Genomic DNA, 63,700 nt, shown 5'->3' with positions numbered 1-63,700 from the left:
GTGATGTGGGTCCAGCCCTTTTCTCTGGTGTGTACAGCCAAATTAGCGATGAGGAGTACCTGAAAGGGGCCTTCAAATTTAAGCATAGATGGTCCACTATTCCAGGATTTTATCAAAGCCCAATCTCCTGGGTTAATGTCATGGACTTTTGTGTCCAGAGGGGAAGTTTGGGGGAGGTATCCTCTTCTTCTAAGTCATTCTAGGATTCTTCCAATGACTTCTAAATATTTTCTGGTAGCTTCTTCTCCTTCCAAGTAGTCTCCTGTGCTATAGGGTGTTAACAAATATGGCAGTCCAAACATCATTTCATGGGATGAAATCCCTATATCAGACCGGGTCTTGTTCTGATGCGCAAAAGTGCTAGGGGCAAACACTTTAGCCAATTAATTTTTGTTTCTTCGATCAATGTAGTCAATACATTTTTGAGAGTTTTGTTCATCCGCTCCACCCTCCCAGAACTCTGGGGGTACCACGGAGTATGTAATCTCCATTTCATTCCTAAAGCTTCGATTATATTTTGCAATGTTCGGGCCATGAAATGTGGATTTTGGTCTGAGTCTATGGTGTTCACCATTCCATATCTGGGGATAATGTTCTCCAAGATTACTCTTGCCACAACCTGGGCTGTTTCCCTTTTTGTTGGGAAGGCTTCCACCCAATGAGTGAGATGATCTACTATAACCAGTAAATGTTTGTATCCCTGCACTGAGGGCATCTCAGTGAAACCTAGGTGTATGCCCTGGAAAGGTCTTAGAGCTAATTCCCTCCCTCCAGGTGCTACCTTTCTCATAACCTTCTGGTTTACTTTTTGACAAATTAAACACTCTTTTGTAATTGCTTTTGCCAAGCCATATACGCCTATGCCCAGGTTATTTCTTAAGAAATGATCACACAATCTTTGGATTGTGGGATAGAGTTTCTTGCCCCCCACACTTTCTCTAGCTACAGCATCCATGATCCTAGTCTTGGCCTTTACTCCTTCTTCTTCCCTCCTTAAATACACCTTCAATGCTTCTCTCAACTCATTAATGTCCTTCTCTTGCCAATCTTCAATCTTGTCCAGTTTTCTCCATATATCTGGCCAAGATTTGGTGATAAATTGGACCTTTAGTAGCACTGGACCTTCTGGGGTGTCTGGGTCTATTTTAGAGTACAATTGGAAGTTCCACTTTAGGCGATTAAGCCACGTAGCAGGAGTTTCTTCTCTTGTGCCCGCTCAAATGCCAATTGGGTGTTAGTTCCTTTGGGAACTGACTCTTTGATCCCCCGTATTATCAAAGACCTATATTCCATCATGGCCTTCCTCCCCTCCTCCTGGTTAGGGTTCCAGCTGGGATCCGTTAGTGGCAATTTCTGTTCACCTGATGGCACCTGGGGTCCTGGACGGTTATCTTTCTCCCAAATTCTTATTCCCAATTCTTAGAGCCAGCAGCTCTAATCATCTGGACCTCTTCTGGGGAAAATAATATGCTCAGGATGGAATTCATCTCTCCCCAAGTGTAGATATTTGGACCCAAGAATTGATCCACTTGATTGGCCATGCCCACTGGGTCCTCAACTAAATTCCCTAACTCTTTCTTGAATCCTCTCATCTCAGAAGCAGTTAGAGGAACATTCACAAAGCCAATTATTTATTCCAAAAGTCCAGTTTAATGAAATTGAAAGTAGGCAAATTGTGCACTAGGAAGAGAATAAGTGGGTTAAATTAGAATGAATATGAAATGTTCAGAAATTCAATATTTTGATGCTTTTGTCAGATAGTGGAATGAAAATTCTCCTGATCTAAAAAGCACCTAGAGTTTATGGGTTAATTAGGAATTCCAAACAGTCTGAGGAAATCTACTGGCAGAAAAGTTAATCAGAGATAAGGCTAATTTTGTTAACAATGAATTGTATTCTTAACAGCTGTAAAGTGGTAAATCAAGATAGTGGTATTTTGTAAAAAAGGATGATCTAAAAACATTTCAGAGTTTTGATTCTGAGGTTCTTATGGTTTGCTGTGATATGAAACAGTAGCAGTCCAATTCAATTTTATAATGTATGGAACTTGTTTTTCCTGGTATTTTTGAATTAAGTATTACACTTAAGCAATTTAGGAATAAGCTGCCTTTCTTCCCCTACCTTGATTTATTAGAATTGTTGGTTAGAAATTTCAGAAATTCTAATTGCTAGAATTTCCAAAAAATGAAGCTATAAGGCTGTAAAATCATTATAGTTTATTTTGTTTCTAATAGAAGGGCTTGTTAATTGTACTTTCTAATTGGAAATTTCTTCATTAAAATACCAAGGAAATATCAATGAATTCTGATAGTGCTATTCTTCTGGAGACTATATTAAATTCTCCTTGATCATCAAAGTTCTTTCTAAAATCCTAATGCATGAAAAGCAGGCAGCTAATACAGTGTATTAAGTTGATGTTAAGTGCCTTTTAGAACATGTCATCTCCATGTAGGTTAAAAAATAACACCTTGTGTTCACCAAGCCCACTCACACCTATGCATTACAAAAGTGAACAGGGGTGCTGATAAATATGTGCTTTAAACTCAAGTGGTTTTAAAGATATCTAGGCACCCAAATATTGTGGAGCTTAAATCTTTAAAACTGCTTCAGTGATGTCTTTGACGTTTATAATGGTACAGTGGATATAATCTGTCAAAATCTATTAATTTGGTTATGATTTAATAGAACTCTGTTCTGAGCCACTGCTTTCATTTTGTATTCTGTTCGTGTTGGCAAATGCAGATTTTGTACCTGTTGGGAGAGGGGTCGGGAGGAATTTAGTAGGGGCAATATCAGAGGCCTAATGAAGTCATGTACCACTAAAACAAATATGGGTAGGGGACAGATGGAAGAGGAGCACACTCTTTTTTGACAAACTGGTTAATGGACTTAACTGTCTGTAACCATGATTACAGGTTCTGGTTCTGGAGTAGGGGGTGGTTACCTTGGTCTGAATTTAAGAATATTTAGGGAGTGTTTGGGACCTTCCTACATAAATCAAGCTGGGAATATACAGACTAGGTAATAGGTTTACAAAATAAACTAAATAAAGAGAGCCTCCCGGCCTGTTGAGCTCAAGCAATGCACAGTTCAAAGCAGGAGAGGTCTTTGTGGGGGCTTATGCTGCGGGCAGCGCCATCGACCATCCTCCCATGCCCAGGCGGGCCGGGTGAAGGCGGCCGTGCCGGTCACAGCCCGGTGGCAGGAACAGTTCTCCTGCAGGAGGTTAGAGCTGCCGTTCGGAGAGACACTGACAGCTGTCTGGTCATGAGGAACCTCAGGAAATTCAGCACATTCGAGGCTCAGTTCCCAGGGCTAAACGAGCCCCGGGGTCACTGTCAGCCTGCGTACTGGCCTGCAAGGGAGCCACATGCAGCAGAGGTGGGCAGCAGGGTAAGCGTGGGCCAGCAGCATCCCCTGGTGGGAGAAGAGGCCCTGTCCTGTCAGTATCAATCAGAGTGTAGCTGTGTTTCAGCTTCACAAAAAACGAATTTAACTTTCTGAGAGTGGCTAAATGCTAAAGCTGGTTGCCTGGTGAGACTCTGGTAGGCTAACATCAGTTAGCTCAAGGCCTTTGAAATTATGTCTGCTTTGAGTCCAAAGCTGTCCAATTCTGAATTATTTTATGAGTCTGTTTATAGCTTTTTGCTATTTACTTTTACTATTACTTTCACTATTACTATTACTACTTAACTGTTTGAGTTAATACCAGTGGCCTCTCAGACCATGGTACTTTTATGAACACAAAGTTGGCTATTAACTGCTGTGATCCTTCTTATTCCTGTCAACTTCTTAATGGGGTACTCAAGTGCAGTCTAACCTTGTTTTTTGTTAACTTTTATAAGCATGCTTGCTAAATATATACTACTAGTATATAAAACTAATGTTTTATAGTAATAAAACTAGTAATAAAACTAATGTTTCCAAGTTACACAAGAAAGTTTCATCTATGCAACAGACCTCTAACTTTCCTATTTTAAAGAAAACATCATTGTGGGGTATTTTTTCCTAGGGCCTGAAGCCTGTAAAGCACATTGAGTGGTAAAAATCACTGTGGTTCTGAGGTTTGATGTGGTGACTGCTATATTAAGCATTAAAAAACATTTGTGCTGAATTGATTGTTTACCTTATAAAAGCAGCATCTTCCAGTATCTGGAAAATGCTTTAGAATGGCTTAATGAATTCGATGCCGGGTTAAATAAAAGAGATACTCCGTATTTGGTAAAAATCAACATATTTTAAAGAAATAACTTTTTGCTTTAAAATAATAGGTGTGCTGTTTTAAAATACATTATTTTGTTACTTTATATCAGGAAACTGACTACTTTTTAATAAGATAGATGCTAGATCAGAAGCAGTGTATTTGGCAGAACTGCTGTTCTTCATAAAAAGGACACTAGAGTGCAGTGTGGCATTTAAAGTGCTCTCACAGCTAAATGGCTTCAGGAAGTCTGAACAGAACATTGCACACAGCCTTTTTGGTATTGTTTTATATTGTTGAGTTATACTGAAGTTTTCTGAGTGTCTAAACACAGCTCCATTTTTCTACCATCTATGGCAGAAATGAATACTGTACTAGAATACTTTTATTGACTGTTCTATTTCATATTTAACCATTTTCCCCATACAGTTTATTTGTCATATACTCTAGTAACTGTGTTTTTGCTTGCATTCAGTTAAAGATAGGTTGCAGAATCTTTCTTTTAACAGGAATATCTATTCTTTAAAGGAGTTTTGTCTGATAGACATTATCTACTATCATGTTAATGCTAAATATCATTTAGGAAGGGAATACTGTTTGTGCTGTTTTACCGTAATAAATTATAACAATACCTTCATTTAGTAGAGTTTAAGAATTTTTTTGAAAGGAGTAAAGGTTAAATTCATAGCTGTAAATGACAGGATATAGCATTGTTGTGTGGATTGAGAGACATAAGAATTTAGCTCTTTTAACTTCTGAAATATGTGTGGGAACTGATCCTGCTTTCATTAAAAATCACCTACAGAATTCCCTTGACTTCATTTGGTGCAGAAGTGAGCTTTTAATTTAACTCGCTTTTTTCATCTGCTTGTTTCAAACTAGGACTCAGACTTGGTTTTGTTATTAAAAAATAGAGTATATATTTCAATAGGTTCTGTGTTTAAAATATTATGGCGAAGTTGCATGAGAGACCTATATTTCAAATGTGAAATGACCTATTCCTTTTGTGGAGATAGAAAGGGCAGTTTTATTGAAACTTGGTCAAGGTGTTTTGAAGATACTATTGCTCATGTAATTCAAATTTAAAACTGAAAAACCCCATAAGCTGGGAATTAGAAATGTAGTGTTAGAAGTTTTTATTCTTGGCTGGATAGATTTTTGCAATATTACCCTTAATGAAAAGTTGATCAATGAACTTTTTTGATCAATAAACAAGAAATAACGAAACAAGAGTGCAGGAAGATTGAGATTTGTAGACTGCATTTAGGCAGCTTCAGTTGCTGTTTTAACCCCTCACTGCACCTGGAATGAACTGTCAGTGGCTCCTGTTAGCAGTGTCGTAATCTCAGCTTCCCTGTCTCACTAAATAAGTTTTAATTAAGAACCTTTGTTATACATGGGGTGCTAAAGAGCCTGTGTTCCCTCACAGCAAGCTACCAGACTGAGAAGAGGGAGAGTCAGCCACAGTTTCTGAGCCACGTGCAGAGGGGCTCTTTGTGCAGGCATGCGATGGACTACCAAGCCTACCAGACCCAAGATGATGGTGCTGTATTGTTGAAAGTTTTTTTTTTCTTTTTTTTTAATTTTTTCCTCTTTCTTACTTGGATTGATGGGTTCCTCTCTTCCCTGGGAAATTCAGGACTTTTTCATGAGATGTTTTGGTTACACAGTCTTTCTGCTTTGTCTTTTCTTGTGGTATCATCTGAGCTCGTGAAACAGATTGAGAATTATAAACTGGCAATGTGAGACTTGAGTTTAACTTCTTAATGTCTCAATGGCACACTTTAAATGCCATTACTGCTTCACCTTCTTCAACAGATTAAAGCTCTGCTAGCTGTCTGGCATCAAGCTTGTCAGGGTGCCAGGTATTTTGCCAGACTCTAGAGCCAAGATGCATGAAAATGTCAGCAATCTCAGGCTCATTAGTTTTTGGCTTTCCTGGCCTTTCTGTAATGACTGCAGTGCTGCATAAGCTAAATACTATTTTATTTATTTACTCCTGTTAGTTCCAGTGGAAACCACAGCCAACTTTAATGCAAACAGTTAAGCTATTGAAAGAATGTTCTCCTATTGATTTGTTAATTTATTTACAAAGAAAGCTGCCTGCCAAAGTCTGCTTTCTTGTTAAAAGTTCAGAAAATGATACAGTGTGGATATTTTTTTCTTTTCTTCTTTGCACCTTTTGTCTTCTAAAGCACTAGAAGATACTTGTTGCATTGGATATGTTTTGATTAGGCTTGTAAAGCTGCTGTGAACATACCAGGCTGAAAAAAAATCCCAAGCTAACTTGTTTGTCCTTTATTTATGATTTAATTGGTCAGGCAGAAAGGTTATTTGCCTTGGGAAATGGATACATGAGAACACAACACAATTTAAAAGTCTTTAATAAGGTTTGTTCTGCCTTTGTCCACATTTCTGAAATATATTGATTTTTCTCTGCATACTTCCAGCATAAAAATATGCAGAAGGTCACTCATTAAGGATAGCATACTCTTACAGGGTTCATACACATGCTGTACTAAAGAATCTACTAATTTTGTTGGGTAACCTAAACATGCCTATTGTAGTGTAAAAGTCTAAAGGAAATGTCCAAATTTACTTAAAATTCTTCCAGTATAATTGCATGTCACTGTAGTTTGTAAACTTCTCCATAAAAGCCACTTCACCCATAATTGGTAATTCTCCAGATACTATGTCTTCAATATATGCTGCTACTACTACTACTGATGATGAGGACAAAATCTCTTGTACTATTTACTTCGTGTTGAAAACCACTGTGAAAAATATAATGCAAAATAGAAGAGAAGTTCAAAATGATGCATAAGCTACCAGATACTTGGAAGGAATTACTTTTCTTCATTAATTTTAGGTATTTTTTTTACAAATAGACATTTTCTAAAGAGAAATGTATGCATCTATTTATGTATGTATATTTGCCTAATTTCTGAAGACCTGCACTAACTGATGTAGTTTTCAAAGAAATAGGAAGGTTTTGTTTAATGAGAACTCAGAGCTTGTAATGAACTAGTAAGTGACTGCTTCTGTCTCTTACTTCTGGAAAGTTGCCTTTTTAGTCTTAAATCTAGGGAAATAACATCTTGCAATCTTTGTAAGTAGGGCTTATCAAATGTATTGCTATAGTTGTTCCAATCCAGACCAGTTGAACTTTGACTGAAAGTCATTACAAGCTGATCGTTGTTTGGTGCTGAAGAGGAAACGAGTTAGTGATGTAAATCCTGTTTCTAGTAGCTGGCTGTCAACTGCTAAAAATTTAGCTGTTTTTGAGATACATGTGTTGCTTTTTTTTCCCCCAGTAGGAGCTCAGGACATAATCCCTGAAATATATCAGGTTGCTCTGAAAATAAATGTTAAAATGAAACCACATATAGTCTTTGCTCTTGTTTTCAATGCTTATCTCGCTGAGCTTTATGTTATCCTGCTGAGTGTAGGAGCTGGATAATGGTCTATTGCTTCTTTTTTTTTTTTTTTTTTTTAAATGATGATTTGTGCCAGTAAACCATACTCAGAGCAAATGGGTCAAACATAAAGTTCTGTGATGGAGAGCTAAATAATGAATAGCAGGTGCCTGGGGATCATCGTAAATCCTGGGCACCGGTAGAATGATATTTGTGGCTGATAGGAATAGTGGTTTTGTGATTTTCTGAACTGAAAAGTGTATCTTCATGCTTTAGTAACTTTTGAAAATGGACAGCTTTATATTGCTGTGAATTTCTCCCCCTGCCCTTTATGTGATGCAACTTAGCTGTTCATGAAACAGATGTAAATAAGTGGTTTTTTTTGCCCTTAGTCTCTGCTGGTATTCTTTGATGTCTCTGTGAATTAACTACCTTATTCTTTGCTCGGGTTTTCTGAAGTCCAGTGCTTTGGGCACAGGCCCAAGACTGTTTCAAATTTACAAGAAAGTGAAGTTTTCAATTGGTTGACTATGGTGGAAAATCAGTGTTTTGCACCAGTAGCTGTGGTTAGAGTGGAAAACAGAAAGAAGGGCAAGGGATGTATCTTCTCCCCAAACCATGTAGAAGCAGGAGAACTGCTAAGAGTACCAGCTCTCAGTGGTTCTCCTGCTCCTACATGGAATCAAGAAATCTAAGTGCTAGGAAATAGTTCTGTGATTTCGTAGCTGCTCACTAGTACTGTGTGCTTCATTGAGAGGCAGGGAGATGACTCTGTCTTCCTGTCCCCATTCTGAATCTCTTTCTGTACCTCTTCTCTGAAGTATCTCTGACCGCATCTCATTGCCTTTTCCCTTTGCTGTATCCCTTGACCATGTTAGTTCCAGTGGGATTATAGGGCAGTTCAAAGGCAGTTTTTGTCTGAAAAGACTGTGTTGTTTTTTGAACACCTTTGTACTGTGACCAAGTTTGCTGTGTTGGTAGTACCTTGTGCAAGAAGAACTGATGCTATGTTTTATCAAATGTACAGCTATGAGGAAAGTTCTCTGGAAATGAACTTGTTGAATACAATGGTAACCTCTGTTTAATTGGTCAGTTTTATGGTCTTGTTGGTTTGGAAGTTTGTGTTACTGCCTTAAATGTCTTCTGGTACAAAATGCTAAATATTTTAATTAATTTAATATTTTTTACTGCAGTGGCTTTTCCTGGAACTAGATAGAAAAGTTTTGGAACCCATACCAGAATACATTACAGGTTTAAAGTGTAAAAGGAGTAAGATCTATAAGTTAAAAGAAATAAAATTAGGTTTAAATTAGATCTTAGGAATAAATTCTTTGCTATAAGCGTAGTGAGTCACTGGAACAGCTGTTCCAGAGGAGCTGTGGGTGACCTATCTCTGGGAGTGTTCAAGGGCAGAACAGGGCTTTGAGCAGCCTGATCCTGGAAGGTGTCCCTGACTATGTCTGGGCAGTTGGAATGTGATCATCTCAAAAATCTTTTCCAGCTGAGGCCATTTTGCTGTTGATCCACTGATACTGTTAGTCTAAATGAATGTTTCTAGGAGGATGCCTTTTTTTCCTGGCTGGTTTTCTGAAACAGTGGAAGGAGGAAGCTGATAGTGGTATGGTATTGTATGAAGTCCTGACATTCAAACTCAGGGGCTTCAAGCTCTTCAACACAGTGAACATTTGATGTGCGTTGGAAAATGATCTGCAAAATGGAGAGATACCTAAGGACTCCATAGCTCTCTCATGATATCATGAGATCTGTGGTAGAACGTTTCATATGAATTAGAACAAAATCAGCTGAATTAGTTTATTTCTGTGTTCTGTTGCTAAAAAGTTGCTGTCTTTATTGTATTGAAAAGGTTACAAAAGCTTTTGTGCAGGATAGCTAAATTTTCTTTAAATAGTTACCTTTTTACACCTGAAGACAATTTGTTTGCAAAATAGATGATTCATATTGTTGGGTAACATCGAAACAAATTTTTTCCATTATTGTGTGTGATCTTTTCCTTGAATAAAAGATTTTCACTGTGATTTGTGGTAGATATTTTTCCTGTGCATACACATCTAAGTGTATGTTTTTACTCTGGGAACAGAGATATGTTCCATTAAATTCACTGGTTGCACTATTAAAAAACTAAAATACTGAAACAAAAGCAACCCATACACCTGTTTTATTTAAAACTTCTTTTGGGAAGCAAAAAATTTGCAGTATGCCTTTTTTATTTTTTAGGTTTTCTTTTTCCTTTTTTTCTTTGTCAGGAAGCTGGTGTTATACAGATTATCAAGTGGAAAAAGAAGTGCTCTGTTATTGTTCTTGGTGCTCCCTCCACCTGTGTTTCTGATACTGTGTTTTATGTGACTTTTGACTCCTAATGAAGTTTGTAGAGATTTAATTTTACATTTTTATGCCTCATGACCACTGACTTGGTAAATTTTTTAAAAGAGACAGGAGGAAGAAATGGAAGTTGGAATACAATAAAGTCAGAGTAATGTTCTGTGCCTGATTTTTCTCAGGAAACCACATTAAAAATAAGGCTTGAAATTTTGCTTGATTAAAGTATGTCCACAATAAGCCTAGAAGAAACCCAGACTGTGGTGATGACATGAGAAATTACTTCAGGTATTTTTGATCTGGCATCTCCAGCACTCAGAATACACACCAGAGGTTTGTGTAGTGTCATAAAAATGTTCTGTGTTTAATTATTAGTAACACTTTACAATTGATGTGCATTTTTGAGAACTGCCTGGCATTTAACTGCTGTTTTCATGAGATTATTTATTGAAAGTTTGTACTATTGAATGTTATGTCATATTAACTTCAGACTGTGTTTTTCTTCTAAATGTTGGGTTAGGTTTGTTTCTTCCTAAATGCGTAAGTTTATACATATCTATGTGTAAGGTCTGTGTATAAGATCTACTTATCTGTAGATAAATAGATCTATATTCTTTTATGCTCCCTTTATAACTGTAGTGTTAAGGTGAATAATGCAAAATGTGACCTAAAATAGATGTTTAGTTTTTGTTTGTCCTCTAACATAAAGGTAGCAAAAGCAGCATTAGTTTTCAAATTTTAAAAAATATCTGGGCTTCTCCTTTTAAACTTCACCCCTCACCCTAGCTTTGTAAAACTCCTGAATGTTGTTTTAATGCGTGGGAGTAATGGACTTCTGTCAGTATAAAACATACCTAATAATGCTAGTATAAAACAAACATATAGTAACTTTGTGGCTTTTCTTCAGATTTCTCAGGTGGGTTGTGACCTTGAAACCCTTGGTGTTTTGACAAAAACAGTAGAGAAATCTAATTTACTTGAAGCAGCCATTTCTGTTTTGGCAGGCATGTTTTTTTGAAAATACAGTCTGGGGCCTGACCTTGGCAATATGTGGTGGAACATGAATATGTTGCTACAAGTGTTAGTAGTTAATAAACATCAGCTTCTTCCTTGTTTTAATATTGGAAGCATTGTTTCTAGAACATGTGCTTGGCACACTTAACCTCTGTAGGTTTCCGTACAAATGTCCACAAATGCTGAGCATAAGACTGCAACTTTGTTAGTTTTTCCTTACTTTGGGTTCAAATCCTTGAATAATTTACTGTAGTTTTCTGACTATGGGTGTATGAATACACTCGCATTCACAGAATGATGCTTGTTTTCAGAAGAAGCCTTTGGACATGTAGCAGGGTAAAGTTCTGAAGCAAGTTGCAGTAAAATAATACAGAGACTTGGAAAGAATTCCAGAATTAGCTCACTGTTTTCCAGACTATGGCACATTTACTTTTGGAGTATCTCTGCCCAGAAACTCGTAATCATACTAAATCTGATACCACAGTCCCCTGTCCAGATTCAGTTCTGCTGGGAAGGTAGATTTAATGTTATTCTGAGTATCATTCATTGAGATATAAATAATGGAAGGAAAGCTATTAAGTCAGTACATGTATGTGGCTGTCTTTTTCATATGGAGCATTCTTGACAAATGTGGAATGATAATTTTTTCTTTTAATCATGCCATTGTTATAGGTTCATCATAAATTTTAGACTAGAAAAGCTGTATTGAAAAACCGTTAAGAATCCACTGGGTAGGTTTGAGCTGTACTGAAATTGCATACAGGAGAATATCCTGTAAAAATATCCTAAAATTATCCTCTTCAAATCCTAATCCCAACCCACAAACCTTTTCCTTAATATTCTGAACTCTAGTGCTCCTGCCTAGAGATGATTGCTACATAGATCTCCAGAAATGAGAAAAAGATGATCAGTGTTAAAGTAGTTCCTTGTGCTGCTTCTTTTCCGTAATATCAGCTGTGTATGTAGGGCAAGAGTAAAACAGCATCTTTAAACAAAAGAAAAAGACTAAATGTCTTTTCTGCCTAGGTGGCCTTTCTCAGAGCAAAGGCAGCTTTTGTGGGGGTGGAACAGAACTTGGTTTGTTCTGTAGTGCTTCCTGTCCAACAGATGTGGACTGGTAATGTTGATTTCATGAAGAAATAATGTTGGGGGGTTTTTGTCTCTCAAATAACTGTTAGGTTCCAAAATAAAATTACAGAAGTAAGTCTTGTGTGCTCAAGATGGGGATGTAAAAGTGTGTATTCAACATAGTTAGGTACCTAATTGGGTGCTTAAAGTTAAGTGATGTATATGCGTATGTAAGTAATTAAATTATATTGGGAAATTTTTTATTTGTCATAGTCTGTGCTCTGCTCCCTACAGATCAAATTATAGGCAGAATTTATTTTTGCAGCTATTTGAAAATACTTACTTTCCAAGTAATTTCTTTATTTTTGTTTGGGTTTTTTTTTTTTTCTGTGAGATTAACAAGGCCTAAACTATCTGTGAAAAATCCAAACCAGTGTGGAAAATACAAAAAGCATATGCCAAAGGGAGACTTGAAAGTAAGTTATATGTAGCAAAATTTGTTGTAATTAAACATCCTGAGGTCAGAAATCACGGTGAAGTTCTTTTGTGTGCTTATGAGAGGTAATGAACAGTGTAGCTCATGGGACTGAAGTCAACAGCTAACTGTTCTGGAGCAGCTTCCTTTAGTAGATTTTCATGCCTTCATTTCTCTTCAGCAGAAAATGTCATAATGGGGAGACCTTTAACAACTTATCTTATAAGTGAAACCAGCTGTTGGAGTGAACCAGCTATTGGGGAGAAACCAAGGAGTCACACTTCGTACACACACCTGAGTTTCTGATGTACCTGGTGATCAAAAAGAGGATGAACTTCGACTTAACAATCGGGGCACAGGCAAAAAACCAGCCCCCACAGTATTTGCTGCTTCTAGGTTATTATCAAAACAGAGATTTCTGTTTAAATTGCTCACATCTGAGAACATTTGGGAAAAGGACAAGGGGATTGCCCTGGAGAACAGCCCATCAGACCTGGAAGTGAGGTTGTTTTCAGTTCATTCATCATGAAGGTCTCTTGGGTAGCCCACTGAATAGTCAGGTTACTGAGTGCTTCATTTTAGGCCTGAAGCCTGACCATTAATACACCAGAATGTGCCAAATTTATGCTGCATTAGCAGCAGGAAAATGCCAGTACTAGAAGGAAAAACAGGCAGCAGGCTACTGGAACAGTACACCAGAAGAGTGTATCAGAATAATTTCCAGTTTGTCATTTCGTTGATTTATTGACTGTGAATCTTTTAGTCTAAATATTTAACATTAGTTTTTCTGTTGCTTATTTTCAGAAGTACCAATTCCTTGTTTTGCATCAACATTCCCCCAGTCCTCACTTTGTGTTGTGACTGTGTTGGGTAACCTTTAACTGTATATCCTGTGAGAAGGGAATATCCTCTGTGCCTCAGTTGTTGGGGCTTGAAGTACAGGTTTTAAATTAGCACAGCCTGTCAACTGATAAAGAGGAGATTACCAGTTCTTACTGCCTTTTTATAATGCTGCCATTTACTATTAAATACTAACGTTTGAATGGGGATCACTTGTACTGGTGTGGATTACTGTAGCATTACTTAGTCCACCTGTCTGGGTACATGCTCTTGTGAGCAAGCAAATTCATTCTGTGTCAGGCTCATCATGAATTTAATCTGAACTTGTCTTCAGAATTCACTTCTTTGAATCACATCTGCTGCAGTGATTCATTGCTTACTTTCTCTCCTGTGTGCTCAGCCTATGAACTGTTAACAGTAAAGGTTACAAGAAGGGTGCAGGTGAAATTGTGCTCCAAGTCCCTGTCGCTGCTGAAAATTCTGACTTTGTATGTTTTAAGCATATAGAGTTTTGTTTGCAGAGATGGTGTGATTTTAATTGATGAATACATGTAGGAGTTTCACTGTTAAGAAAATTTTTCATTTTCCTAAGTAGTTGAATAATCTGTGCAAAGAGCTAGAGTGACATCTGCCCATGGATGTGCATGCAAATGTGTTTTTTTCTGCAGTGACAGTTCAGTTTCTCTGTGTAAAACTTCAAGCTTACTTCTTTCCTTGTGTTTATTCTTCATTATTCAGCAGATCAGTTTCATGCTAAGCATAAGTTAATTTCTGTAGATACTGTTCTTCAGCTAGTCATTTCAACAGCTTGAAACAGTACACTAAAGAATTTTAAATACATTTTTTTTCTGACTTAAATTGAATGTTCCTGATAAGGACTTTTCTGTTTTCATTCTACATGTCTTCAACATAGATGGAATTATAAAAAAATAAAATACAGCATGTTTGGGTTTTCATGCGTGTATACGTTGTATTCTAATAAATCATTATAAATATAAATTTTAAATATTGTATGTTCTATTATAGGTCATCATATTGTTGAAACTAACTTGTTAGGAAAGAAGTAACAGACTTCTCTAATAAGGGTACGGATACTAGTAAGCTGCTCATCTTGAAGATGACGGATTTTCAGAGTGCTGTAACCCTAACCAAACTACAGGAAGTGTCTGAACACTGTTCTCAAAATGCTGTTTCAATGAAAGTCTTGCCTCTTTATTTTTAGAAGTGAGAGGAGTTTCAAACATAAAATTACATGAGGTTTAATACAATGTGGTTAGGTGAAGTTCTTAGGGAATATGTATTGTGCAATGTAGTTATATCTTCTTTCACTAGCTGCTGATTATTTTTATTGTTCTCTCACTCCCTTTTGCCATGTAGCCGTCCTCAGAAGGTGTGTTTGTGTCCTTTCCTGCCTGTACATCCGCTAAAGGTCTCCACCTGCCTGTATATAATTCAGCATCCAGCAGAGGTGAGTAAGGCTGTGGTAACTATGGGACTTGAGCTCTAATCCTAATGCAGCAAATGGTAGGCAGGAGGAAAGAGCTGTGCTGTCAGCTCACTGTCATGCTTCAGCCCCAGCCATCAGCTGAGGACCATGCACTGCCAGATGGGATGGGGATGAGAAGCAGAGGGAGAAAATGTAAAACTTTCTGTGAGAGAGATAAGAGGGTTTAATAAATGAAACAAAGTGAAATACAGGAGCAGTAGTACTATCACTACTGCTACTATTAATGATAATAATATCAACTGATGCATGATACAATGCTCACCTCCTGCTGGTGCCCAGCCCATCCCTAAGCAGCAATAGCAGGTCCTGACCATCCCCAGTTAATGATGGACATGTGAAATATGTCCGTAATATTCATGGGAAATAACCATGTTTAGCCTGTTTGAGTCATCTGACCTGGACATGCTCCCTCAAAATTTCTTGTGCAGCTCCTCACTGGCAGAGCGTGGGACACTTGAGAAGTCCTTGCCTTAGGTAAACACTGCTTAATGTACCGATGTTCTCATTGTTGCTATCAACATTATTCTCATCCTGGATCCAGAACACAGCATTATATCAGCTACTGGGAAAAAATTAATTATATTCCAGCCAAAACCAGGGCAATCATATAATGATTTTTCCTTTTAAACATCATGACTGAATGCCAGTTCATCTGAGTTGCTATATTTGTTGTTCAATTCATCTGAATTATTGTATCTTTGAAATCACACATTATTTCTGTAACTCCATGCATGCAAGGCATCTCAACAGTATAGTCTTACTGGAATTGAAATCTACTTTCCTTTGTGCAAATTGTAAGAATGAAATAACATTGTTATTAAGTAACATTAAATAAAATAAAGACACATGTGTGTGACTGGTGGGGTATCTTGTACAAGGCCAGGAGTTGGACTCAATGATCCTCATGGGCGCCTTCTAACTCAGCATATTCTGTGATTCTGTGAGCACTGTGTCTCACAGAGGTGCTGAGTTGATCCATGGAGAAATGTATTTTGATTACAGCAATGGTCTCTTATTGATGTTAGTGTTCTGTTAAAATGTGAATTAAGCTATTCGATGTAGTGATGACCTTACCTGTTTCCCCACTGAAAACAACAGTTCAGCTTCAGAACACTGTTTTGGTTTACCAGTAGGAGGATGTACATTGATGTTTTTCTCTTTGGTTGACAGTGGCCTATGGAGGTGGATCATAAGGTGTTTAGAAATTGTACCACATTTACACAGATCTGGGTAGATGATGGATCTACAAATCAGACTGTGGAATTCAGAAAACTGTACTCTCATGGTACAGCTGTTTGTTTGACATTGACAGCTGTTCAGTCAACATGCAAAGAGTAATTTCCTGAAGGAATTTAAACAGAACACAAAAAACTCCAATTTAAAAAAGTCTTCTCTTGCAGGGAAATAAAACAGGAGCCATGACATGTTTGGGCCCTAAATGGGAAAACTGATTTTTAATGGACTGTGTATAATAGAAATATCCTCCATGTGACTTCCTATTTTAAAAGTATGTAAATATACACTGAAGTCACTTGCTGGGAAAAAGAAGTTTAAAAATATGCCAGAGATATTGAATTGGCATTTTAATTGTGTTGAATTCCCTGTTCATGATGGAGAGTATTAGAAAAGTTTGCAGATTTTTCTGGATTTATACAGCATTCCTGTGTCTGGAAGGCTATCTACAACTTTTTATTATTTAGCAATTAGAACAGGTGTCTGTCACAATGAGATGCAAGTTTTCTATTACTCTATGTTGCATAGTGATAATTTATAGAATAAACTATCCTGGGAAGACCACTATGGTAACTGTCCAACTATATGAGGGCCCTTGGCTTATCAGAGATAAGTCCTGTTAAATGGTGGTCTTTGGAAGTAGTCACAGGTGGTGCTTTTGATTGCATAACTGCAGAGGCGTACGTGACAAAAAAATAAGTTCCCTTTGCTGCTCACACTCAAAAGACAATCAGTCTTGAAGGCAGATGAGCCTTTTGGACTGTATCTGATGCTTCAGTCTGCCATTGCATTACAGATACACTCTTAACCGTCTGTTTCAAAAATAACCCAATAAACTAACCAGATAGAGAATATCTTTGCCCTGCTGCCCGCCAGTCTTAACTGTCACCCCCCACGTGCTTCATTGTTGGCTTTGGAAGTCTGCAGTACATTGGATTAAGCTTTCAACTCTGGTCAAATGGTGCTATTGAGACTGGTACTGAGGGAAGATAGTAATGCAGAAAGTCAGGAAAAACATATCCTGTGTTTGGATTAATGTGACTAATGTCTTCACATTCACACTATCCAGAGGCCAAGCTGCCAGATAGACCTGCAGATGTATCAGGTGTTGTCGAAGGGAGAAGAATCACTTGCTGTAGAACAGTGGATCACATGTGGGAAATTGTACTGTCAGACTTCCATTTTGCATAATAGCTACATGAATTATTTAGATTTTTGTTTGTGGAGGAATCCAAGGACAATACAGCGTTCCATGTCAAGATCTAAATCAAGATCTAAACTTGGTTTCAGATCAGTATTATTGCATCATTGCGCATCATGAGACTAACTTAAAAACTAAAAATATAGAAATCCAGCATCAGGACTAGTGCAAAGGTGATGGAATTATTTGCTCAGTATGATTTTTTTTTTTTTTTGCATATAGGTAAATATATATATGTATATATATACCTCTCTATATATATATAGATAGATATAGATATATAATATAAATATATAAGTAAATAGAATAATTGTGTCATTTTTCCTTTTTCATGCTTGCTGTTATGATCCAGAGGTCAGTGGCATAGCTAGGTGTACAAACCCCTTTTTGTCTTACCTTTGCCTTTGATTATTCTTGGAAGTGATTGCAAGTAGGATGTACTTTTCAAAACCTGAGTGATGTGTGTAACTCAGGACAGAACACTGAAGCATCTATCTGTGGAAATTGAGCCCTACCCAGGTTTTCTACTGATCCTGATACTATTTCATTAATGCTAATGCTTTTTTTTTGCCCACTGTTTATTATTCAGTGATTTTTCTCTGAAGTTTTGTTACTGTATTTTATACTGATAGCCTAGTTCAAATTTATGGTGATGATTGTAGATTAGTTGAGATTGAGTTCAATATTGTCAATTAAAACAATACAATCTGAAGCATCAAGATTGAGGGTTTTTTCCTGAAGATTTTTGTCCTATTACCTGCTAATTTTTTTTCTCTGTCTGTAGTCAACAGAATTTGATAGAAAATAAAAACATTAATAATTCATAGAAGCCATTCTTGATTTTATTCAAAAGTAACTTTTCTTTTTTATACAGGAAAGTAGAGTGTTAAGAACGGTACCTTTGCTAGCAGCTTGTCTCCCTCCAGACAAATGCAAAATTTTGGTTGGTCGACGTTTTAACGAAGACAGGTGAGCAGGATTGCCTGTGCATTTTCTGGTTCTCTGTAAATCATAGGAATATATCTTTCAGTGTCTTTTAAAATAGCCAACAGTGTTCTTAATTTTTATTTCAAGTGTGCACACTCACATTCTGATTTCCAAAGATAGTCAGAAGCATTTGATATTCTTCCTTCAGGTCATAGTCTCAGTTCTGCGCTCTTGGAGTGTTCACATGGCTACTTTCAAACTCTTATCTGTTTCCAGTTCTGTTCTTTCTACTAGGTCTGTCTTGCTATTCTATTTTGGGTTTTTTTTTTATTTGCTTTATCTGACTAACCATTTGGTGTCACTGAAGTAAAACTAATAGTTTTTACTCAAGTATGGGAAACTGAGAAAGCAGCCTCGTTGTTAGATTCGTTTAAAACCCCTTAAAATTAAAAAAAAAATATTAATTTTCTTCTTCCTCTTAAAATTAATCATAAGAAAGCATAGCTCTCAGAAATTTTAAATTATTTTTTCTAATATTCTGAGACATTGGAAAATATTGCTTTCCCATATAACATCTTTAATCTTCATTAGATGAAGCTAAATCTTAGAAACCAGGTCTTGGTACAAATGCCAGTGAAGCTTTACTACATAAATTTTTAATAAAGCAAATAGAAAGTGTGAATACTTAAAAAGGAAATTAATTCTCAAATTGAGTTGAATCCTTAGAGTAACTTCTGTGAGTGGTTAATATTTGCTGTTTTCCTTCAATAAAAATTGAATGTTAATATTAATACACATGACATGGTGAGCAAGGCCAGTTGAAATATACAAAAGTGTGGGGGAGAACAGAGGGGTAGGGCATCTGTTATCTCAGTTCAGTAAAGTGATTACTTATTCCTGGATACAGAGTTAAGGTATAATTTACATAGCTAGATATACACTGTACAGTATGGTTTTCTGAAACTCCAATTACAAAAGGTTTTACATTTGAAGGATCTCTATTAAAATACTCTCTGCAAAGATAGAGAACTTCAAAACAGTGGAATGTAGCAGGATGGGCAAAAAAAAGCGCTAATGTCTTTTCCCTGCATTGTTCATAGGCTTGTACAACTGCAGTATATTTGCTATTCACTATGGAAATGTTAGGGCTAAAAGCAACTATTGTCTCTTATGCATGAATAAAGTACAATTTATTGGATTAATGCTCTTTTTAGGCTACTAATAAAGTTTTGTAGGCATTTGTTTTTGTATAATAATACTGTTTCACTCAGAAGTAATTGTGGGCCTGTACTGACCAGAGATAACAACTGTATCTCATATCTAACATGTCGAAAGTTTGAATTATTTTGGTACCAGACTTTTATAAACAACCTTGCCACTATAGTTTTTAAGTTTCATTTTATATTTTGTGACTATTTGGATGGGATGACTTTGTCTTTATTTTATTTTTCTGGAAAGGTAATCTGATCCTCAAGCTTTTCCTCCTTGCAAATATTCAGACTTTGGTAGATACAGATTCTGGATTGTATAGATTCTGGATGCTGTGATAAAATTATAGATTCTAATGAAGGAACACTTACAAAACCCCAGCTGCAAATATTTCTACATGCACCACTCTGTTACTTAGGACAGTGTGGGAACAATTACAGATTATCTGCATTTCTCTCTGAAATCAAGCCGCACGAAGTGCTGGTTCTGCACCTGGGATGGGGCAACTCTGGCTGTGTGTGTAGACTGGGGAGTGAGAGGCTTGAAAGCAGCATGTGGAAAGGGACCAGGGTGTCCTGGTCAGTAGTGAGCCAGCAGTGCCCTGGCAGCCAGGAGGGGCCAAGCGTGTCCTGGGGGGCATGAGGGACAGCATCAGCAGCTGAACCAGGGGAGGGATTGTCCTGCTCTGCTCTGTGCTGGGGCTGCCTCACTTTGAATATTGTGTGCAGTTTTGGTCACCACAACATCAATGACTTTGAGCTGTTAGAGAGTGTCCAAAGGTGAGCGATGAAAGTGGTGAAGGGCCTCGAGGGGAAGCCATGTGAGAGGTGTCTGAGCTCACTTGGTCTGTTCAGCCTGGAAAAGACTGAGGAGGATCTCACTGCAGTTACAACTTCTTGTGAGGGAAAGAAGAGGAGCAGACACTGGTCTCTTCTTTCTTGTGACCAGCAACAGAACCCAGGGGAATGGCCTGAAGTTGTGCCAGGGATGTTTAGGTTAGATAGAAGGATAAGGTTTTTCACCCTGAAGGCGGCTGAGCACTGGAACAGACTCCCAAGGGAAGTGGTCACAGCACCAGGCCTGTCTGAGTTCAATAAGCATTTGGTCAATACTCTCAGGCACGTGGTGTGAGTCTTGGGGTCCCGTCCTGAACAGGGATGGGAATTGAGTCAATGATCCTTTGTGTCCCTTGCAAGTCAGCATACTCTACGATGTTGTGGTTCTTTGACTCTATGAAATCTCAGTATAATTGCCAGCCCTCCTGCAGTTCAGTGGCCTAGATTAGAAATTAAATGGACCACTTGGGAAAATTTGTAGTTTCACTTTAAAAGTAATAAAATGCAACTTATTTCTGTTGATTTTCTGTAAAGCTGTTTAAGGTAATTATATACAATAGATATGAGACTTTGTAGTGCTTGTTCACAAACAAGAATTCTTACTATATCAAATATCAACGAATTGCGTTTTGCCACTTACCGAAGAATGTAAAACTGCTTACAGGTTGTGGTTCTTTATTCAGATAACTTTTTTGTGAACTTTTTGTGTGCTTTGGTGTCATGCTATCAAACTAAATTCATGCATTTTTGCCCCTTAGCTCAGTCAAGAATGACTAGATGCAGGCAGAGATCATCAGCCTGTCACAGCTTTTGTCATTCTGTGTGTGAAAGTAATTAGTGCTGGTTAATTGAACATGTGCTAATTTCCATCTGAAACTGTACTTTACCATATCAAATTTCAGATCTCTCAATATAATTTAGATAATATTCTCTCCGGCTGTTTTTAGTTTGAGTACTATAGACTTCAGCTTTGCAGTAAGTCCAGAACAGTTCCTTTCTTCTACTCCTGCCTCCTCATGCTTTCCCTCTCAGTGTGTGTGCTCTCCTGGCTGCAGCGCCTTTCTGGGCATATTCACAGGGAACACACAACAACTCTTGCAGCTTACTTACTACCAAAACCTTGAAAAGAGGTTGTTGGGGGTGTTGGTTTCTTCTCTGAACTAACAAGCAATAGACAGAACGAGAAGAAATGGCTCTCAAGATGTGCTTCAGTGAGAGGTTTAGATTGGAAAATTGCTTCACCAAAAGGACTGCCAGGCAGTGGAACAGGCTGCCCAGGAAAGTGGTTGAGTCACCATCCCAGGAAGTATTTAATAGACTTGTAGATATGGAGTTTGGGGATGTGATTTGGACATGGCAGTGTTAAGTGTCCAGTTGGACTTGATTGTGTTTGGGGTCCTTTCCAATATAAACAGTTCTGTGATGATCCTTGTGCTAATGTTTTTGTTCTTAAATAATAATACATACAAAGAAAGTAGATAAATGATCAAAAATTAGATAAAACAGAGGCACTCTTCCTGGCCATCTCTTATGCTTCTGTCCTGACCCTAAGGGCTTTCTTCTGAATGTGGAAATGACAGAGAGTAGTTACCTTTTCTAAAATCTATTTTATTGCCTGATGGAAATTACTACCTTTTAGGAATTACGGCAGTCCACAGTCTTCCAAGCACAGGAGTATTGAGAGAGGTAGAGGCACCTGCCTATTACTGAGGTGAGATTGTAAAAAACCATAGAAAGATAGAAAAACTGAGAAGTCCCCATTAACCTGATGGTTTTCTACAGATAATATGTTAGCATCTATTCTTTATTAGTAGTATTGTTTGCTACTAAATGGCAGTGTTACATTTTTTAAATCTGAATGCTTGCTTTTCAGACTGGATCCATGTTGAATTAAAACCATCTAAAGAGTTTGAGAGCAACTGAGTAGATGTGTAATGAAAATGTACATGGTACAAAAAATGGGATTATATTTAAATTACACATTTCAAGAGCATGCATCTCAGAAATAATGAAATGCTACTTAAGTGCAATCATGAGAATGTATAAATCTTCAGTGACAAAGTGGTTGGATATTCAGACAGGAATGAAATATCTGAACAGTTCTGCTTAGAGAGATTGTTGTTGTGCTAAATGGATTATAAAAGCCTACAATACCTGCTGCATACCAAAACTAAGGCTGATTTATAAGAGAAGCAAGTATTGTAGATATTTCTCTTATGGAGCTCAAAGTCATAGTTATATCTTACAGCATAACTTTTAAATTGTGTCATCTGTTTGAGCTTTATGCTAGCTGCTGGCCACGTCAAGCAGATAAAAAAATTTGTATTGATGAATTTATAGAAAGAGAAAATTATCTTCAGATTGATCTTACTTTTCATTATTGCAATAAAAATCTTACTTGGATTGAGGTAAATTACTACAACTGTAAATTATACAAATTGCTTTTTCTTGGAAATGCCAACATTTTCTGAACTTTGAAAGTCTACAAGTACTGTGAAGTGCCAGTGAAAGTATTGGAAATGTCATAGTGTCTGTATAAAGGATTTTTCTTCAGCGTAGTTTTTATGGAGGATATTCCTGCAATTACTTGAAATCATTCTATTTTAAGGATGAGAGCTGTCACTATTAATTACATATGTACTATAGAATTACAGAATACCAGCATGGAAGGGGACTTCAATGATCATCTGATCCAAACTTTTTTTAGCAAAAACACAGTCTAGACAAGGTGGTTAAACCTGTTCAGAAGAATCTTAAGTGTCCAGTGTTGGGGAAGTCATGGAAGTAACACTTGGTGGGAATTAAAGGGATGGAAGGACTAGGAAGAGGAAAGATTAGGAAAGTTGTGATTGTCATCCTAGAAAGGACATGAGCCAATTGCAGCCTTCTAGGACAGGAGGGGAGCCTACCAGACAAGGGGGAATGGATTCAAACTGAAAGAATGTAGGTTTAGAGTAAATATTAAGAAGAAATCTTTACTTTGGAGGTGGTGAGACATTGGGGCAGATTGCCCAGAGAAGCTGTGAATGCCCTGTCCTGATGTGTCCAAGGCCAGGTTGTGTGGGGCTCTGAGCAGTCTGGTCTAGTAGAAGGTGTCCCAGTTTGTGGCAAGGGGGCTGGAACAGGATGATGTTTCAGGTCCCTTCCAAGCCAAGCCATTCTGTGAAGTTGTGATGATTCTATGATCCTTGGATGAGTATGCATTGAAAACCAGTGTTTTCAACTGAATTGTCAACTAAAACATCAGTTGTGGTGTTGATAATATAAACTTAAAGAGCTTCATAATCAATACAGATTTGGAATAGTTTTAATAATTCATTTTTTTAATCCTCTAAGGGGATTTAAAATCTCTTCTGTCTCAGAATTAGGATAGTTTAAATTGAAGACTTGGGTTCTCAAGACAAACATGAAAATAATGACCAGTTTTAAGCCTTGGGTACTAGATATCATGTAATGGGATGGCCTTGAGCTTTTGATTTTGCGTAACAAGATTGTTGGTTAAATTAAAATGATACCAAATTACTATAGTGTAAGTAAGGCTTAAAAAATAGTGGGAAGAACTGTTTGCCACAGGCTTATCTTACAGATTTCCAGTTTCTATTTACAATTTTCCTGTTCATTTTGGAAAGACAAATCATTATGTTTTGGTTTTGTTTGTTTGTATGTTTGTTCTTTGTAGTAAACGACATTGACAGGAATGAAACACAGTGTTGAATCAGTCTGGATTGTTTGCTGGAGGGAGGATGGCTGGCAGTGAGGGTGGTCAGATGGTGGAATACTTTCTCCAGCTTATTGGTACACTGAATTCCATTCCACATTCATTTCATATACATCCTTTATGGTCCCATTTGAGTCTTAATCTCAGGATTTCAATGTCTTGCACTTCAATCCTGTCTGAATTTAACATTCTTATAATTGTTTTTTTCACATGCCTCCTCAGAGAGTGATAATGGAGTGCAGGTTTAGGTACACCTTGTATATATCAACTCAAAATCCATTATGAACCATTTCTTTCCTCTCTAGTCCTCCCCACTCCTACCACTGCATCCCCCTACAAATACATGTTATTGCTTGTTTGGAGAAGTGGCGCAGATGCCTGGTTTCTGGAACTTAAAAGGTGACAGTGACAATAGAAATTCCTCAGTGTGAACTTAGATGTTTACAGTGTGCCTGTATCTGTGATCTTGCACCAAGTGGATCTTGATAGGTATCATGAAGTGCCCACTTTATGTGCTGACTATTGTTAATCCCATTCTGATACACCTAAGATGTGCTGCTTCTCTTTCCACTTCACATGGTGCTTCAACTGCATAAAGCTCTTCTTATCCTACCAAATCAGTTTACACCTTATAACCACTGCAGTACTGTGTAGAATTAATTTCTTATTTGGTGTCACATGCTTTGGGCAGTCAACCCTTGCTTTATATTTCTTCAAGGTTTCTGATTGAAGCAAGACTGAAGACTGAGAGCTGAGTTCCAGACAAGTAATGCGTTCTTTGTTGCAAGACTAGCCTTTTCTAGAGTTCTCCTCTGCCTTCTTGTCTATTCCATTCTGGCGAGACCCCTTGTGGAGTACTGTGTCCAGCTGTGAGCCCTTAACACAGAAAAGATATGGACCATGGACATGTTGGAATGAGTCCAAGGAAGGCCATGAGGATGGTCAGAGAGCTGAACGCGTCTCCTATGGGAAAGGCTGAGAGTTAGAGTTGTTGAGTCTGGAGAAGAGCAGGCTCCAAGGGAGACCTTGTGGAAGCCTTTTGGTATCCAAAGGGGATTTCAGGAAAGCTGGAGAGGTACTTTTGCAAGGTCTAGAACAAAGAAAATGGTTTTAAACTGGAAGAGAGCAGTAGATTTAGACTTAGATTAGGTACTACAAATAAATTCTTTACCCTTATGGGGTGAGACATGGAAACAGGTTGCTTGCAGAAGCTGTGGCTGCCCACCCTGGAGTATTCAGGCCAGACTAGTTTATACTTGGCTTTTGGGACCTGGAGTACTATTTAAATGACAATGTGTTTCACAGATTTTTGTAGGCTAGGACAGTGGTGTCCTGCAAACACTTCAGGAGTTTCCGTGTACATTAACTCAATAGGCAGCTGTTACTTCTGTGGTACCACTGTCAAGTGTAGAAGGCCAACAGGAAGGAAGAAGAGTGTAAAAGAATGGGAACTATAACTGTACCTGTTAGTATAAGTAGTAATTAAAAAAAAACCAAACCAGTGGAAATTACAACATTTTCAAAAGTGTCCTGTAGGTGCGGACTATGAATTGCTAATATTTTATCTATATATAAGGTTAAAAATGGGATAATTGCAGTAATTTTATGCCAAGTGTTTGATAATTTTTTTCTAGAATGCATGTATTAAATTTTGGTAAACAATTCAAAATGTCTTCGGCTCCAATACACATTACAGTAGTGATTAAGCATTGCAAAAGATATGATATATTGCTTTATTCAGCTTTCATTGGTCACTTTTGTGGTTGTTTTTTTGACTGCCCCGACTTAGAAGCTGCCCCCACTTTAGGTGTTGGAGGAAAACCAGCAGCTTCAGAGGTGTTGGAAGGAGAAAGTGATAGATGACAAAGGGAAATTTAAGTAAAATTTGGTGGAGATGAGTGGGAGCTAATATTTGAAAGTATGTGTACATCATGAAAACTTTCAAGAATTAATTTGATTTTGTGTTTCTGTGCATTAAAGGTATCCTGAATTAGCAACTGTGTGCAGAAATCCCAATACTCTAATTTTGTATCCTGGAGCTGAAGCAACCAACTTGGAAGAAGTTGCAGTGATGTCTTCTAGTCCATCTGTTATGATTATCATCGATGGAACATGGAGTCAGGCTAAAGATATATTTTACAAAAATTCTCTCTTCCGCCTTCCCAAGCAAGTGAGTTATAAACTGTAAAATAAAAATTCAAAGTTTGTCTAGTAGATTCTTGCTTCTGATGAGTTAGAAGGGGGTGGTTTTCTGAGGATGTAACCAGCCAACAAGAAAAAGACAACTTGAACAATTATTTAGGCAATCTGTAAGATTGTAAGAAAGATAATTGTAAATATTGATAATTTGATAATTGATAATGTCTACTTCCTCACTTGAAATTTGCTTTTGTTTGATTTTGACCTAGCATATGTAACTTCATAGTGAATCATTGTTTTGCAAAATTGAAAACTAATTTGTGTAGAAAAACACACAACAGTGTCTTGTTTAAGATGTTAGAATAGAAAGATTGAAATAAGTGTTTCTTTTCCCCTGCATAAGTATTTTACATTGCAGAAATATGAAAGCTGAAAGTTGAATTTTCAGCCTCTTAAGAAAGCATCACACTCTTCTCATATGTCATCTCCACCATATTAAAAATTCTGTCTCAGGTAACATTTTACAAATACTGTCCATTTGACTGTATATTCATATTTTGTATCTGTATCTTAAGTGTTTTCATCAGACTAGGATTGTTTGTGTACATTTAATTTTTTGACAAAGCTGCCATTTTTATTCAGGGTCATAACTGAAAGTGTATTTTAGAAAAAGTATTAATACCAACAGTTTTACTAGTGGAGAAAATAATTCCCTTCATTGTTGGATCATAATTAGTATCCCTGAGGCTGTTAAAATGTTTATTTTATTTTTAATAATGGACAGCAAGCTTATGGATCATTTTACATACAAGTAATGCTTTTTAAATTATTAAATCCTGCCTAAGGCAAATTGGAGCTGATAAAGACTTTGAATTGATAGAACATGTAAAAATAATGGAATGAAAATGCAGTAAGATACTACACCAAAAAAACCTCTTAGAAGATTGAGCAGTAATATTGACTATAATGCATGAAACCTCATTTAAATATATAAATAATTTATCTTTCAAAAAATCCATAATACGCAGTTTGTTGCTTGACATGTATTCTTCTGTTGCATTAGATTTCACCAAGATATTAAGATGTATCTGTGCACTACAACAAATGAAAAAAAAACATTTAATGTTTGCAAACAAGTGTGTTCCTACTATAGGAGGTTATTACACCACAAAGACTAGATATAAATCACATCTACATGTGATTTTATAGACACCTAATTTGCCCATAACTGCTTTCTATATGTTAAGATGTTTTGTACAAAATTTCATAGCTGTAGGAGCAAATGTATGTGTAGGGTGTTAATCTATAATCCTCTGTACATGAACATGGATAAAAACATGTAGAGATGTGACAGCTCAGAGAGATTTTCTGGATGGAAATGAATAATTGGGTACTGTGCACCTTTCCTCCCTGCAAGTGGGCACTAGAACTAACGACTGGATACGACTTGTCACTGTGGGATGAGTCACAGTCTTCCTTTCTGAGAAAGTTCAGAGGCATTGATTTATGAAACAGTGATGCAAAGGATCATACTTCAAGCTCTAGAAAAAAAATTCAGCAGACAGCATGAATATAAAAAAACATTCTTCGTAGATTTGCTTCTTTGTGCATACATTAATTCTGTATTGCATCGATTGCAGTCTTTAGCATTTGCAGTTATTCGTCAACACTCAACTTCTTATCTGGCCCTTTTTTCAAGGAAAGGTACATTCTGACATCCATATCCTTCTTTTTTATTGGAATTGCATTGCTGCTCTTGTTTTAAAAGGTTTAAATTCTTTGAGTAAATGAATACAGTGATACAGTGATTCTTGAAGTATTAAGTTAATAAAAGTATTATTTTTTTCTTAAAATATGGTAGATGGTAAATATATCAGAGCTATAATCAATATTTGGTTTAATTTTTATTTTATACGCTACTTGATACTTTCTATTATTCAAATAACAGGAATGTGTTTAGGGATGACATTGTTGGAGTTCCCAAATGCAAAAATAGCTTCCTGTAGGGAAAACTGTTTTCCCATGTTGAGGTGTGACCTGGCTGACATCAATCTCTTAGATCAAGCTTAAAGGTTACATTAGTGGTTTGACTGTAATTTTTGCTTTATTTGTTCTGTGCTGTGCCAAGTTAGAGCTTGTGCTGTAGCTGCACACAGTCACCGGTGAGATAGGTAAGGCTCAGTGATGGCACCCACTGGGTGTGGAGCCGTGCAAGGGCTGTGTTGGAGTGCTGTGTACACACCTGGATGTTAGACTAAGTTTGATCATTTTGTGTTGAAATGATCTTGAGGCACCTGTGCAGCCCCCTAGAAACTTATTAATGGTTAAAATTAGCAGTAATGTGGGAGCACATAGTTATGAAACTGTCTGCAAGTAAACACCAGCACTGTTAGGGACTAAAGTTGTTCAACCTTTGGCAGTGTTCTGTGATGATCTAGATATCATGGCCAGCACTGTAGGGTTTTTCTGGCTTTTTACTATTTCTACATGATTTCTTGTTTTCTACGCCATAGTTCATATTTAAATGAACTATGTAAATGGCTTTCTATTTAAAAGAAGTTTTTGCTGATCATATCTTGAATCTTTGGGTTGATATTGCAATTTTCAGAGACAAAAGTGAGTAGAATGTCCCTATATTTGAAATTCAAGAAGGCAGGCTTTTTTGGCCCCAGAGAGAGAATGAGGTGGATATGACAACAGCTATATAGAGGGGATGTAAAAAGTGAAGAGGATGTGATACCTGTAGGCATTAGCTGTAATACAAAAAGAAGCTAGACTTATTCAATAAATGGTGATTTGTGCTTTTAATCAATATTCTGGAGGTAGAAAAGAGCTATTTTAGTAATGAAGACGTTAGCGATTCTTAACTACAAAGACATCATCAATTGGAGCCATTGAAAGGAATATTTAATTGTATTACTTTACAGCTTTGCTGATTTTGGATAATACAAACTGCTATGTTGAATGATTTTCAAGATACTGCGGGATATTTTAATAAACTGGGCTGTTGTTTTAAATTAGTATTAAAATCTTGAGATCTCCAATAAAAGCTCTGTTAATTAACAGCTCAGTCAGCAGAGCATTTTTCCTTGAAAAAAATGTTAAAAGAAATTTAAATTGCACTCTTCCAGAAAGCCCCAGAGGAAATAGATATATATGAATCTAACATATTTAACTTTATCAGAAAAATGTAAATTTATGTCTCGATCCAGAATTATTCTTATTGTGGAATGGAATGGAATTTTTTTTCTTAAATTACAAAGCATGAGGTTGGACAAACTTTTTAGCAAAAACCTGTGAGGCACTGGGGTTAAGGTGACTTTACAGAATCACAGACTCAAAAGTCTGGAAAAGACTTTTGAGGTCATCAAGTTCAATTTAGGACAGAACACCACCTTGTCAGCTTGTTGGCACTGATACCAAGCACCACATCCTGTATTTCCTTAAAAGTCTTTTCCCCTTCAGGGACAGTGACTCACTCCACTGCCTCTCTGACCAGCCCATTCCAGTACCCAATCATCCTTTCTGTAAAAAAGTTCCTCCTAATTTTCAGCCTAAACCTCCCCTGGGGCAGCTTTAGACTGTGTCCTCTTGTCCTGTTTTTAACTGTGTTGGAGAAGAAATGGAGCCCCACCCGGCTACAGTCTCCTTTCAGGGAGTTGTGGAGAGTGATAAAGTCTCTCCTGAGTTGCCTCTTCTCGAGGCTAAACACCCTGAGCTCTCTCAGCTGCTCCTCCTGTGACTTTAATAGTCTTTAACATGATTATTACATTGATTATGTAGGGTACTCCATGAACTAGCACCCTCTGGAGAAGCACATTATCCCAGGATGTTTTGCATAGCCACAACTGAGGAAGGGGTCTGCAGGCTTTTGTATCTCCTCTGCAACATCTGCTGCTGTTGCAGAGGAGATACAGAGAAGGTATTCGGTTACCTTGGAGAAGCTGATGCAGTAGTTTGAGAGAAGAACTAGCCATTTGTCACAGTTCATGTGGTGGTGTGTTATGTGAAGCAATCACAGGCCACTGTGGGTGAAGCTGCTTCTGTTTATGAGAAGATAAGCACAGCATAGTGGGGAGAGATGACTAAACTCCTGCTTTTGGCTTTCTACTCCTTCAGCACTTCAGCACCAAATAAGAATTGAAAAAGTTAACCTGAAAACCATATATATAAAAAGTAGACAATCTATCCCAAGTGCTTATTGTTTCATCAGAAGTAGGTAGTACAGAAATTATTTTTATTTATGGATAAGTATTTTTGGATCTCTGTTGTAAATCCAGGAATATGCTATTCCAAACCTGAATGAATTATTTCTACTACCTGATATTGTTTTCCTTTTTGAAAAATCCAGTGAAAGTCTTTGGGTCATCATACTTTTGTGGGATAATTGTAGAAAATAAATACCCATCCTTTAAAAATACTTGGAAAGTGCTACACAGTGGTTGTTGTCTTTGCTGGCCACTTTTTGGAAGGGATGGGAACTAAAGAGAAAAGGTTTACAGGACTTCCTGGATAGTATGGTTTACTTATTTCATATTATTTTTGCCATCTTCCTGGTCTTGTGGCTGCCCAAGGTGCTGCCAGCTCAGGACAGGAGGGTCCCTGCCTGCCCTGCAGCTCCCTCCTCCCCCTCTCTTGGGGTGTTTAGAGATTATCTTCCTGTGACATTGAGGCAGAGCTGGGTTCCAGGGCTAAATGTGGTGGGATCTGAGGAACTGTGTGATTGTTTTGGTGCTTTGGTGGGCTTTGCACTCAGACGTGTGCCCACTGGCGGAGAGATTGGTCATTTGGATGAAGGCTTTGAGTCCCATGTTTGTTGCATGTGTTTGCATCCCACCCTGGATCTCCAAGATGAGTGCTTGTCCCAGAGGTGCTGTGCTGCTTTCTGTGTGAGGCCTTGTCCATTAGTCCTGCTGGCACACATCTGTCCTTTCTCACCTGTCATCTCATCTGGCTCACCTCTGGGGAGGGCACAACAGAGTCCTCCCTTGCCTTGCCTGCCCTGCTGGCAGTGACTCAGCCCTAGGGGGGGCTCGGTGCCCTCAGCGCACACTGGCTCTGACTTGGGGCTCAGCAGAGGTTTTGCACCTCTTGGATTCTGGTTTTCTTGGTGCCTGTGTGCTCCCTCCTCAGAGGAGAGGAGTCTTGGGTCAAGAACAATGCATATCAGTGTGCGTGGTGAAACTGAGCAGCAGAGGCACTGGGAGCTGTACCATGCCATGCTGATGCCCAGCTTCTGGAGCAGCTCTCACCACCTCAGTGTCATCACATTTTAATTTGAGAATATTGAGGGGTGGGAAAAAGAATTCATATTCTGGTATTCAGGTACAAATAAATAATTTTAAGTTAATGTGGAATGGTGCATGGAAACTGTATTTCCCTCTAATTTTTAGCTGAGGCATCAGTATCGATCTAGCCAGCAGTCAAGAAAAATTTTATTTTAGACAGTCAGGTATGGGGCATAAAGTGTAGTTCACTGTTATTTTTTTTGCTTTTTCTTCCTATATGTTGTTATGTGTAACTTTCTAACCTAATAATCTTTAATTCTTTGACATTTTGTAGTGACAAAATACTTTGTAAATACCTCAGAATATTTTCATGAAGTTAGTGTTCCAGTTTTAATGTTACGATTTGCACAGACTGTTTGACTTCTTGTTTCTGCCTTAACTCACTGTTAGTCTGAATGGCGTGTCTGCTTGTACATGAGTGGGCTCAGTTTAAGGCTGGGGAAAGCTTTATATTCATTGTGACTTTTTAATTCTTTGTCGATGCACTCTTCTGCCACTTATTGTGCATAATAATGTCAGCAGCATTGTGCCAACAAATTTATGCATTCATCACAGCATTGCTGTTATTCATATATTCAATACCTCATTTTCTTTTTGCATCATGCCTTCACAATTTCTAACACATCTGTTTTGTTTTCCTTATACTTTCTTCGCTACATGAAAATTGGTATCATCATCTGAAATCTGGTTTCTTACAGCAAATTTTTAATCTTTGAGCTTTACTGTTTAGCTCAGCTTGCACTGTATGCTTAAATCTGCTTGACTAGTCATGAGCATTTGTAATGTATGCTTGTATTGTCAAGCACTGGTTCTCAAGCAAGTTGATGTTTTAATATCCAACTTTAGATTATGCTTGGGATATCTCTTGCTCTTCCTCTCTCTCCCTTCTCACCCTTCCTTCCCTGAGGTGGAATTTATTTTCTAACCAGCTTTTTTGGAGCCCAAGATGTCACTTTTAAAAGAGTTTAACAGATCTGTCTGCAGTCTTGCTTGAGCTTTTAAAACATAAGAGGTAGCTTTGAGATCAGGGAGTCATCATTAAATCTGACTGACTGTTACTACTCTTTTAACATTTGAAAATAATTTGTGTATTTCTTCTCCTGCAAGAGAATTCAGATGCCATATTGAGAATATGTGGCAGAACCATCCAGAAATTGCAAGAATGTACGTGTAAAGACTAATTGTTATTCAGAGGTTTTCACAAACACTGCCTATACCGTCATTTTAGTGAACATTTAGAGATTTGGAGACTAGAGTTTTTTATCAATATCAAGAGCATCTATTTGCAGTAACCCTTTAATACTCAGAAAGTATTTCAACTGATGCAAAGCAGGCCTTCTACATGATCATTTTTAGTAAGGGCCATGTAACTAAAAATTATTATTATCATTTTGTTGATCTATTGACACAGCTGCATCAGAAGAGTGCTAATCTCCTGTGTGTTAGACAGCATTATGTGTATATAAGGTCATGCATTCCTCCAATGCTCGAAACTTCCAGGACAATCGATGCACATGTTCTTGAAATAAGCATAAAGTATCCAAAATTATCTTTTGACCACAAAATTTATGTTCAGCTCTAGAATTGTCAGTTTTCTGAGGACAGTCATGTGTCAACGCTTTCTTACCCAGTCAACAGCGAAGACTCAGAAAGTCCTAACATCACAGTTTAAGATTATCACAGTCCTTGATGATTGCATGAGTACTGCATGTTGTTGGCTGTGTTTCTGCTTATCCTTTCACATATCTAGGTACACTGCAGTAATATTAATAATTTAGTGGAAAATCTGATTAAGAATAGGATTAGGAGATCCAGGGATATATGTGCAGTATTGGTCTAGCTCAATGCAACTGTTGAAAACAGGTGATGTATCTTACAAATATACTGAAGCTGTTTACCCACCTGCTTCATGGTTCCTTCAGAAGCAATCTGACTGAATCAGTTCAAAGGTCACTTTTTGCAGATCCCTCACCAAATACCCTCAATAGAAATAAGTGTCATACAAAGAAATGCAGTCTTGTTTAAAAAATGCTAAACAAGGCATCAGTAACTGGTCTGTTTTCATAGCAACTGTAATTTTATTTTACGGTTTGTAGAGAAATTGTTAGTGCAGCCTGCAGAGAATCCAGGTTGTTCAACATATTCTGTAGTAATACCAAAGGTATACTAGTTAAGTGACAAAATGTCATCATGGCAGTAAGTAATTGAAAGTGGTAGTGATAACCCAGTGGGGAGTTCTATAAGGAGTGTGAATTTCAGTAACTGGACATTAATACAGTACAGATACAGTATAGGAAATTCACTGTAGATAAATGTTAATGAAAGCATATTAAAAAACTTTTTTTTTTTTTACAACTGGGCAATTTACTCGTCAGCAATGTGATTTTGGGATTATAATTATAAATTTGATGCAAAATTTAGTGCCCAAGAGCTAGATGCACATCTGCTTACTTGAATGCACACATGCTGTTCCTTTCAGGCCCAGAAGCCTCCTATTAAAAAAAGGGCACAAAAATTCACAGACAACTAGAAGAAAACTCAGGCCTCTAACTACATTAGCTGTGTACATTTTGGACTTTTCATATAGAGAAGACAACATTTCAAATCCTGAACCAGATTTGGAATTGTTAAATTGTCATGCACTTCGGCAATACCACTGATGATAAGATTTTTCCTGCATTGAAATCTTTGCACAAAATACACCTTGAACGCTTCTTGTTGTAAAACAAATTGAAAAACTGTTGGTGCAGTACAGAAATTCTTTTAATTGTTAATTGGAACTGGGATTCCAATTTGCTGAGCTTCTGTTTAGTAGTAGTAATCAAATATGATGACTGGTTAACTTTGTGCAAGACTTTCTCTTAATGTGCAGTCTTTGTAGATTTAATTCCATCCCATGTAAGGTAATGCCTATAAAACCCCCCAAAAAATGGCTTGGCAAGCTTCTTAAAGGGGCTCACAGTTTTTCATGTACTCAGAGTTAGATGCATAGGAGAAATGCTGACGATATATCCTCAAGCAGTCAAACAATAAAAAAAGCTTTAATGGCAGCTTCAGAAAAGCAGAGAATGCTGGCAAATGTTTAAAGCAACATACAATCAACATAAAACACTTCACAAAGCATTAGCTTGGTGCCCCATTCAATTTAACAGGCTCCAAGCCCATCCTATTTTAAGTTTCTCAAAACTCCAGGAAGAGGAAATTAGAAAAAGAAAGACAGAAAAGCTGTAGAAAAGAGCATACACTTCTGGTCATGGTGTTCAGCTGATAGGAAGTCCAGCAGGAAATAGAGCCAAGACCTGTGCTTGCTTTGTGTCCTGGCTAAGCTACCCTTTGCCTTTCCTGTGCCCTTTCCCCAGGTGGGACTTCCCTCATCTGGTCACTCTGGGGCAAGACTGGGGCTCCAGGGTCAGGTGTGGAGTATTGCCTGTGTTGTGCCAGGGAGTGCTGGCCACTGTAGGGCTGGGACACAGGCCCAGAGCAGGGTGTGCAGTGCAAGGCATCGTCTCATCAAAGGCTAGGCCCAGCCCAGGATGCGCCTTTTTTCTCCATGCACCCAAAATGTTCCAGCCAGCAATCTGCCCAGTCTCTTGGATACCCTCTCCTGTATTTGTTTGTACCTGAATTCGTTGCAGCTCACCTTACTAGCTTTTTACTGCCTTGGCAATTAGTTCAGAGTCTTCTGTAGTGTATACAAAAAATTTCTTTTGCAAATTGTAGAACTGTAGAATGGTTTGGGTTGGAAGAGACTTTAAAAATCCATCATCGTCTAGTTCCAACCCTTCCTACAGTGAGGGAACTACATCAGTGGACAGGCTACAGGAAAGGGCTACAGGTGTCATCCATCTGGATGCCTGTAGAGCTTTTGACAGGGTCCCCCACAATTTCCTTTTCTCTAAATTGGAGAGAGATGGATTGGATAGGTAGACTGTTAGGTGGATGAGGAAGCAGGTGAACAGTCACATCCAGAGGGTAGTGGTTTAGTGAGGGTCAGGGGCTCAGTGTTCCAGTAGGAATCAGTGGCAAGTGGTACCCTCAGCGGTCTCTACTGGAAGCAGTGTTATTTAGTGTGTTCAGTAATGACACAGACAAAGGGATCAAGTGCAACCACAGCAGATTTGCAGATGACTACAAGCTGTGTGGTGGAATGACACTCCTGCAGGATGGGATATCATTCAGAGGCATCTGAATGAGCTCAAGAAGTGGGCCTGTGGAAGCCTCATGAGGTTCAACAAGGCCAGGTGGAGGGGTCTGGACTAAATGACTCTTGAAAAGTCCCTTCCAGTTAAACTATTTTATGATTCTGTGAAAATAAACAAACAAATAAATAAATAAATAAATAAACTGGGATTTTTATGTCTTCCTATGTATGATGGGCTTTCAGCTCAGGTATCCTAGCCAAATTTTGCCCAAAGTAGTTAAACATTTTCCTAAATTCAGTTTTCCCCATTTTTCCTATTGAATTTAGGTATTCTTCATTATACAGTTTGATTGTCTTGAAAAGAGCTAGAAAAAATGTGATCTGCTTGTAGGTAAGGTAAATGCTACCATATGCTTTCTTTCTTAAAGATTTTTTTAAGCTGTTTGCTCATATTTATATGAGATCCTAGGAATCCTGCGGTAAAATGAATCATCATAAAGCTGTTAAAATAGGTTGTACATTTGCTCCCTATTACAGGTAAACATAATGGTTTTGAGGCAAGACCCTCAAGATGATTTATGAACTTGTTTGTGGTAATAAACTGCAAAGTTTCAAGGTACTACACAAATGTTCTTACTCAGCACTGCATTTGTCAAAGGGTCATTCCTGCTGAGTTTATTTACTCCCTTCTGTCTGACCTTTTTGTGACATTCTCTTCCTGTGCATAGGATGGGTACAGTCTGCAAAACATAACTCTGTTTGCAAACAATATAATCAGGTTGTCAAGAACACTTACTGTTAAATTAAAATACCATAGTACTACAAAAAAATCCTTCAAAATGCTTCACTGTCTTCAATACAAAGGGAAGGTGTACAAAAGGTGTTAATGATGACAAGAAACTGTGTTGTTTCACCTTATTAACTGATTAATTAAAAGGAATGATACCACTTTATAGTTGATGTGCTGTCTTTTGAAAAGGCTCTATAAATTTGAAATGTCAAGGTTATATGCTGTCTAGAACTCCAGTCAATGGAAGGGAACTTCAGCAATTTGTCAGGCAGAGGGAGCTTTTCTTATTCTCAGCTTCTGAGAAACATGGCCCAAATCTGTTACAGTTTGGAAGATGTGATTAAATATTTAGTAAACACTTAGGCATTTCTGTTTCTTTTCAATTGTTCACTGACCATCATGTAATATGCCTGAGTAGCTGTCAACACAAACTGGTCCTTGAGCTTCCAGAGGTTTGATCTTTCACCAAAGTCAGTCACATCAACATCTGTTTAAGGAATTCTTGCCAACTTACCTTGTTGCTCTTGTCAAAACTTCATGTTGTGCAAAGTGAGTAGCACTTATTGGATTGTGTTTGTGTGGCCTCTGCGGGGTAAGCGTGGATTCACAGGTATGGGATGTAAAAGTGGTCTGAGCATAAATCCTATCAAACAGCTTGCTTGAAACTCTGTTATCATAGGGATTCTTTGGGAGAGCATTCTTAACCCTCTTCTGTAGGAATCAGTGAAAAGATGTGCCAGCTAGTCTCAGGACTTCACTGAGCACTAAGAAAGAAAGAAAAGAGCTGCTCACGGAGTATGGAAAGCAAGGGACAAACTCTTGCCACTCCTTTTATTTAAAAGAAAAGACATTAAAAAACCCCCTTCCTCTACGGGTCAACCTGCTTTTCAGTTGAAGTGGTGCCACTGAAGTTACTAGGTAGAAGAGTCCCACGGGCTTCCCCTGAAGGGTTAAATGCTAGACAGGAAGTCATAAAATGCCACCTGGTTTAAAGCAAATTACATGGTAGATGTGATGAAATGCTAAAGTGTCAAAATGTGTAGGACACTGAATTGTAGTTGGCTGTAGGGTCTTCTGTCAGCAATTCAACTTGCAGCAATACCAGAACTATCAATACAAAATTAATGAGTAACTTAATTTGCTCAGCTATGCACTATGCATAGCTCTGCAAATGCTGAATTTAATTTCTTTATTTTTCTGTTAATGACGGGTAAAGTCATGAATGAGTTGGTGGAGAAACTGTAATGTTTTGAGGTTCATTGAATAGTTATATCATATTATTTAACAGTAAGTGGGGTTTGTCATCTAGTCCTCTGGTATATTCAGATAAGAAAACTTTATTTGTGAATTTGCCATTTTCAAGCCTAGAGGAATAAGGAATGAATAGCATTTTGTTTCTGATAACATGTTCAAAAATCAGAGAAATTTCGTTGATGGAGCAAGCAGTTACTCTAAAGTGTACTCGGCCATTTACATAAATTCTTTCCAGAGAAAGTTAAAATTTCCTTCTAATGTAGTTAGTGCTCACAGATACAAGTGTAATAGAGTTTATGTTGTATAGCAAACTGTCCAACACCTTGACAGTGGATTACAATTAATGTAAAAGTAGAAATATAAAACCATTTGTTCATCTTCACACAGAAAACACCCAGAATAGAAGTAAAAGCAAAATATCAAGTCACTATTGTCATCTGGCTGTATCTTAATTGACTCTTATTCTGATTGCTCTCTGAATTTTTTATAAAATCTCCCATTCAATGAGCTCAGAAGATGTGGAGAAGAATACTTTTTCTCATTTCCACAGTTATGAGGCTTCAGTAAGTGATTTTATGAGGGCTAAATAATAAATAGTGCCAAGTAGTAAATGAGTTTTTTTACAGTCCCCTTTTATCTTTATGCTTTTTTTCACTCTATTTTTATTTGTTGCAGTTTACAATTTGCATGAGAGAAATTCAATACTAAATTTTGCCATAGAACCTAAATAAAAGAACAATGCCCAGTTTAATTCTGCAAGGGAAAGAAGTATGAATAAAAAGTGCAGGTGGGCAGGAGACAAATTAGAAGCCAAGGCAACAAAGACCAGCCACAATGGTTGCAGCAGGGAAAACTGTAGTAAGGCTGGTCCTGGAAAGTATGGATTCAACCATCCATCCATACTCATGGAAGAAAAACACTGCACTTTCACTGACTTGTTCCAAACACGTCTTATCTATCTGTGTATGACGCTATTGTGTACTAATAGTGATTTTACTAATAATCCCACAGGGTAGCCTAGTTGTCCTTTGAGTGGAGGAGGCCCTGTGAGCCTTGGTAGTAAATTTTTGTTTATGCATTATATTGGTTTTTTTCCAACTGTGCAATTTTTGCTGTAGCAAGAAAACTTGTTTTCATTAAGTAAGTAGTTCATAACCTATCCTGTGTATAATGACTTGTAAGATAAACATAATCATTAACAGCTGTTACATATTGTGAAATGTTTGGTGTGTTAAGTTTGTAGCTGCTGTCTTATTACTACCAAAACATAAAAAACAAAATTGAACTGAAGACAACAAAATGTTTTATGCTAGGACTGTTAGAAATTGTTGTTTAAGAAGACTGAGATCAAAGAGACAGAACTGGGAATTATTTTGGGTCAGGATTATAGGCTTAGTTGAGATATGATGCTGAGCAATCAACAGTATTCAGTCCATATGACATTTAGGTTAATTTGAATGACATTGGTCATTGACATTTTTCTGGTAAGTTTGTATTTATTACCTCTCAATACAGTGACATTTTCTTTGTGACTGAAAGATGTGAGATGATTTACCAGATGTCAGATGTGTATGCTTCTTTATTCTTGGCATTGTGTTTCACTGTGGGGAATGATGGTTGGGAGCAAAATTAAGCCAAGAAGGGGAAACATTGCATCTGAGAACCATTTATTGGTAATGAGAAAGCAAGATAAAAAGGAGTTACTCCACCAAAGAGGGCTAGAGAAGACAGAGCAAGAGGAAGAAAAATGGGATAGAGGGAGAACAGAGGGAAAGAGAGAGCATTACCACTGGAGGTCAGGGAGTGCTGTCTGTGTCCATGGGGCACGGGCTGTGGACGGCTACTGTGGCGATGGGCACAGACACAAGGGGAGGGGTGCTCACAAGGGAGAAGGTCCAGAAATCTGGACAGAGTCACAGTGCGGATCACGGTTGTGGGCAGGCTCGGAGGCGGGCTGGGTTGGACACAGGTGGCTCAGGCAGGGACGCAGAGGTGAAGCAGGTGGGGCACTGGTCAGGGCACAGGGCAGGGCAGATGCAAAGGCGAGCAAGAGCCAGCGAGGACAGGAGAGCGAAAAGGCTGGGGCCAGGGCAAAAGTGTAAGGCTCAAAAAGCCTCAACTCAAAAGCAAGTTTTGACAAGCAAGTCTCAAAAAAGCCCCTTGAATCACCAAGCCTCAAAAGCAAAAGGACATCCTGAAGCCAAAAGCCCACACTCAAAAATCGTGTTTGAAAAGCCCCCGAGGAGTCAAAAAGTGGCCCCCCAGAGTTTCTTGTGTAGTTACTTTTTATGCCCTGGCTCCTCCCAAAGTCCCCCTGCTGACAGACCATTGGCCCAATGTGCCAGGGCAGTCCATTGGCAGAGACCTTTTGGCACTGACTGGAGAGTGTCTGTGGGGTGCAGTGTCTGTGGTGTCCCCTGCGGACTGCCTGCACCCTGTGAGATGTGAAATGGTGGCCTAGCAGAGTCCCCCCAGAGATAAGGCTTTCCTCCATCTTCTCCTAGCTGCCTCCTGGACATGTGCAGCCTCTCTCCCACATGCCTCTGACAGCCATTGTTGAGGCATAACAAAACTGAACTGATTACTCACACTTGGGCAGAAGCTTTTTTTTTTCCTTTTCTCTCATGATTGTTGTCAAACCCTTCGACAGATGTCTGAATATCCAGGTTCTAGAGCAATTCAGGAGCATTTGCAAAGTTTGTACTGTTATACCCGTGCAGATATTCTCATGGGATAAGAACATTTTGTAAAAGGTAAACTGGAAATATATTTAATTTTGATTGAATTTGTTTTCCAATAGCTAGATTAATTGAAGATTTTTTTATTCTTTTACTCTTTTCTTTCATATTCCCTTCTGCTCTTGCCAAAATTATTCTCAGGAGCTTCTTCTGCTGCTTTTCCTCTGTCCAAGGAAGTGCCTACTGCTCTTCCCATACAGTAAGAAAACAAGAAATTACACAAAGCAAAAATAATTGGTAGGTTCCAAAGAACAGTATCATTGCATTGATGCTACATTTTGACACTGAGGTATTTAATTTTCATTTTCAATTTTCTGATATTTTCAGGTAATTATAGTTAAGTGGCTGTAACAAAACAAGTAATTAATTTTTCTTTCTTGATTTCATGACCCCATTCTCTGCATCTCTGCGTTCATACTCTGCACACTGAATTTACTTGCCATACTTTCCTCTTTTATTAATTATTAAAAGAATAGTGCTGCATAAAATATTGAACTGTTGGCTGACATTAATTTTTTAAATGTAAGCAGAGCAAGAGAGATATTACCAGAAATAATTTCTAGATTTTTTCTTTTGCGAATGCAAAAAAATACAATGCCTGGAAATTAACTGGAAATGCATAGTCATTTTATGAAGTGGCATGAATAGCCTATATGACATGTAGTTAAATATAATTATTTTTCCATAACTTAATGGCAGTAATAAATTATTTATTTCTTTAGTTATAGGTCAAATTGTGCAATTACAAAAACTGAGACCATTATCAGATGGTATTTCAATTATTTTTTAGAGAATATATAGTCCAGATATTCCTAGGTCAGTCCTATCTTCTCTAATGTCTTACCTGTGAATATTTTCCTTTCCTTACACTTTTACTATCTGTTAGCTCTTAGTTTTTTTTGACATTTTTATCTGCCTCATGCGGTGTTCTTTTACAGGAGATAAAACTGTTCTTTTTGGGTTAGAGCTGCAGCTTATGTGCACTTGGACTTTATTTCAGTTACTTGTTTTAACTGAAGGCCAATCTATTTAGCTTCCTTTAAGGATAGCAAGGCCTCCTGGTTGGTGGTTTTTTTTTGTTTCTTGCCTTTTTTTGGTTGGTTTTTTTTTTTTTTTTTTTTTTTTTTTTTTTTTTGTTTTTTTTTTTTTTTTCTTTGGGTTTTTTTCTTCTTGTACTTGTAAATATTCATACAAGAATCGAATGGGATTGTGCATGTCCCTCAGGGCTGATACTGGGGCTGATGCTGTTCAACACCTTTGCTGGTGACAGGGACAGTGGCATCAAGAGCACCCTCAGCAAGCTCCCTGATGACGCCGTGCTGTGTGGGGCAGGGACACGCCCGGGGCAAGGGATGCCAGCCACAGGGACCTTGGACAGGCTTGGAAAGCGGGACTGTGGGAACATCAAGAAGTTCAATAGAGTGCAAGTGACACCCGGGTCATGGCAATCCCAGGCACTCCCACAGGGCAGGAAGAGAAGAGATTGGAAGCAGCCCTGTGGGGCAGGACTTGGTGGGGATGGCAGATGGAAAACTCCACACGGGCCAGCAGCGTGTGCTCACCGCCCACAAAGCCAGACGTGCCCTGGGCTGTGCCAAAAGCAGCGTGGCCAGCAGGGCGAGGGAGGGGATTCTGCCCCTCTGCTCTGCTCTGCTCTGCTCTGCTCTGCTCTGCTCTGGTGGGACCCCACTGTGGGGCTGTGTCCAGTTCTGGTGTCCCCAACAAAAGGAGGACATGGAGCTGTAGAAGCAAGTGCAGAGGAGGAACATGAAGTCAATAAGCAGACTGGTGCACATCCCCTACAATGCCAGGCTGAGACAGTTGGGAATGTCCAGCCTGGAGAAGGGAAGGTTGTGTGGAGACCTCATGGCAGCCTTGCAGGATGTGAAGGGGCCTGCAGGGAAGCTGGAGAGGGACCTTCATCAGGAACTGCAATGACAGGACAAGGAGTAATGGCTACAACTCATTCTTAGGCAACCTGTTCGAGTGTCTCACCACCTTTGCAGTAAAAGTTTCTTCCCAATATCTAACGTGAATTTCCCTCTTTCACTGTACCCATTACTCCTTGTCCTTTCATTACTCTTGTCTCCAATTTGGAGGCAAGGATATCATCCGGTGAAACAGTGTCCAAAGCTTTGCATAAGTACAGGTAGACAGTGCCAATTGCTCTGCCCTTATCCACCAGTGCTCCCTTATTCACCAGCAGCTCCATCACAGAAGACAAGATTTCCCCTCTGTAAAGCCATGCTGGCTCTCTCCAGTCACCTCTTTGTTTTCCATGTGTCTTAGCATGGTTTCCAGGAGAATCTGCTTCATAAGCTTGCCTGGCAGATGAGACTTCTCTGTAGATCCCTAGATCTTCTGCTTTCCATTTGCAAAAATGGAGTTTGTGTTTCCCTTTTCCAGTCATCAAAGTCTTTAAAGTCATGCCCTCATGGATTGAGTGTTTTGTGACAGGTATCTACTTTTTCAGGCTGTCCATTTGTGACAGTTGCATGGCAGTTATTCCCTCCAGTATTTTAGAAAGAGAGTGCTCTTAAGATGTCACTTTAAATTAAAGCCAGCGTTTTGAACAAGATAATTTATTTATATTCTTGATTTAAATTTCAGTAGCCTGCTGAGACTAAATTTACTCAGCCTGTCTTCTCCAGCACAAAGTTAATTTTACTAACTGCATGAAATGTCTGTAAGATACGGAAAACTGTTTTGGCTTACAGGTAAAAGGTGCTTGTGCAAGCTAGATACTGAATGAAAGATCTTACCCTGCCTGTCACCCATCTTCTGTCTGAGGTTGTTTTTGCAGTAGCTTCCAGAGAATGCTCTTACTGCCTTAAGCACCTTGAAAGCAATTTTTTCTTAGGTTCTAGAAGGATGGGCAAGATAGCAAGAGGTGATTGTACTCTTTCTGAGGTTTTTTTTGGTGCCTTTTGAGTTAGTTTAAAGGAATGGCTAATTTTTTTCTGAAAGGTATTTATTAATATGACCAGTAACTAGTGCCTATGTTAAGCAGGAGGACAGATGGTACTTTCTTCCTTCATTCTTGAAAAGTTAAGCAAATTAATTCCCAAGCTGACATTCAGATTTTCAAAAGACACTATCAACATAAAGAGGAAAGGATCTTAAGTATTAAGATTTTTATAGAAGCCACAGAAAAATATATTATACCTCTGCCTTTTTTGAGATGCCTGTAGAACAGGCAAGAATTGTTTAGTGTGCCCTGTGAGATAGATGTACTAACTTTTTTGAATTCTTGGTGTTGCATTATTTTCCAAGTATAATTTTGCATAATGTTGGGTTCTCTTGGAGAGTAAAGCTGGTGAGAATAAAGCTGGTAAGGGCAGTGATGAAGAAATTAACACAGAAAAGATAGAAAGATACTGATATTAAGGAGAGGACTTAAAGCTTTCTGCTAGACCTCCAGTTCTATTATTTAAAATAAAAGCAGAAATCAGTTTCCTGTTTTTACTGACATAAATTTTTAAAACTTCAAACAGCAGGTCTTTGACCCCATTAAGGCAACACTTTTGCTCCTATCAATTTTGAACAGCTGAAGAAGATCAGCTGGGTCTTTAGTTGCCTGGAGCATGTTCAAGGAAGGCTCAGGAAGAAAAACTCTGCCCCCAAGAAACACTGAAGGGTCACAATTTTTTCTGTGGTTCAAATCCTTTGTAAATGCTCAAAGGCTGTAGCATTTGCTGAGGGAATGGTGCATTGGCAGATAAGCCAGTGTTAAGTTAGTGTAACAGTTGTGAGATTTGCTGAAATTCAGGCTTTTGAAGCAGGAGTCTTCAGTTACAGATAGAAATGAAACTTTATGTGTTGCTTCCTACTTCTGATGGCTTGGAAATTAAGTCCCCAAACTCCTTTGCACTTACAGAGAACAGATACACTAATTTCAGTGTCTTGGCTGAATTCCAGTGAGTAATTGCATTCGGATTATCTAAATTTCTCTCTAGTTTGAGTTGGTTGAGATAGTCTCCATCTTCTTTCTTTTTATTTTTGTGAGCAATATTAAACTGGCTGCTGTTTTTTCAACTTGTCATTTCTGTATTTGGATAGAAATTGATATTATTCCAAAGTGTGTATATGATTTCCAAATTACTTTGAAGCAAAACCAAACAAGTTGTTGTATTGTGGTATCTGTCATTTTATGGAGAAGCGCTTCTAAAATGTCATAATTGTTATTTTGAAATGTACTTAAACAGGGTATTTTTGTATACTCATTTTGAACTGAGATTTTGAAGTCTGGTGTAGGAGGCAGATAGTCTGATGTTGTTTAAGTTAACTGTATGAATATTTTTGTAAATTCAAACTAAATCTGTTCAGCTGGATTTGGGATACACAGGTGACAGATAAAGAATTAATGCACATAGATAATGCAGAAACTTGGATGAGATTGTTGCAATACCATATCTGAAACTATTAACTGCACAAAAGGCAGTGTAAGTTTAGACCTCTTGGGGAAAAATGAAATAAGTCATCTTCCTACCCGATCAAGTCTGAAGACAAGTAAATATTTCATATGTCTAGGCATTTTTTCCAAAAAGATATCTTCCTGTGCCTGAAATATTTAGTAACTATGCTAATTTGTTGTGATTTCTGTATTGTTTCTGCTTTGTTTTACCATGCAGTTTATGCTCTGAGTGGGTGGAGTATTGTATGTTTTATTGGTTCAGTAAATGTATCTAGTTTCAGATGGGAGCTTTGATGAGTCTGCCCAATTTGCAGTAGACAAAGACTACCCTGACTGTATTTCAGGTGACTAGGGATGATTTATTTAGATTGTGCAGCTTTAAAGAGTAGGGTAAAATGCATGCTGAAAGAAGCCTAAGAGACAAACTGTAGCTGGCAGTTGTCTTGATCACGTATTCTTCCTCTGATCTCCGCCACTCTCTATGGTATTTTAATCTTATCCCAAGGAATATGTAATTTTTCAGAAAAATGGCTGGGAACGCTTGTTTCCATCCTTTCTCTTTCTACTCATGAAAGAAGAAACTTAGTTGCTGCTGCTGTTGCTAGAAAGTTGCCCTTTTGTGCCTTGCCAGTTGTTTGAGAGCTGCCCTTACGCACGTTTTGGCTCCATGGTTGTGTGGCAGTGTGCAGGCCTCTTTTCTTTATAGAAGTTGTCTTGCAATCATTGATAGGTTTTCTTTCTCTGAAATGTTGATTATTTCAAGTGTTTTTCAGCATGAAACCCAAGGAATGAAGTATAGAAAGCAGCAGACAGAACTATTCCTAACTCGTAGGAAAAAAGGCCTCATGGCACTGTCCAAGGAGGGGGAAGCCAGTGGGCCTGCAGGTGGTTTTAGTCTCTGGAGAGATACTCGATGAAGAATGTACCTCTCAGCTGTTGAGAAAAAGTGTGAATATATGTCTGCTTTGCTGCTCAAGACATGTCTTGGAGAAGTGATGGACTGAGTTCACTCTGTTTTTTGATACCTAGGTAGAAGTTTCTAAGTAGGGACCCCTTCTTCCAGCATAGTTTTCTGTATACTTCAAATAACTAGGCTTCCTATGCTGTTGTGGTGAAGACATGGTCACAGAGAGAAGGCATAAAACCAAAGAAAACCTTGAGGAATAACAAATGAAAATACTATCTTCTTTTTCTTTTTATTACCTACACTGATGTCTACATTCTACATTTTTTTTCTTCTGAAGTAATTTTATTCTTTTCTGTTTTTTCCATGCCAAATTGAAGAAGATAGGCAAGAAAAGATTAATTTTTCTGAATTTTCCTATATTTGAGTAAATTGACTTTTTATAGCTAACTTGCTTATCCTTTCCAGAATGCCTTTTGCTCTTTTCTTGTTTCCTTTTTTTATTTTACTATTTTTAATTTCATTTAAATTGGGACAAGTAAGGCAGTGGAATTTCATCGTACTTATTTATGTCTCTTCAGCAGTCTGGAATTTTTCCTTTTATAAATAGAATACCTTGAACTTTAAGGCATGAGTAATTGCTTGTAAGAGAGATGAAGGAAAATAAAATATTTCAAATAAAAGGAAAAATGAGAAAAGTGGAGGAGGAAAGTATTGAATAAAGTGAGGAATGGTGGAAGACTTCTTGCAGGCAAAATGGGAACAATATTATGGCCATGGAGGATCACTTACTCATTTTTTCAAGGAGCAGAAAAATAAAAGACAATTCATGGGATGAGTTTAAAAAAAAAGAAAATTAACTTACTCTTTTACATTGATGTGTCTGGGTTTTTTGTATTGCACTACAATGTTGTTGGAAAAAGAACTGAATTTTTCGTTAAGAATATTGACAATATTGCTAAAACATTATTTGTTTTGCAAATTGCATTTTAGATATATGTGGAGATGGAAATCTTAGGAATACAGGAATAATATCTGAATTTTCACACAGAGTCAAGGAGTGTAAATTGGGTGTTGTTTCAACCACTGTTTAAAAACTTGGTAAAAGCTTTTGGAGCTGTTGGTTGAATTAAATTTCCTTTTCTTAAAATCCTATAATTTTCAAGATGTTTATCACTTCAGGCAGAACCAGTAAATTATTTTCAGACATGATTCCGAATAGTTCTAATCAATCTAATAAACCTAATTCAGTGTGTGAATAAATAGTTTCTAGAAGTCTGAGATTCAGAACTTTGACAAATAATATTTTACCCATATATAAAATGTTAATGACTATATGGCCATTGTAGCTTGCATGTTTGTGTGTTTAGAGTAATAAAAAAAAAACATAAGTGAATAAATCTATTTTTGTTATAGCATATATATACAGCAACTGATTTCAGTTGCCAAAATTTCACTTAGTCTTTCTCTAACAAAAAATTGTATTTCCTTTGCACATTCATACAGTTACAGTTTTGCAGTTTTTATTTGTGATGGTGGCTCACATGTATTACACTGAACAGTAGCATGGCAATGGCATTTGGAAGACCAAAATGAAAAAAGAAAAGAAGATGAGTGAACACAGAGGGAAAGGGGATGTGTTTTGCTTAGTATAGAGAATAGGTATCTCATGTGTTATCCTGGCCTGTTTATTTTACTAGAGTTTGCTATTTTTCAGGTGCAGTTAAAACCCAGTATTTCAAGTCAATATGTAATTCGTACACAACCAACAAACACCTGTTTGTCTACTCTTGAATGTGCAGCTGTTGCTCTTTCCATCATGGAAAAAAATAAGAGTATACAAGAGGTATGTAAACTTAAATACCTGAGTTTTTCTTTTATGAATGGTATAGGGGCAACAAAGGTACTTAGCTATTAACGTAGAACTTGACAGTTAAAATCTTAATGACATTTGTAATAGTTTTGTTGCATAGCAAACTAAAACAAGAATGCAGCAACGGATACCGTTTTTCATTTATTAACTCTGGAGCGTTCAAATTACTGTGACTCTTTCACGTTGTGCTCCAACAGCGAACACAACAAAGTGATCTTTAACTCTGAAAAACCTAATTCATTTTGTGACAGGAGATAAGGTATGTTACTGCATGGAAAGAGGTAAATTGTTTTCTCCAAAAACTAGACAGCAGAGATGATCTGAATACCCTCTTACAGCTATCTCGAAGATTAAATGCTTTTTTAAGCCAGGTCCTCTGATCTCCTGCATTCCTCAGTCATGGAATGTAACCCACTGGGTTATGTCTGCCTACCAGCTGGCTCACAGCTCTTACATGTCACTGGAGGAATTTGGGGCTTAATAGTTCTTGAGTTTAAGTTTATCCCAGGTCAGAGAATACTAATTGGACATTAGCCTTTCCTTGTAAAGTGTGATCCCACTAGTCTGTGATGGAAGAGGTCATTAAGAAAATGTCCTTCTTAATCTTTTGTTGCTGACATTAGTAATATCAATTTAATAAGCCCTCTGAAAAACACCTACAAGTACTTTTACACCACTGACCCAAGTCTGCAATTCAACTGTGTGCCCAGAATTCAGTAGTGAATGATCTGTGAAAAAAGATTTAAAGCCCATCCGTGTACCCCCTACATGCTAGTCTTCACCCTGGAGTGCTCATACTGCTCTCCATCAGCTAGCTAATATTTTCTTATATTAGCTATGAAACATTTGCCTACTAAAAAAGGTGCCGAGGTCAAAAATTGCTCCTGCAGCTGGGATAACATATAGTATGCCATCTCTGTGTCTGCCTCTGTGACACTAGACTCACCGTAACATTAAATTAATTGGATATAAAACCCAGATTTGGACGAAGTGTATGGACACACAAGAGAATAAGGCTCAGAAATTGGAACTCCAAGTAAAGATGGTTTTCAAGAACTTGTGTATATTTGTGGGGTTTTATGTTTACCTTTCCTTTGTTGTGCTAGGACAACATATTTTTCCTTCACTAGAACTTCTGTCTTACAGTGAATGCTTAGTTAATGTCTATAGTTACCAGTCTTATATTCTGATTCACCCCTACCACTGAGAATTGGCCCAGCCTACTTTTCAAAGACAAAATTTCTGTTTTCTCTAAGCATTGCAGTAGCCAAGAGCTACATTAATGCATTTTTTATACCATCTCTGAACTGAGTGCTATTCCCAGCATATGAGATAGTGAACTGAAGTTGAGAGCCATGGAAATTAAAACTCTTCTGGTTTGGTAACCAGTATGTCACTTAATTTTCCTGTCTGCTCTTAAGAGTCATATTTTTCTCAGTAGAATCTCAGCACCTGCTGACTGCAGTTACACATGTGATTGCTTTACACCTTTACATCCGCACATGGGGCCCCCCTGACTTAGGCAGGCAACCAGAAAATGAAGAGTCTACAGTTAGGGACCACTTGAGGTACATTTGGTTTGTGTGGCTTCATTAATCCTACGCAATACCTCTGGGCAGAAGCAGGGACACAGTTGTGTCTCCAGGGTTGCAGTCCAGGTACCTTGATTGTGAGTCCCTCCTCTCTTCCTAAAACCCTGCCTCAAGAGATTTTTGTGCAAGCACAAGCAGCTTAGTTATTGTGACTTATTTTATTGCAGCTTGTTGACCGAGCCACAGTAATTGATTGTAGTCCATTGCTGAGGTCAACTCAAAGCCATAACTTACAGTAATGTGGCTGGGGCTGAAGTCAAGATTGAGTGGTTCCAAAGGAAGGAGTGAGGGATGGCACCATGCAGGTCATGTATGACTGCTCTGTGATTCTTTTCAGTTATATTCTTTCAGTTAGATTCTTCTGTTCAGGTCCACCTTTTGTGTCTCCAAAGGGTACATTTTAACAACATTTATCGTACAAATTGTATTTTATTAGCATTTTTAAGTAGTCATTGAATTAAAAAAATGGTAATAATTGATGTCTCTAAAATACCTTTCTAAAAGCTTGGGGTTCTTTTGTCCCCCACCCCTTCATGTTTCTGCAGACTATACTCCATCCACTTCAAGCTTTATGCTCTTTCCAACTTCAGCATGGTGCCCAGATCCATCACAGCAAGGAACATCTTCTCAAAAATGGCTTATATGACAAGCCCATGCCAAAGAATAAACGCAAACTCAGAAGAATGGAGCTTCTGGTGAATAATGTCAAAATATAAGAAAGCTGTACTGACTGTACAGGGGGATTTATTTGCAGCTAGCAAATGAATATGAATCTGGATTTGATCCAAACAGTTGACTATACTCTAATAAAACACCTTTTAGGCCCTTCTTAGGCAAGAGTTTATCTACCAGTGTGACAAACAGTAATGGACAAGCTTTTTCAGGTGCCTTTGTTCAGATGATGGAGGAGCATTCTCATTTCCTGTAGAGAAGAGGAAGAAAACTGAACATAATTTAGACTTATGTTATCGCTTGGGTGTCAGATATGATCCTCAGTATGACTGGATGAATTTATTTTGGAGAGGCTTTTACCAGTACAAAAAGACAAGAAATATGAATATGGATGTGATAGAATGGTAAGGCCTCAGCAGTTAGAATTATGTTGAATATTACTGAGGATTTTAGCTTCAGTATCTAACTACAGTAGACTTTCAAAGCATAATTCCCGATGTTCATTAGTTCAGATGAACATAAGGCTTGTTATTTGGACAGTTCTTTCTAACTTTGAGATTTTTATTTCTTCTATAATTAGAACTCCTTTTTGTAAGTTTACTTATTTTTTTACAATGCAGTCAGGTTTAGTTTCTCCCAGAATTAATTTTTAAATTAAGTCTGCATATGTTTTTACAAGAAATTGGACAATTCTGACTTACGAAAAGAAAAGTAGAAATTGTGATTTTTGGAATTATAACTCAGGTGCTTTGCTTTTACTTGAGCAAAAATTAGTCTTCCACAGATGGGGAGATGTTGCGGATGTAAATATATCATACCCATACTCTGACATATAATGATTGTGCTACTAAAGGAATTAAACAAGCCCAGTGCAAACTGCTCTGTAAGAAGTATGATGCAATGACAAATGATTATATCTGGTTACAGCCAACTAACATAATTATAGATCCTCTAGGCTTCATGTGTTTAGTTTTTAACTTCTAACAGTGATATAAATGTACTTCTTTCTAATGGGAATTGCTAGAAGCAGAAGAATTGGGTATTTTTACAGGCTTTCTGAAATAATATTTTATGATCTGGAGGGAAAAGTAAAGTGAAGGTTCTGATAGTCCTTTCTTCTACATAGATGCCTCCTGCATTTAAGAGATTAAAATGATATTTGTTTGTCTTTACTGTCAGTTGCCCTCTAGGTAACAACATGAAGCTAATTGGGTACTAATTAGTCTTAGAAAAAGATATTTTGTCTTTAATTTATGATCTGTAAGACAAGAAACTACAGGAGTGTGGTGGAGGTGGGATGAGGGTATGTGTAAGCACAACTAAATGAAAGCTTTTCTGCAATTAAGAAGAGAGGTCAAAATTAGGTCAGAGATTAGCTAAGAAGTTTTAGTTGACCCTGAGCTAATAGTGACCTTTTGTTTAGGCACAGATAAACAATATAATTTGTCTGGCTATGTGAGCAAAGCTTATATAACCTTTTCCTCTTCTCCCGGTCCAGATAAATCCGGTGTCTGCCACTAAATTCAGCAAAGCTGAATTAGTTTTGACAAATCTGAAGCAAACCAGTCTCATATGATTAATGATAGCATAGATGCACTTTTGTTCACATTGGAACAGAGCAAGGGCATGTTTATTCCTGTAGCACACCAGTCTCCAGGCTAACTTGGAGTCTGAAGTTGGAGTCTTGTGTAATTTGTGTGCAGAGCCTTGTGTAGGATGCTGTGTCCACTTTCCTGCTGGACTGGTAATCTTCCTTCCCTGTACCCTGGGACATGGTCAATAATTCCTTGAGGAAACATGGGTATCAATTAAGCTTTATTGTTCATGTCATATTTACATACATGGGTGATGTTTGCATTTGATGTTGTATACATTAATTTAATTTACTTTATTTTAAATTCATCTCCAGGAGCAGTGTATCTTTTGACTTACATTTTGAAGTTTATTTTACCAGGCAGAAGATTTAATGTGTCTTTACATAGTATGTGACTTTATATTATAGGGAACAGAAAGAAATTTGCATTACAGCCTGGGATTCATAGCCATCTGCAAAATGCCTTAGAATTACAGGATCAGAGAAATAGTTGCCTTAATTGAGTTATAATCCTATGTTAAATGCTCTTGTACGTGAAATATGTGCAGAGTTTTCATGTTTTTCAGTGATGGAGAAATTCTGCACCTCATACAGAAGGCACTTTTTCGCTTTGTTGATTCCTCATGTTCTTTTAATTTTGTTCCTGTGGATAACAGGATTTTGTAGGATCTCATGCTGGATGTATGGAAGCCTTTAATTGCTAATTTCCTCTGTTGTACAATACCAGACCAATCAATATGCAACAGTTACTGAAAAAAATAAAAACAATGCATTGCAAACCTCCAGGCATTTTAAATTTTTGAGTTTTTTGGTATGTCCCAGCTCAGCTATAATGTAATGGACATTTAGGTGCAGCACAGCAGTCACATGAAGTTCAGTTTCAGATTTGTTTGAAGCTATTAGATACAAAATACAGTACTTTTTAGGTGGAATTTGCATAATTTTGAAAATATGCACAGTGTAAGAGGAAGAATTTAGAAAGTTTGTTTTCAGATCTTTTGGATTCAGAATTTGCCAATAAATACATTACCTCAAAGAAATGAATACTCTGAAGTCCAAACTCTTGACAGAAGCTATGTGTGATGAAGTAGCACTCTTTGTAAGCAATTTCATTAGAATAAATTTAATTTGCAATTTTACTTGGCTGTAATGGTAAATCCATTTCATTTTTCCCTTACCAAAAGATTAATGAGTGAAACCCACCAGTCTAACAAGATATTGATTAAAAATGAAGGAATGTGTTTGCTTCTCATGTTTGGTCCTTTGTCCTTGTCCACTTTGTACTTCCAAATATCGCTACCAAAATGAAATCTGCTTTCTGTGTGCTGCAGTCTCATGTGTTGGGAAATTGGTGGCATGGATAGCAGGCTTTTGAACACATGCAAATGTTTTTCAAAGGTGCACACCATATTTTCATAGTCAGTATGAGTAAGTCTATGGAAAAAAGACAAGGATGGAAATGTTATAAAATAAGAACACAAACCACACCTCCCCTTTTGATTAGAATGCTTTCTTATTAAAGAGATGCTCAGGACAAATATAAATGTATTTTTCTTCAGTATTGTACTTTTGTTGCCTCATAACCCCATACTACCAATAAATTACTCTTTTATTAGTTTTTCTTGAGATAAAAAGGAAACTTTTCAAGTGACTTCAAAAGAGGCAAAAATTATTTTAAGACCAAGGGTTTTCTTCTCAACTGCTACACTAGATAAAAAGTTGCTTATGTTGCATTTTTTTCTACAACTTCCCTGCTTGTTTTGAAATTTAATTAAAAAATGGACTTTTTAAAAGAGATAGTGGCTCATGCTTTTCTCTTGATGTTTGTGTGTTTTATGTCTATATACATGAATGCACATAAATTATATATTTGTTTCTGCCTCAAAGCAATAAAGTACCTAATTTACTGTGGTATGTTCCACTGCATCTCTTCAGAACTGAATTTCTTCACATGTGCTGATATTACAAATCCTAGTCCTTTTTTTTTCTGTCTGTTTAACACCATTCAATCAGTTAATGAAGAGATACAGCTTTGTGTATGCTATTTGAAGAAAAATGGTTCCTTTGTTATTCAGTGAAACCTGCATGAAGACTAAAGTGCTGTGGCAATTTCTCAGGCATTTCGATTTCAGAACCCTCTTCAGTCTTTCTGCAGTGGTGGCTGACTGCTGTTTGGTGCCATACAAACATGCACATCTTCCCACACTGAAACACCACCCAAGGGCTCCATCCCCAGCTCGGTCCCCTAGTAGGTGCAATGAGAAGGAAACCAAAATGACAGAATTGTTTCTGTTCTTTTGCAGCCATTTCTTAACTCCCTTCTACAAAATGTGCACTTCAGGGACTTTCATATTGCTTTGGTTATGGGGTTTGTTCCTTGTATTCCAATTCACAATCCTTCCATACTCCCAGCCCTGCAAGTTGCTGCTTTTGTTTCATAGGCACAGATAACAGACAAAAATGAAGAGGAGAGAAGAGTGTGTGTTTTAAGTAGGGTGAGAGACTGTTGTGGTTTAACCCAAGCCAACAGCCAAGCCCCAGGCAGCCACTTGTTTGCTACCCCACCAGCAGGATCGGGAAGAGAACTAGAAAGGTAAAAATAAGAAAACTCATGGATTGAGGTAAAGACAGGTAAATAGGGAAAACAAAAATTGTTCACAACAGCAAAGCAAAATAAAGAACTAATTCACTGCCTCCTGTGGGCAGGCAAGTGTTCAGCCATCTCCAGGAGAGCAGGGCCCCATCACGTGTAATAGACTTGGGAATACAAATGCCATCACTCTGAACATTCCTCTCTTTCTTCTTCCACTGGCTTTATGTGTCAAGCAGGATGTCGTGCAGCCTGGAATATCCCTTTGCCTGTAAGAATCTGCGAGTTGGGGTCACCTGTCCTGGCTGTGTCTCCTCCTGGGCTCCCATGCACCCCCAAATCCCTCACCAGTGTGGCAATACAAACAGCAAAAAAGGCCTTGGCTCTGTGTAAGCCCTGCTCAGCAATAAAAAACATCTCTGAGTTATCAGCCCTGTGTTCAGCATAAATCCAAAACACAGCCCATATTAGTCACTGTGGAAGGAAACGAACTCTACCACAGCCAAACAAGTACAGAGACTTAGGTAAATGTTGTTTCTGTTGTTAGGGTATGTCTGCTGTAAAGCTTGGTACTTGTCACTGTGGCTTGGCTCTCAGTGAAGAAAGATATTAAAGAGTATATACAAGTTACTTAAAGCACATGAAGACATACCAACTTCATGTGTTAGTGGAAGAGAACTACAAAAATGTTTTGCAAATTAATAATATAGAAACCATTTTCTGCTTATGTACTTGAATAGAAATATAGATAATGTATTTACAAAATGCATTTTAATTTTAGAAGTTTATCACCATTCTGAAATATGTTTTAAAAAGAAAATTAAATTTCTATGAAACAAAAAGTCTTGCTTTTAGTTGCTTGTTTTCCTTTTATTGATGACTCATATATATATATATATATGTAAAATACGTAGATAAAAGTAAAAAATAAATTTCTAGTGGGATTTTTATATGTTCTTTTTAAAGATATTTTAAGATGGATACACTGAGAAATGGGTCATATACTTGTCGTGATTAAGCATTTGCAGAATTGAGGTCATGTACGTTACGTTTGATTTTTTTCCATAATTACCAGAAGAAGGTAATGAGGAAAAAATTATACTGTTCTATATTAATGTTTCAGCTTATGGTGCTTCATTATACTTGAAGTAGTCCTCTAAGGGATTTTAAGTTCATCCAAAATCAAGTTCTCTGGTTTTTTCAGGCATTAGATAGGATGTCTTCAGTCAGTGCTAGATGTGCTGGTGTATGCCAAGTATGGAGTCAGTATTGTGGGGAATACTAGGTTCAAATGAAAAATTCATTCATATAATTTTCCCTGGAAATATTATTTTCTAGGATTTTCTTTTTCACAGCAAATTAAATTCCATAGAGTAGTGCCTGGTTTGCTTTTTTGATGTTTTTTTCATGGGAGTTTAATAGAGCTGTACATAACTGGAATCTTACTAGTCATTCTGTTTCATTCTGAAATATATCAATAATGGATTAGTTAATGAAAGGTGCTAGTAGTCAGGTATTTGCCAAAAACATTGAACAGTTATGGTCTGTGACCCTTGTCTTATCTAAAGACATTTTCTTTAATTTCTTTGAGCAGGCATTGGTAGTAGATGAAGTACATACTTTAGTTATCTTGAAACTGCTGTGAGATTATCATTCTCTTGGCTTCATTCACCTGTGTCCTGCCAGACAGACAACATTTCTCCCCTCTAGGGAGCACTTACCTACCTGTGATCAGTGAGAGTTTCTTTAGCCCAGCAAGCTGAACCTACACCTCAGCCTGCAAAACTAAATCCTCCCTGCCTGTTCAGACAGCAATCATGTTTCTTTTTGACCCTGTTGTCACTGTGGAATCACAGATGATATTTTGCAGAGCTATTCTGGTACTGTTGGGGCATTATGTGCTTTTGATATGAGAAAGGTGAACGTCAGTTTCTGTTGCAGTTACTGTTTACAGGGGATTTATCTGGAATGGAAAGAATAAAATGTCAGTATTGTCTGATAATAACAGACAAAATATGAAAGTGAACTTTTAAGGGCCAGATTTTACACTTTACCTAAGAGATCCTAACAAGAGGTCCTTGCTTATATACCCTTCTCAAGAAGCGTGGAAAATCACAGCCCTTCTGTTGCAGAGAATAGAAAAACAGTTCTGTCTTTCTGTCTCTAGAGGCATGTATCACTTCAAAGATGGGGGAAAGGGTCATGACTATAGTGTAGCTCAAAACTGTAATGCTGAATATCACAGCTTTAAAAGTGAATCTGTGCATGGATGCAGCCTCTTCTTTAGGATATGTACTCTTTAAGGTTTTTAAGGACATCAAGAGAAATGTACTTAATAATCTCGCAAGAAACATTCACTTACCTGTCAGCATTGTTGACTTCAGACATAAATTGCTCTAAATTATTGCTGTTGTTTTCATAATGTGTGTATGAGAAGATGGTACTAAGTCAAAGTGATAATGAAGTTTGTGGAGAGGGAATTGAGTATTTCTGGTTCTTTTTTAAAGGTAGTTCTAAAATTCAGAAGCACAAGACAAATTGATTGAGGAATTAAATTAGATGTGGAGAGCTGTATGAGTTACAGAATAAGAGAGTTTCTGACTCTTAATTTGCATCTGCTCTTCCTAGCACCTTGAAATCAGAAAAAATTGTAATGTGAATTTCATAACATTTTAGAGAATTTAATAGCATTTCAGAGAATTTCATAACATTTTGGATTCAGTCTTCATCTTTATATTCTGTTGAAATAAATTATTTTTAAAAAAGTGTTTTGTGCTGCTCTTTTTGCAGATACGAACTTTTCTTTTGTGAAGTTTCAGAGTATATTGTAGTGATTTGGATTAAATTCACTTCAAGTTGTACAGTTAGTAGATTTTTAGTTACGGGGTTTTTTTTGCCTGTAAAATACTGAGTATATATTCTGCCTAATACTACTGAAGCAACCACAGAAGATGGAAAGCTAGTTGCATGATGTATATGTTTTCATCTTTCATGATGAAATACAATCCTCGTGAAATAATTATATAAATTGTGTCTATTCAATATCAACAGGTGATTTTCATTTCCTTTATAAGTTCATCCAAAATTATGGTCATATTAGTGCCTTTATTTTGAGACAATTACTACTTCATAAAAGTAGATATTTGGCAAGTAGTTACTTGTACCAAATTTTATTTATGTCAAAATGTTACTAACATCTACCTATTTGTATTTCTTCACTAATTCTTAAGAACTTTGTCCTCTGCCCAGCAGGTTTCGTCTTCCGGTCTAAGGTTCTGCTGCTGATGTGTGGCAGGTAATCCATGATCATGAATAAATTCTTCATACACCACTTTTTTCTTGGGGGAAAATGCAGTGCTTTTGATTAACAACGGAACTTAATAAAGGAGAAAAAATAAAATATGACAGGGGTATTCTGATGAGTGATTCTTCCAGTTAAGTTGATGATTTCTACAGGAGCATGCCTCATGAATAATTCAGGTAAGATGGAGGTAAGTGCTTTGCTGGCCAATGATTCAATGAAGAAATTGTGTTAGAACCAAAGCATTCTGTGTAAAATGCATGATACTCTTAATTTTTATGTTTAAGTATTAATAAGTTTTGTCCTATAGGATAACCAGGGTGCAGTAGGGTTGAGCCCCAAATAGGATTAATGTATATCACTTCTGAAGCTGTCACAAACGCTCTGTTTTAAAATGGAACCGAGGGGAGGGTTACTGTTTAACATAGCAGCAGGCTCCAGTTCTCAAGCAACGTGAACTGCTTTTCCAAAGAGAGCCAAAATTTTACAGATGGCTATGAAAGCGCTAGTGAAGAAGCATATACTCCACTCTATGTTGCTCTGCTTCCTGAAGAGTTAAATTTCTTTGAGTAAACAATCTGAGCAGCAACACAAGCAAGCTTTAATAGAAATATCTTTCAAAAATGATCTATGGTAGCTCATATAAGAAATGCATAGTAAATACCAACTGTTGTGTTTTAATTTCCATATTCATTATAGAAATATATTTGTTGTGCAAATATGCCTTGTTGTGAATGCAGCCAATGGATGCTTGAGTTATACAGAAGATAATGACTTTTATCTGAGAATCTTTGAAGAGTTTGAAGACGTTTCTTAATTTCTGCATTTTCAGTGTAGTGCTAAAACATGCTACCTTGCTTCTTATGCTTAAAAGGAGTTTTTGAGAAGGTTTTAATGGATTGGTTGTGGCATTCCTATTTGTTTGTTCCATGAGTGCTGTTTGGTAAGGCTGGAGTTGATGGTGCAGCATGAACTGTTTGTGTTGGAGGCCTCCCTGCGGAATGCACAGCTGGAGGCTGCCTTTTGCTTCTGCTTTACCTTCACTGTCATAAGACTTCCACTGCAGCATGAAAAATTTGTTTAAACATCCCAGAAAATGTGTTATAATGTGCAGTGGCATTCAAAATTTCACTGCAATATCTGGATGCTTATTGCAGAAATTCTTTTCTCCTTCTTAGCTATGTTATCCCAGAAGTCCTACCAGCATTGCTGACAGGCTCAATGTTGGCCAGCAGTGGGTCCATCTTGGAGCCAGCTGGATCTGGCTCTGTCTGACATGGGGGAAGCTTCTGGCACCTTACTACAGATGCCGCCCCTGAAGCTTCTCCCTTTCCCCCTCCCAAACTTGCCTCAGAACTACAGTACTGTGTGCTTGCACTGCTGACAGCACAGATGCAGGACAAGGTTCCCATGCCCATAGAAGCCCATACATTTAACAAAGACCAAGACCAAGGAAAATCTGCAGCTTTAAGGCGTAAAGGGACAGCAGAAAAAGTGGCAGGTCTCTTGGGATTTGAGCACCCATGGTGTCTTTGTGCTGCAAGAATGGTGAACAGACCCTAACTCAAAAATAACACACTGATGATCTGGCAAGGATTCCATGATTAGGACTTCAGAGGAAGACAATCCCCCCAGATCCTGGGAAAACATCAGTGTTACCCAAGGGGAAAAAAACCTTCCTTACTGCAGATGCGGGGCACCAATGGTGTTGTGATGCTGCAAAAGCAGCAGACAGTAAATTACCCACAATGGCCCAGGGGTATTTGTCAATCTGCCACAGGGCAAAATTCCTTCCTAACACCAGAGCTGCCCATTTCCTGAGCTTGTGATCAAGCCCAGACCAGGGACTTCTCCTGCTGAGCCATATGCAGCCAGGTAGCTCATGAGCTTGAGCGCAATGTGCCATCAGCCTGGAGGAGTCTAGCAGAGCCCTTCCCCATTAGGACCTTGGGAGAGCCTTCAGCACAGGGCTTGGACACTCCTGCAAGCCACACTCCTTCCCTTGGACTCATGTGAACAGAGGGCATCACCCTAAGACTTGCTGTGACAGTCCTTGCAGTCATCTCCTGCTCTGCTGATGCTGCTCATAAAGCTCAGGAGTGTGGGAAACGTCCAGCCTCGAACCTCTGCAGAGCCACCTTCCCAAACAATTGCCATGGTTTCTCCAAGAGAAGGCAGGCAGTGCCTTGGGGTGATGGAGAGCTGCTACTCTTCTGTGCAGCACAGCAAGCAATAGGCCATGGCACAGGTCACTGCATTCAAGAGCAGCATAAGAAGTATGTGGAACTGTTGGAATGAGTCCAGAGGAGTGCCGTGAAAATGAATGGACAATTGGAACACGTCTGCTCTGAAGAGAAGCTCAGAGTTGGGGTTCTTCATCCTGAGGAAGGAAAAACCTTCAAGTACATAAAGTGATAGCATCGGGCACAGCACCAGGCATGGCATTGCCAGCCACATGAGGGAGGGCATTGTCCTGCTCTGCTCTGCTCTGCTCTACTCTGCACGGGAGCAGCCTCACCTCGAGTGCTGGGGGCAGCTTTGGGAGCCATAATGTAAGAAAGACATTGAGCTGTTAGAGTGTCCAAAGGAGGGCAACCAAGACTGTGAAAGGTCTCAAGGGCAAGACTTACAAGGATGAGCTGAGGTCACTTAGCACGTTCAGGCTGGAGAAGGCTGCCGGAGATCTCATTGTGGTACACAGCTTCCACAATGGGCAGTATTGCTGTCCCCTATGTGGTGACAGTGATAAAATGCAAGGAAATGGAATGAAGCTGCTGGCTGGACTCTAGGAAAACGTCCTTCCCTTAGAGGGTGGTCAGTCACTGGAACACTGTTGCCTGGGGAAGTGGTCGTCATGTGAACAAGCCTGACAGAGTTCAAAGGCCTTGGTATTCGGACCCAATGATCCTTAAAAGGGTACCTTCCAACTTTAGGTATACTGCAGTTACATTATTCTACTACACATCTAAGGTAATTGCTTGAAATACCACTAAACACTATTTCCCCATTACTTGGCAACATAACAGCTTTCTGTTTTTAAACAAGTTGACAATTTGTACTTCGCAGATTTTGTTATGAATAGAATTAATTGTGTATAGCTCTTGCATACTGTCCTTGTCTTTTGCAGTGTGCTGTCTAGGATATAATAGGCTTAATTAAACCTACTCATTTTGACAAAACATATTTTAATGATGCTCTGTAATGCTAGAGATTTTGCATTTAATGGCACTTAGAGCATATTGACACACAAAGCAGTTGTGACATGTTTATATTTCAGTGTTCCTTGAATCCAAACTCTGTTTTATGACACAGTATTTATTATGCTATGATACATAGGTCATTGATTATTAAGGATGACATCATTTCAGGAAAGTAGATGTGATTGCTCTGAAATGTAATGACAGTTTTACAAAGATTATCTGTACTTCAGGCTCCCTATGGCTTTTGATTTCCTTTCAGTTAATTAACTTTAAAAATATTAATTCCAGGTAGCAGGTCAGATTCAGCTACAAATAAAACCTCAGAAATATGGTTAAACCAAAATGGGTCCCTGTATTTTAGTCCTGATGTCTCAAATTGTACCTGATTGAGTTGGGGTAGCTCATGCAAGGCCAGGACTCTGTGATCCTGGCGGGTTCCTTCCAACTCAACATATTTTACAATTCTGTGATTGTTTGATTTTTAGTTAAATATATGCATACAAATATTTCAGGTCCTATTGTAGAGTAGTGGTATTTCTTGATGAGTGAGATGCTGTAACTGGTCATGTGTGTGTACAAGCTGTGATGTAGAATAATTAATATTAAACATGGTTACAGTGTAAAGTAAACATGGTTGCATCCTGTGGCTGTGCTTTTCAACCTAGTGAGCTGTCCTGTTAGCCTTAAATGCTCAGTGGAGCAGCCTTTAAGCTTGTTCCTGCAATACTACAACTAATTCAAGCTAATTTCAGTACTACAAACTGGTATTTTACTGGTGCCTTTTCCTGTTCTCTTAATAGGTTTTTGTCTCTCTGTGAAACAGAAGTCAGGTCTGCAGTCTTGCTAGGTGTTTGTCACTCAAGCCACAATTAATCCTCAGCAAAATTGTAATTCTCATAAATGGCAAATATAGTTTATGCTTTACAAAAATGTGAGATACTACAGATCCCTTTAGGAGCACTTAGATTTTGCAACTCTTTCATATTCCTTTGTTGTATTTTCCTTGATTTTCAACATGTCCTTTATGCTAGGAATTACATTCGAACCTCCTTTGTGTCTCTCTTGACTTGCCCTCTTCCCAAATTAGAGCATATGCCAAACCACCTCTCTGAAAGGTTGCATTTAAATATATTTCCTTTGGCTTTTGTTTGACAAGTTGCCAAAAAAAAGAGTAACAGTTTTTCCCAACTAATAAATTAACATATTCTTTCTCTTATTTTTATATGCCTAGCTTTTGATTGGCCAGACTTGAAAATTACTTCTCTGAGTCTCTGGAATTTAATTGCATGTAAATTAGTTCTTTCATTTGCCTGAATGTGCTAACCATTTTCTATTAACATTGCTTTCAAAGATCCATTTTCTTTGCTCCAAAGACCTCATATCTCAATGTAATTTTTGATTAAAAATCAAAATCAATATTTTTGATTAAAAATCAAAATCAATATTTTCTGGTTCATAAGACTGTATCTTAAACCAAGACAGCAACACAAAATTGGTGCTGCCGTGGCATCAGTTATTTACAAACTGATATGTTTAAATTTGTTCTTTGGGAAGTTCTCACTAATTTTGCCATTTGGGATCTCTTAGGCCTTCAAGTATGTTAACTGACAGTTTATCAGACAGTAATTTTCTGTAAAGCACTTACCAGACTATAAAATACAAGAGACAGCTCAAAATTTCTGAAGTATATTGTAGGGAGTGTGTGTGGGTGAATTTGTAAGGTTGTATTAGTGCTTTTTTGCCTTATGTAAACTCTTGGTGATCTGTATACTGCTACACAGCAGGCCTTGGCTTTGGGGGCTGTGTCTGCTTCCCTTGGTGAGGAAGCTCTAGTGTTGGACATGACAAGCTGGAACCAAACCTTCTCTTTTCCAGTGGCACACAAGGGATGCCCACGTTCTGCAGGGGCCCAGGGCTGCTGTGGTGGAGGTGCAGCTGGCTTGCACACTGCTCAGTGCATTTAGGCACACAGGTGTAAATGTAAATATTCCCCAAAGTCCTGCAGAGCTTGTTGGGCCTGTTCAGTGTGGCCAGAGGAAGCCCAGGTGCTCCTGGTGTCACGTCCCTGGGCCCATGAGCTCTGTGCAGCCCACACCCACTGCCACAGGAAACACTGCACATCCTGCTGATGTGTGCAGCAGGGCCCCCGCACTGCAGGGCACAAATTATGTGTGAGGACACGAACTTGTCTTCCCCTGATTTTCCTCCTGGATCTTTGTAAAGCCTCTTTGACAATGAGACAAAGACTGTGATGGCCAGAGGAAAGATATGTTAAGGCATTCTCTGGAACGTAATTTTATTTTAAATGAATTTTACTGCATCAGAAGTGACTGTAGTGTCATAAAACCAATGTTATTCCTTCCTTGGTAAGGAGCTTAAACACAGTTAATATTTAGTAATTAGTGAAGCTGTATTTTTTCTTAATTTGCCTTAGTGTTTGTTAATTTTCTGTCTACTGCAAACATCCCATCTTTCATTAGAAGGAAACTTGGGCTCTGATTTCTTAAAGATCCCAAGGGAAACTTATGCTTTTGAGCAGTAATCCTGCTAAAAGTAATGTAAACTAGTAATTTAATTTAATTTATAGCTGTGGGTAATAGACATGCAGCCTTCAGATGTTGGCTTAGTTTTTGTTGATGTTATCGTATAAGCAATTTTTCAGATGAATGGAAATATTTATGTAGAAGTTGACTGTGCATGACAGTGCTAACATTATCAGACTAGTGCCTGTTGTGAATTCTCTTAAACTATCAGGAGTTAGCTTAGCAGAAGCTTAAAATTTTGTGAAAAGTCTCTAAGACCTTTCAGTGGACCCATCTAAAACTAAATGGACTTGTAGAATGTACTAAATCTGATCATCAGGAGATGTAAAATCTACTTGTTTTCCTATTTTCACTATTCTATAATAAATTTCATTTCTCTTTGTGGCAGTTCATGAATGTAGTAGGCTCTTGTAAGTGACTAAAGGAATTCCATTTTCCTTGGCTTTTTTTTTTCTGTAGATCTAGATGGCCTTAAGTGGCAGCATAAAGTGTTGTTTTACTAGTATTTGGAAGCTGTGGCAACTTGCTTGTGGATGTATGTGAGCACTTGAAGTATTGTTTAAAAACTTGAGTTCATGGTGTGTATTTTAAGTGTCCTGCTCTTAGGAATGTTGAAAACAAATTTTGTTTTTTTCAAATGAGTAGCCTGTTGGTAAAATGAGTGAGAAATAGCAAATAAATAGAT

At 37.9% G+C, this 63,700-nt stretch overlaps 1 protein-coding gene across 1 annotated transcript; it reads left to right on the top strand.

The window, feature by feature from the left end:
- Positions 1-3,120: 3,120 nt before the first annotated feature.
- On the top strand, positions 3,121-53,128 carry DTWD2 (DTW domain containing 2). The gene is made up of 6 exons (XM_064736800.1): positions 3,121-3,393; positions 14,709-14,819; positions 18,167-18,261; positions 25,963-26,152; positions 47,368-47,496; positions 49,661-53,128. The coding sequence occupies exons 1-6, from the start codon at positions 3,121-3,123 to the stop codon at positions 49,829-49,831; spliced, it is 969 nt and encodes a 322-aa protein (XP_064592870.1). The 3' UTR covers positions 49,832-53,128.
- The last annotated feature ends 10,572 nt before the right edge of the window (positions 53,129-63,700 follow it).

This window comes from Zonotrichia leucophrys, chromosome Z (assembly GCF_028769735.1).
Source record: "Zonotrichia leucophrys gambelii isolate GWCS_2022_RI chromosome Z, RI_Zleu_2.0, whole genome shotgun sequence".
NCBI classification, from domain to species: domain Eukaryota; kingdom Metazoa; phylum Chordata; class Aves; order Passeriformes; family Passerellidae; genus Zonotrichia; species Zonotrichia leucophrys.
Note: the sequence above shows the minus strand (reverse complement) of the source record. Positions and strands in the feature narration are given on the sequence as shown.

What these genes read in the sequence shown, in the direction of transcription:
- DTWD2 (XM_064736800.1), top strand. Translation starts at nt 3,121, where the DNA reads ATGCTGCGGGCAGCGCCATCGACCATCCTCCCATGCCCAGGCGGGCCG. An exon ending in TAATTCAGCATCCAGCAGAG is followed by an intron (nt 14,820 to 18,166) that starts GTGAGTAAGGCT and finishes TTTTTTATACAG; the next exon opens with GAAAGTAGAGTGTTAAGAAC. An exon ending in TCTTCCGCCTTCCCAAGCAA is followed by an intron (nt 26,153 to 47,367) that starts GTGAGTTATAAA and finishes GCTATTTTTCAG; the next exon opens with GTGCAGTTAAAACCCAGTAT.